This window comes from Sciurus carolinensis, chromosome 11 (assembly GCF_902686445.1).
Source record: "Sciurus carolinensis chromosome 11, mSciCar1.2, whole genome shotgun sequence".
NCBI classification, from domain to species: domain Eukaryota; kingdom Metazoa; phylum Chordata; class Mammalia; order Rodentia; family Sciuridae; genus Sciurus; species Sciurus carolinensis.
Genome location: NC_062223.1, coordinates 29,630,951 through 29,703,039, shown reverse-complemented (window position 1 = coordinate 29,703,039; position 72,089 = coordinate 29,630,951). Strand labels below are relative to the sequence as shown.

The 72,089-nt window shown below is 37.1% G+C and overlaps 5 pseudogenes; 1 reads left to right on the top strand and 4 right to left on the bottom strand.

Moving 5' to 3' along the window:
* Nucleotides 1-25,227: 25,227 nt before the first annotated feature.
* Nucleotides 25,228-26,162, bottom strand: LOC124959970 (olfactory receptor 5L1-like; annotated as a pseudogene).
* Nucleotides 26,163-40,635: 14,473 nt separating this feature from the next.
* Nucleotides 40,636-41,571, top strand: LOC124959899 (olfactory receptor 5W2-like; annotated as a pseudogene).
* Nucleotides 41,572-51,906: 10,335 nt separating this feature from the next.
* Nucleotides 51,907-53,575, bottom strand: LOC124959387 (olfactory receptor 5D16-like; annotated as a pseudogene).
* Nucleotides 53,576-58,248: 4,673 nt separating this feature from the next.
* On the bottom strand, nt 58,249-59,195 carry LOC124959385 (olfactory receptor 5L1-like; annotated as a pseudogene).
* Nucleotides 59,196-65,283: 6,088 nt separating this feature from the next.
* Nucleotides 65,284-66,226, bottom strand: LOC124959384 (olfactory receptor 5L1-like; annotated as a pseudogene).
* Nucleotides 66,227-72,089: the final 5,863 nt, after the last annotated feature.

Genomic DNA, 72,089 nt, shown 5'->3' with positions numbered 1-72,089 from the left:
ATTCCCCAGTGGTTTTTTGTACATAATCAAATCATTGATTTATTAGTAGTGTATGGGTGATTATAGTGAGTATGCAACACCATTAGCTTAACAGACTGGATTTTATCTCTAACATATTTAAGTCCAAATATATTTGTGTCTTAAAGTTTTGAAATTCTGGTTTCCAGTAATCAATGCAGTGGTTCCTACAGCTGTGGAGCCCCTTTTACCTATTTCCACTAGGAGGGGAACTAAGACAGGGGCTGTTTGTTTAGATATTTGCCCCATATGTTCCTTTTATCCCTCCCCATCATAATAGTATTCAGAATTTAGCCCATTTGGCAATCTCAAAAAGTTGAACGGTTAAGCACAGAGTTGTTCCTGATGTAGTCCAAGCAAGAGAAAAAACACAATTAACATTTTTTCAGTCTTATCTTTAGATGTGGTTGGGATTCTCTGAAGGCTGTCCATTTTTCTGTTGTTTTGACTCACATGTGATGAGCCCATTTTGTGAGTAAGGTCCCTTCCATTTCAGTCGGGTGATAGTCCTTTCTGAAACAATTTGATGTAGACATAGTCTTCTGACTGAAATGAGTGTTGGAAATCAGTGATCTCTTGGGGCTGGTTCTCTCATAAGTTGAACCTGTTAGAGAGACTTAACAACAGGTTAGAACAGGAGCAGGTTTTGGTAAGGGTAGAGGAAGGGCTCTGAAAGCATTAAGCTTTTAATCTCTCAGAGGTCATTTGCCTCCAACTTTCTGGACCCAAACTGGCCCTTATTTTTGTGATTTAACCCAATTTACCTATCTATATTGACTGTCTTTTTAAAATTTTTATTATTACCCCTCTAATTTTAGGGGCTTTTTACTGCTGTAAGGAAAAAGGGTGATGACTGCTCTTGCTGCTTCAAGCTGAGAGTGGGCAATGTGGGATGGGGCAAGCAGTAAAAAGTTTCCTTCTAGGGGTTTAAGTCTTGTTCTATGAAAGAAACAAAAACCATGAGTACAAAATAAATAGCATCTGGAACATGTCAATGAATATCGTGAAGCTGATAGAAATTAATAATCTCTTACCAGGAGGTGGAAGAGCTGAGAGGTTGTTCCATAAAAAGGCCTAACAAAGCTTATCAAGTCTGGAGAGGATAAGGTCTCAATTGTAAATATTTAACAATGTTGGAGTTATCAGGATTGTATGCACAACATTTAGTTAAGTTACTTATGTCACCTGATTTTTGTAAAATATCTTTTTACTGGCATGATATTTTTGTTTAGTAGAGATCCCTTTATTTTTGTTAATTAGGGTTAGAGAATCATACTAGCAAACATTGATTAAGTCTACCTGTACCAGAGGTTAGATGATCTGTAGGCCTTAAATTGATTAAAACTTATAACTCTGGCAGTTTCTCTTGATAGTTATCAGGCATTTTTGTCTAAGAATCTTTTTTGTTACCGCTAGTCTTACTTATTTTTTGCGGGGGGGGGGGCGCTACCACAAGTGTACATCTCAAGTTACATTAAAATAACTATTGTTTAGTTTTTTAAATGTCCAGGAATGACTGTGTTTTGGTTTTAACTGTTTTTGCTAGGTATTTAAGATCAAGCTGGTCAAATTGACCTTGTTCATATCTGCTGTTAAGAGTCAGCTGAGTTCCCACACAGGTCACTCTTGGGGAACTTGAGAGCAGCTTCTCAGTTCCTTTAGTGCCATTTACCTGGTAGGTTCTCCTTGATGAGGTGGCTTCCTTTGGAAGCATTAGGGATGGCTCCCTTTCCAAGGACCCTCCTCTGTAGCAGGTGCACTGATTGGTTTTTTATGCTCTAGTGGTCTCATTGATCTCCCTGATTGGAAGGTTGTGTGGCCCAGAGTTTCAAAGCTCCTTAGAGAAGTTCTCTTGTTCCCTGGGTTCAGGCTGACTCTGAGAGCAAGAGTCAAATACTGATTTTTTGGCTCCTGTATTTTTTAATTTCAATCTTTAAGTTTTGATCTTAAACATCCAGCAAGTCAGTTTCACCAGTCATACAGTAAGAGCACTGGGTTTTAACTTTAATGTCTATGACTTTATAGTTATTTACCAACTTTTATTAAATTGGACTGTATATTATCTGTCCTATAGTGATGGCTTATTATCTCAAATTAATTTAGATTGTTCTTGAAGCAGTACCTCTGTAAAACATCAATCAGTCAACTGAGTTTACAAGGAAAATACAAAATGGAATTAGCAACAGTAAAAACATATTTAGTTGTGTAATCGCTATCTTAAATTTTGGCTGAGCTATATATTATATTCCCTGTTTGAGATCACAGTAATTTTATAACAAAAAATCAATCTTTAGAGTGTAACTTATGAGCTGAAGTCTGTCTTATTTTGGAGCCATTGTAACATGTAGTGAGGTAGGAAGCAGAGCCTTATCTCAGGTAAGGCAGGGCTCTTCATAAATCTTAGGTAAAGCAGTCTAGTTCTGAAGCTGATCTTTATCTTTTTTAAAATATCATTTTATAATAAAGTTTACATTTATTGTTTCCTAAGTCTATATGAATGTTACTTAACACAGTATGATATTACACCTAAAACATGAATCAAAGAAAGCTGAGAGAGCTTTTAACTTTCCTTTTGTTTAGTAAAGTGGCAAAATGTTTTTCCTGTTTCATGATATTAACTTTTAAACAGATCAGGCTCTCATTATCTTTTAGAAATACATTTACATTTTTATCCCAGTGCAGAAGGTAACATAAGGTAACATAAGGTTCAGGTCCAGTTACAGAACAATAAATGATATAAATAAATCCCCAATAAAATTTCTTATTCTGATAAGTTTAAAATTGCCATTACAACTTTAGGTTGGAGAACACCAGCTTGATAAAATGTTCTTTTAAACCTTTTAAAGACTTGTATACCTGGAAGATGTGAACACATTTAATATTAAAAAAGAGTAACAGAATGATAATTGCATTGATGTTTTTATATTAACCATGTTCAACTTTTAAAGAGAATTTAGACTTTGTAATGTAGTACAATACTCTAATATAACAGTTGCTGTTTAACCAGAATTGTACAAACCCCCAATTTTTAAGACTAGCTGTTCTAGAGAATAAAACTTAACAGATAAAATGTTAAGAGTAAATTAGTGCTTTCAGAATTATTGGTCATTTTAGCATATAGATTGAAATTTGGTTTATATCAGTACATTACTATTTGACCTTAGGAAAAAAACTTGAATAGTTTTACCTGTTGTGTTACTTACATATACATGTAAACCTTTTAAAATTTACTCTTAATTAACATTTTTAATCACTTAGACACTCTTGTTGTTTACTTAGATGTACTACAGCCTTATTTTATCACATAAAGGCTTTTTTATGTGGTAACATTTTTATTAAATATATTTTTATATCTAAAACCTTGTAATGTTTTAATCTGTTGATTCCCTTTTAAAAATTTATATTTTGAAACAACCTTTATAAATTTCTGAATTCAGATAAATTTCTCCATTTTAATTCAATGAAATACTTTACTACTTACAGAACTCTATTTAAATACAGTTGAAACTTTTGGACCCTTTATATAGAATAATACCTGTTAAGACTTTTAGTAATCATGTTTTTAGTGATAACATAAAGTAAACTTAAACCCCTTTCTTATTTACCAATTTATGAAAACACCAAAAATGTTTTAAGTCTCTAACAAACACATCTATGATCAATCCTATATAGGTTAAATCTAATTTAGTTATTTTTTAAAAGCCAAGTTATCAGAGAATTGTATTGAGCCATATCAGTTATTTCTTTCCTCTTGAAGAAAAACCTAGAAACAATGGATATTAGACATTTTATAAAATTAATATTTTATTTATTTTTTGACCACCTGGAAACAAAACTGTGTTAGTAACTTGAAAGCCATACTTTTGTTTACCCAATTTAAAAACCTTTTAAATCATGTGAATAAAAAATATTTGGATCCATTTTTTTAAAAATTTTAATTTATGAGCTCATATGTCAATTTTGGTACCAAATATATGTAGACATGACAATACACCAGTGTACATATACATAAAATAAAGAGATGGAAAAAGACCTTATAACTTATTTTTTAAAACTCATTAGATTGAGAGCTAACTCTTGTAAACTGGCCTCTGAATGAAACAGAGCATTAAGACAACTTTATAATTGGATAAAATTGGTCTGATCAAAAATTAACCAAGGCACAACAGATCATAATTATGAACTCAAAAAAATATAATTTTAAAGTCTTTTTGGCCTCCATGCTGATGTGGTTCCTCTCATCAGAGATGAAAAGGAATTAAGAGAATATAGACAAAGGTTATGCCCTATCCCTCCCTGAAGGAGTTTCCCGAAGAGACAGCAAGGGAACGTGCTTCCACTGGTCTCCTTGGGAGAGCTCTCTCAGATTGGGGTCTTGTTCTAAACCAGTTTTTCTGGTCTCTTGGATAGCAGCCATCAAAATTTTAGCTTGGCATTTTGGTGGACCAAGTCCAATAGTTGGAAATTTCAATTGGCAGCAGTTTATATTTTAATGTAAGCTTTACTGAACATGGTAAAAAAACTTTTTAACCATTTTTCCCCAAAATTTGACTATAAAACATTTGATCAAGATGTTCAGGCTGCCCAAAGACAATTTGGTGGTCCCCTGAGGGGACCATCTGAGCTTGAAAGTTGACCATGCTCTCTCACAGAATTTAGAGAGAGAAAGGACATTGCAGCGGGTTCCGTAGTCACTGGCTCTCTTCTGGAATTCCTGGAAATTAGTTAACATGCACTGGAGGGGAGTACATGACTGATGTGAGGGAGACTGACCCATGCTTATACTTAAAGGCAACAAAAAACAGAAAAGGACAAAAAAACACAGAACAGGTAAAACACCAAAGACGTGGACAAGTGGCCACTCCAGATTCCAGACCAGAGGGACTGAACAACATCTTTCCAGTCCTGGACTTGGGAAGTAATGCTGCATCCAGTCTTCCTCAGAGTCCCCACATGTGGATCAAACAGAAATAGACTTGCCGGTCCCCCAGAGGTGCAGAAACAGGTTATTCTCTCATAGAATTTAGTTCAGTCCTGGGGTGGGGCTCCACAGACCCTGCAGCCTGGGACTGAGGAGCGTTTCTCAGAGGTCTTCCCCTAGGAGCAATGGTGTGGCCTCTCCCTTCTGTAGGAGTTTCCAGGACAGTGGTGAGTGGTGGTTACCCACCAGACAGTGAGGATTTTGCTGGGGCCTACAAAATGTTATGGAGTGCAACTTAAGAACAGACCGATCACCACTGAGAAGTCCAAATTTGAGAGTCTTTATTAAGCTGGCCAGCTGACTGTCTCACACAATGCCCCCAAAAATGGCTATTGGGAGAACAGCCCCGACCACAGGGTTGTAGGGGTTCTTATACCAAAAATCACATTAATCATAAGCGTCTGTTGCTATGTTTTGAAATTACACATTAACATCATGAGATCATCGACAGAGGGGGAAGTGGATCAGAATCACCCTTACCTAGGTACAAACTAAAGAATGGTTGCTAACATCCACACAATCACTGTTCACATGGTACATTGTTTAGGAGCAATAGGAATCAAAAGAGCAATTTTTTTACTACATAGGATTTGCCATTGTATATTATTAAGCATGTCACACCAAGTAACTGATTATGGGCACAGAGGTGGGGTGTACCCATGGGAGAAGCTTAATTCCTCCATAACATGGAGTCACAGAGCAAAATGGAGTCTGTTTAGTCATTTCCCTTAGAGTCTGGCCTATAACATTCTCATGGAGTCAGATCTGACAGTCCATCACATTTACCAATTTATGAAAACAAAAAATGCTGAAGTATATCATCTCATGGAATTCAAGAAGTTAGGAGTACTTGATGTTACATTAACCATTAGCATTTTAACTTTGAAAATTATCAGATGTCTCTTGCAAACACATTCATAAGTATTCCCATATATGTCAAATCCAATTTACTTATTTTTTTCTGTTAAACCTAAGATATTAGACAAATATATTAAACAGTATTTACCACCTCTTCCATGTTGAAGGAAAGTCCTCAATGGATATAAGACATTTTAAAATAAACATCATATTAGTTTGAACACCTAGAGAGACTTGTGAGTTAAGTAATTTTAAAGACAGTTTACCTTCATTTGTTTACCCAATTTAAATTGAACACTTTAAATCACATGAATTAAAGGTATTTGGATCCATAGTGTTGAATTTTAATTTTTGACTTCTCATTATCTATATGCCAATTTTGATATTATGTACATGATATATGGATGCAAGCACATGTATATTGACAGATATTACAGTATACACATAACTTAAAAGCAGGGTCTTGTAGTTTTTTGTATGTGAATCTCCATTGCAAGATTATAGATGTTTTAAGGACTCTAGAATTGAATAAAATAGGACTGATTAGAAAAGGAATTTAAGAAAAACAAGAGTCCTATCCAAAAAAAAAAAAATACAAGATCATTAATTATTTTAGTAAAGCAGCATGAGAGAGCAAGAAGAAAAGGGGGGATAATGAGAGAGAGAGAAAGAAAGAGAAAGTCATGCAACCAATTTCTGTGTTGCAGCCCAGATGTTAAAAGGGACACTTTTTTTTTTTTTTTTTCTCCCCAGTTTGGTCTGCTGCTGGACCTGTAGACTTTTGCAATTTACATATCAATGCTGGCTTCAGTGTGTCTGACCAGAGAAATTGCTGCTGGGACTTTTTAACCTTCCCCCCACCCTGTTGATAATCTGATGAGGTTAGGAAGCAGAAAATTATGAAACATTATTATTGAGACACACCACTGACTATTGGGTTGGTTAGAGTTAAGTGAAGACATTTTACTTGTTAGTTGTGCCCTGAAAAATCTCTTCAGAAGGGGAATATTTACCTGCTGCATGACCATTCACCATTCCTGTAACTTAGGTTTCCTTGGAGGTGTTAGGGGACTTGAGAAACTGTCTGCAATGAGGGTAGGGGTGCTTTTCGCTGGAAACAGTCCACATTCCAGTGTCCCCACACCCACGTTTAAGACATGGCTTGATGGAGGGCCTTGGATTTTGACAAGATTTTGCCTAATGTCCAGTTTGTTCACATTGGAAACAGGGCCCTGGAGATGTGTTAGAGGGTCTCTGGGGCCATGAGCAGCAGTGGCTTTTTTGGGGGGGTGTGGGGTTCTATGGGTAACTGAGGCTAGGAGCTGATACTTTTCTTTCTTGTGTTTGCCCTTACCTTCCCTTTGCTAAAGGCCTTGAAAGAAGTATTTGAAATTGCTTCAGGAAAGCTTTGGCACTCTTCTCTAAGTGTCTGAGTTTCTTATAGGTGTCAGGTGTAGACTGTTCAATGAAATTAAAATGTTAAGGGTGTCAGTTACTTGGGCTTTTGACATCCAAATATGTATATTTAGTAACTGCCTCTGTAAGTTGGGCCAAAAAATGGGCAGGATTCTCATCAGTTCCCAGGGTAATTTCCTTTATCTTTTCCTAGTTTACTCAGGTGTGAGAATTTTTTGAAATTCCCTCAAGGAGGCAAGTGACCTTATGCTGTAACCTGATAACTACCAGGTCTTGAAGTTGGTAAGTTCAATCAGGTTCAACTGAGGGAAGAGCAGCATTGGCTGCTGAGTGGATTTCACGGTTTCTCCATGCAAGAGATTTGCATGATCTCTAGTAGTTTGCCAGGTACAGGCATGCCCATCATGGTTCAGGGTGGAAGTTAATATATAATATGTCTGCCCAAGTGAGATGATAGGCCTGAGTCACATGGGTGAATTCCTTCCTATGCTTGGCAGGGTTTTCAGAAAATAAGCCTAATTTGTCTTCTATTGGGAACATATCTGTCATGGATAAGGGGATATAAACTTGGGTAGTTCCTTCAGCCCCTGTTATTTCCCAGAAAGGAAACAAAAGCCCTGCTGGTAGCGTTTTAATCACATACAGGAAAGCGATGGTAAAGGGAAGGGAGAGTGTGGAGATTGTGAAGGGAATCTGCTGGAGGAAGTGTAGGACTTTGAGAAGAATCTGATGGGGATGTGATGGGGCTTTGGTGGGGGGAACTCAAAGGGGAGAAAGAGGCCTTAGGGAAGGCTATGGGGCCCCAGGATCTGTAAGGAGGGGGATTAACAGTCATTTCCAGGACTGAATGAGGAAAGGGATTGTCAATTTGTAGCTGGTAACTCCAAAGTAGTATCAGTCATTTCCAGGACTGAATGAGGAAAGGGATTGTCAATTTGTAGCTGGTAACTCCAAAGTAGTACAAGGTTGATATAGGAAGGGGTTTAAGTGGAGGAGGAGAAAATTCTGGAGATACAGGAGTTTCAACTACCTGCCATTTGGGGTTAAATAATTTTCTAAAGCTTGTAAATTCTCTTTATTGTGCATTTCATATTTGGCCCATGTGTGCTGGCTATCAAATTTTTACTGTGACCAGATGTGAGTACTGAGTCTAATGAGGCATTTAATTTCGAGATCAGTATGGGAATAAAGTGTTTTAAAATTGGTAGAGACAGCCCACGGGGGTATCTCTGAGAATCAATTGGGTAGTTCCCATCTTTGGAGAGGTTTGAGAGAGAAGGTGACAATGAAGACCAAAGTGTCCCCTGAACTCTATGCTTCTGTATGTGCCAAGTCTTGGACTGGACTTCCCCATGAGTGACTGAGAAGAGTCTTTTCCTCAATACCAGTGGTAAGGGACAGGGTCCTGGTTAACCTAAGTGCAGAGTCTCTGTCCAGAAGTTAGGAAATGAATAAGGAACATGGTCCTGGTTAATAAATAGAGTCTTATCTCTCTGAAGAGATGAGAAGGCCAGTGGTGGATGCAGAAGCAAAATGGCGAGTAGTTCCCCGATTCATGAAGTTTGCTGAGTGCCCAAGGGAATAGAAGATTCAGGAGGGAGAGAAGTAGGCCTTATTTAATGCCAACAAGTTTGATATAAGTCCCTTTAGTGTTCACATGGCACAAAGCTGCAAAATTTAGTAGGTGGTTGATATCTGGTACTCCTGAGGGCTGTTGGTTTCAGATTTCAGACTCAAAGCCTTCCTCTAACACTAGGGAGTTGCCGCAGACAGATGATTTCAGTTGCTTTTGAGCCTTCCTCCTGTCTCAGGCACCAAAACTCTCCCACATAGCAAATGATATCTGGTACTCCTAAGGGCTGTCAGAGTTAGATTTCAGACCTGAGACCTTCATACAGCACCAGACATTTGCCCTGCCCAACTGGACTGAGTTTTCTTGGGCCTTCCATCCACATCTTGCATCAAATGACTTCTGCATAAAGTGGACAGCAAAGGGTAGGAGAGGCCTGCTTTCAACAGGAGAGGGAAATGCAGTCAGTTTGGAGATTCAACCATAGTTCCTGTGAGCAGTGGCTGGAAGTCCTCCCAACTTTCAGACCTTCAGAGGGCCTTAGAGGTGCTGACAGGTCACAGTCACTCTCCAGGCCTCATCAGCTGTTTATTTGGAGGGGAAGGGAATGGGTTGTTGGGAAATAGGGGCTATTACCTTTTGATTCCAGGTCAATGAACAAACTGTTAGCACAAAAAGACCAGGGCAGACACAAACCTCATGAATCGTCTCAGCTGTTTATTAATGAATGACGTTTCATACTGAAATAGGTGTTTTAGCGAGCTATTTCACTGCTGTGACTAAAAGTATCTGACATCACAATTATAGAGGAGAAAAAGCTTATTGGAGGGCTCACAGTTTCAGAGGTCTTAGTCCATAGGAACCTGGCTCCATTCTTTTGGGCTCAAGGTAAGGCTGAACATCATGGCAAGAGAGGGTGGTGGAGGGAAGCAGCTTATGTCACAGTGATCAGGAAGCATAGAGAGACTCCACTCTCCAGATACAAAATGTATACCCCATAGTCACGCCCCAATTCCCACCTCCTTGATTTCAATTAATCCCATCATAGATTAATTAACTGATTGGTTTAAGACTTTTACAACCCAATCATTTCTCCTATGAACCTTCCTGCATTATCTCGCATATGAACTTTTGGGGGACACCTCACATCCAAACTATAATGTGGGATGCAAGGGTGAAAGGTACCTGTGGACCCACTTTCCTGGTGGAAAATGAGCCCCTAAAAGAGAAAGGGACTGGAGTAATACAAGTTATTTTGAGGGGTGATCTACTGAGCATACTAGTTTTCTTGGACACTCTAGAATTTGAAACTTTTGGAGTCAGGAATCTGTGGGCAGTGTCTGGAGAGGATTTATTTGAAGGAGATTAATGTGTCTTAGAGACTGTTACTTTAGAGGTGATAAAACACCTCCTCTCTTTCTGGAGCCAACACCTGAAAAACATTTGTCTTGGGAGATGAAGGCTGTCAATGCATGGCTGAATTTTTACTCCCTTTTCTCAGGCCACATTATCTTGGAAATTTTTTCATTTTCCATATCCATTAGATATGGTCATTCTTTTCACATCCACAAACTGATTATTAAGTTTTACTGGCAGAAAAGACAGCATATATCCATCTTTGGTATTGGGCAGTACATGATTCTGCCCAGAGAGGAAAGGGTCTGGGCCATAGTGTAACCTTGGTCCACCTCATGCTTTAAATGTAGTCCTTGATGCTCTGCCACTGACATTATTTTAAAATGGACAGGACATGTTTTCTTTTCCTCTTCTTCCACTCCCTCTCCCTAATCTGGGAGTAGGGTGGGGAACAATATTACCTTTTTCCCACACTAGGCTGAATTATATATCTTTGAGCACACACCCACCAAAGGAACCAAGTAATTCAGACCTCAGGGTTGGCACCAGAAAATCTAAGGAATGGCTGTCTCCAAAATTAACAAGTGAATCATAACACCCACAAAGGGAATACCTAGAATGGGTCACTTCTTTAAAACGTCTCTTCTCCCTGATGAGTAGAATCACAGTCTCTGGGCCAGTAGTCCCTTGCACTTCTACTTTGCTAGCAAAGCAATAAAAGTTCATTTTTAATTTTTTTTCAAAACTCCTTGTTATTAAACTGGCATCAGGGACAAGGACTGAGCTTTCAGTAACAATAGTGCTCACTGCTCTATTCAAAGTCAAGTTGGAAGATAAGAAGTTTAAATTTAAGCCAGATTTGAAGGAAAACAAAAGAAACTTCATTGTTTTGAAAGCTCTGTCTCCAAAATCTCTGAATATGAGCAGAAATTTTAAAGAAAAGGCAGAAAAATGAAGCATTAAAAAAACACATTGTCACAGGAAAGCAGGGAGCTGAAAATTCAAACCTCGGTTCTTGTGTTCCCATAAAAGAAAATTTAAAGTCAGACACCAGAAGTACTGCAAGAGAACTTTCTTATAAGTGAAAGGAAAGTAGAAGCAAAGTGAGGATTAAGCAGATAGCACTCTCAAGAGAGTGGGCCATCTCCAAGCAGATAGTGACAAAGGAGAAAATGATATCTCCAAATTTATTACTGTTTGATATTTACCAGCAGTGCTGGGGACCACCTTCTGTATTCTTTGCCAATTAGGTGTTCAACTCCTCCTTCATGTTGGTCAGTAGAGAATTTGACCTTACTTGGTCCTTTCCAGAACTGTTATGGTGGCCATCCTATTTAGGTGTGCTTCATCTAGAAGACAATCCCATATTAATGTGGGCCCTGGAGTCAACTGTTGTGCCCAGATCACAAATCATCAAAGATGACCAGGGAGCCATCTCTGATGCAAAAGCAAAAGGGTCTTTATTAGCAAGCTCGAGCTCGGACTCACAGCGTTCACTGACACAGTAGGTACTGGCTGAGAGCCCCAAGTCTTGATTCAGTGGGATTTTTATGAGCTCCACAGAAGAGTGGGAAATTTGAACAAAGCAAAGTACACAGTTGGCTGATCTTTCAACATATGTGGTTTGGCATGTTTCCATTGGCTTAGGGTACCCAGGTCTTAACATTTTGACAAATATGGTTTTGAATGCTAGGCAATGGCTTGTTAGCTCCCAATTGGTTGTTAGCCTACCTGGAATCAGCTATTTAGACCTGAAATCTTCCATGCCCTAAATGCAGCCTGTCATGGCCGTGGTTTATCTCCCTTTTCATCAACACCTGGTCAGAAGTTACATTTGTGCACTTGCATTAGTAAAGGAATCTTCCTTCCCAGACAATTGGAGACACTTATAGCCATAAGTCCTAAGTTTACACCAACCTCAGTGGACTCTGTCAAGAGTTAGTCCCATTAATCCTGTTCTCTTGGTGTGGTTTCCATCTAGCTCTCTTGCTTCTGTTAATTTTCTACAAGTTAGCTACCACCATATGACTTCTTAAGAGTTTATAGAAGGATCCTAAAGCAATTATAAGAATAATTTATGGCTTTCCACGGGGCAATCCAAGATGGCGGACTAGAGGGTGACTGCATCTCCAGTCGGTCCAGAACCCAGGAGTCAAGAAGGGGAGGCATTGAGAGACTCGGACTAAAATAGAGCCACAGGTCAGTCTGCCCACTGGGTAAAGCTCGGCCTGGGTGGCAGGCCCAGAGAGAGGTGGCTTATCAGAGCAGGGCAGGGCAGCTAGAGTCTTCCACAGGCAGCCCTGCACACTCCAGCAGTGGGGCCCTCCCACACGACCAGCTTCTCCAGGTTTTCGGGGCAGGCCCCCTAGTGAAAGCCTTTCTGATCAGAACAAGCTCCAAGTCCTGGAGCCAGCGCGGCGTGCTCTGGCCCACAAGCGGCTTCAGGGACTAGGACAGGGCAGCCAGAGACTTCCCCAAGCAGCCCAGCCCCCTGCGGTGGGAGGCGCCTTTCAAGGCTAGCTTCTTGGAGCAGACCACCCAGTGAGAGCCTTACACAGAGCCAGCCACAAGTCCCCAAGCCAACAGAGAGCTTCGATCCACAAGCAGCCTCTGGGATCAGGGCAGGGCAGTCAGAGACTTCTCCAGGCAGCCCTGCCCACTCCGGCCGCAGACTCTTTCCACAGGGCGATCCAAGATGGTGGCCTAGAGGGTGACTGCATCTCCAGTCACTCCAGAACCCAGGACTCAAGAAGGGGAGGCATTGAGAGACTTGGACTAAAATAGAGTCACAGGGTGAGTCTACCCCACTGGGCAAAGCTCAGCCTGGGCGGCAGGCACAGATAGGAGTGGCTTATCAGAGCAGGTCAGGGCAGCTAGAGTCTTCCCAGGTAGCCTTGCACACTCCGGGGGTGGGCTCCTCCCACACGGCCAGCTGCATGGTGCAGGGCCCCCAGTGAGAGCCTTTCTGCACAGAGCCAGCTCCAAGCCCTGGAACCAGTAGGGGGCTAGGGGCAGCTTTCTTCAGAAGCACTGCATTATCAAGTTCCTCCAAGACTTCAGGCTACTGAAGGCTGGGAGGTGATACACTGGAAATCTACCGGGACACTATAAGCCAATAGAGATAATCTGCAATATCTCAGGGTCCCACTGACAGCTGACCAATATGAGAAAACAAGGGAAGAAAATGTCCCAAACAAACCTAGATACTACATCAATAAAACCGAACGACAACACAGCAGAAGAAATATCAGAAAGGGAGTTCAGAATGTACACAATTAAAACAATCAGGGAAGCAAATGAGGATATGAAAGAACAAATGCAGTCATTGGAGGAGGAGATGGAAGCAAATGCAGGTATTAAATGATCGCACCAATCAACAGTTAAAAGACCAAATACGGGAAGCAACAGATCATTTCAATAAAGAGTTAGAGATACTGAAAAAAAAAAAAAAAAAACTGAAATCCTTGAAATGAAGGAAACAATAAACCAAGTGAAAAACTCCATAGAAAGCATAACCAATAGGATAGAACACCTGGAAGACAGAACCTCAGACACTGAAGACAAAATATTTAATCTTGAAAACAAAGTTGGCCAAACAGAGAAGATGGTAAGAAATCATGAACAGAATCTATAAGAATTATGGGATATCATGAAAAGGCCAAATTTAAGAATTATTGGGATTGAGGAAGGCTTAGAGAAACAAACCAAAGGAATGAACAATCTATTCAATGAAATAATATCAGAAAATTTCCCAAAACTGAAGAATGAAATGGAAAAACAAGTACAAGAGGCTTATAGAACTCCAAATATACAAAATTACAACAGACCCACACCAAGGCACATTATTATGAAAATACCTAACATACAAAATAAACACAGAATTTTAAAGGCTTCGAGAGAAAAGAATCAAATTACATTCAGAGGGAAACCAATAAGAATATCAGCAGATTTTTCAATCCAGACCCTAAAAGCTAGAAGGGCCTGGAACAACATTTACCAAGCCCTGAAAGAAAACAGATGCCAACCAAAATCTTATACCCAGCAAAACTTACTTTCAGATTTGACAATGAAATAAGATCCTTCCATTGTAAACAAAAGCTAAAGGAATTTACAAAAAGAAAGCCAGCATTACAGAACATTCTCAGCAAAATATTCCATGAGGAAGAGATGAAAAACAATGATGCAAATCAGCTACAGGAGGCACTAGCCTAAAGGAATAGCCAAATAAAGGAGAAACCAAATCATGTCAAAAAACAAAAATGAGTCAAATGACTGGGAATACAAATCATATCACAATAATAACCCTGAATGTTAATGCCTGAACTCATCAATCAAAAGACATAGACTGGCAGATTGGAATAAAAAGAAAAATCCAACAATATACTGCCTGCAAGAAACTCATCTCATAGAAAGAGACACCCACAGACTAAAGGTGAAAGGATGGGGAAAAACATACCATGCACACGGACACAGCAAAAAAGCTGGAGTATCCATCCTCATTTCAGATAATGTGGACTTCAAGCCAAAACTAGTCAGAAGGGATAAAGAAGGACATTACATGCTGCTTAAGGGAAGCATAAATCAGCAAGACATAACAATCATAACTATCTATGCCCCGAACATTGGCTCATTCTCGTACGTCAAACAAATCCTTCTCAATTCCAGAAATCAAATAGACCACAACACAATAATACTAGGTGATTTTAACACACCTCTCTCACCACTGGATAGATCTTCCAAACAAAAATTGAATAAAGAAAACATAGATCTCAACAACACAATCAGCAATTTAGACTTAACGGACATATATAGAATATACCATCCAACAAAGAACAAATACAAAGAACAAATACACTTTCTTCTCAGCAGCACATGGATCCTTCTCTAAATAGACCATATTTTATGCCACAAAGCTACTGTTAGCAAACACAAGATAGAGATACTACATTGTACTCTATCAGATCATAATGGATTGAAATTAGAAACAAATGACAGAATAAAAAACAGAAACTTCTCCAATACCTGGAGATTAAATAATACACTATTATATGATGAATGGATAACAGAAGACATCAGGAGGGAAATAAAAAAATTCTTAGAAGTAAACGAGAACAAAGACACATTATATCAAAATCTCTGGGACACTATGAAAGCAGTACTTAGAGGAAGATTTATTTCATGGGGCGCATTCAAAAAAAGAAGTAGAAATCAACAAATAAACGACTTAACACTACAGCTCAAAGCCCTAGAAAAAGAAGAGCAGACCAACACCAAAAGTAGTAGAAGACAGGAAATACTTAAAATCAGAGCCGAAATCAACAAAATTGAAACAAAAAAAACAATTGGAAAAATTAACAAAATAAATAGTTGGTTCTTTGAAAAAGTAAACAAAATTGATAAACCCTTAGCCACACTAACAAAGAGAAAGAGGGAGAAAACTCAAATTACTGAAATTCAGAATGAACAAGGAAATATCACAACAGACACGATGGATATACAAAACATATTTAGAAGCTATTTTGAAAATCTATACTCCAACAAAACAGAAAACCTCAAAGACATCAACAAATTTCTAGAGACATATGAATTACCTAAACTGAACGAGGAGGACATGCATAACTTAAATAAACCAATTTCAAGCAATGAAATAGAAGAGGTCATCAAAAGCCTACCAACAAAGAAAAGTCTGGGAACAGATGGGTTCTCAGCTGGTTTTTACAAAACTTTTAAAGAAGAGCTTATTCCAATACTCCTCAAAGTATTCCATGAAATAGAAGAAGAGGGAACCCTCCCAAACCCGATCTATGAAGCCAGTATCACCCTGACACCTAAACAAGACAGAGACACATTGAGGAAAGAAAATTTCAGACCAATATCCTTAATGAACATCGACGCAAAAATTCTCAACAAAATTTTAGCAAATCACATACAAATATATATTAAAAAGTTAGTGCACCATGATCAAGTTGGTTTTATCCCAGGGATGCAAGGTTGATTCACCCTCTGAAAATCAATAAATGTCATTCACCATATCAACAGACTTAAAGTTAAGAACCACATGATTATTTCAATAGATGCAGAAAAAGCATTCAATAAAATACAGCATCCCTTCATGCTCAAAACACTAGAAAATATTGGGGTAGTGGGAACATTCCTTAACATTATAAAGGCCATGTATGCTAAGCCCAAGGCCAATATCATTCTAAATGGTGAAAAACTGAAAGTGTTCCCCCTAAAAACTGGAACAAGGCAGGGATGCCTTCTTTCACCATTTCTACTCAACATCGTCCTTGAGACTCTAGCCAGAGCAATTAGACAAACCAAAGAAATTAAAGGGATACAAATTGGAAAAGAAGAACTCAAACTATCCCTGTTCGCTGATGACATGATAATATATTTAGAGGAACCTGGAAATTCCATCAGAAAACTTTTAGAACTCATAAGTGAATTCAGTAAAGTAGCAGGTTACAAGATCAATTCTCATAAATCCAATGCATTTTTATACATATGTGATGAATCTTCAGAAAGAGAAATTAGGAAAACTACCCCATTCACAATAGCATCAAAAAAAAAATACTTGGGAATCAATCTCACAAAAGAGGTGAAAGACCTCTACAATGAGAACTACAGAACACTAAAGAAAGAAATTAAAGAAAACCTTAGAAGATGGAAAGATCTCCCATGTTCCTGGATAGGCAGAATTAATATTGTCAAAATGACCATACTACCTAAAGTGCTATACAGATTCAATGCAATTCCAATTAAAATCCCAATGATATACCTTGCAGAAATAGAGCAAGCAATTATGAAATTCATCTGTAAGAATAAAAAAACCCAGAATAGCTAAAGCAATCCTCAGTAGCAAGAGCGAAGCAGGGAGTATCGCAATACCAGATCTTCAACTCTACTACAAAGCAATAGTAACAAAAATGGCATGGTATTGGTACCAAAATAGAGTGGTAGATCAATGGTACAGAATAGAGGGCATGGACACAAACCCAAATAAATACAATTTTCTCATACTAGACAAAGGGTCCCAAAATATGCAATGGAGAAAAGATAGCCTCTTCTACAAATGGTGCAGGGAAAACTGGAAAAACATATGCAACAGAATGAAATTAAACCCCTATCTCTCACCCTACACAAAACTCTACTCAAAGTTGTTCAAGGACCTCGGAATCAGACCAGAGACCCTGCATCTTATAGAACAAAAATAGGTCCAAATCTTCAACTTGTTGGCTTAGGATCAGACTTCCTTAACAGGAATCCCATAGCACAAGAAATAAAAGCAAGAATCAACAACTGGGATAGATTCAAACTAAAATGCTTTTTCTCAGCAAAGGATACTATCAACAATGTGAAGAGAGAGCCTACAGAGTGGGAGAATATCTTTGCCACTCATACTTCAGATAGAGCACTGATTTCCAGAATCTATAAAGAACACAAAAAACTCTACACCAAGAATACAAATAATCCAATCAACAAATGGGCTAAGGAAATGAACAGACACTTCACAGAAGATGTAGAAGCAATCAACAGATATATGAAAAAATGTTCAACATCTCTAGTAATAAGGGAAATGCAAACCAAAACTACCCTAAGATTTCATCTCACCCCAATCAGAATGGCGATTATCAAGAACATAAGCTACAATAGGCGTTGGTGAGGATGTGATGAAAAAGGAACACTCATACACTGCTGGTGAGGTTGCAAATTAGTGCAGCCACTCTGGAAAGCAGTGTGGAGATTCCTCAGAAAGCTTGGAATGGAACCACCATTTGACCCATCTATCCCACTCCTTGGCCTATACCCAAAGGACTTAAAATCAGCATACTACAGAGATACAGCCACATCAATGTTCTTTGCTGCTCAATTCACCATAGCCATATTGTGGAACCAACCTAGATGCCCTTCAGTTGATGAATGGATAAAGAAACTGTGGCATATATATACAATGGAATATTACTCCGCAATGAAGAATGATAAAATTATGGCATATGCAGGCAAATGGATGAAATTGGAGAATATCATGCTAAATGAGATAAGCCAATCTCAAAAAACTAAAGGATGAATGATCTCGCTGATAAGCAGATGAGGACATATAATGGGGGGTGGGAGGGGTTAGCAGTAGGGTTAGGTTTAGGGTTAGGGATAAGAAGTGTAGTAAGAATGAAGGAAAGATGGACTGTATAGAAGGAAAAGAGGGGTGGGAGGGGTGGGAGGGGTGGGGGGAAGGGAAAAAATAGCAGAATGAATCAAACAACATTACCCTATGTAAATTTATGATTACACAAATGGTATGCCTTGACTCCATGTACAAATAGAGAAACAACATGTATCCCATTTGTATACAATAATAAAAAAAAGAATAATTTATGACTTATCAAACATTTACTGCTCACTGCTACCTACTACCTAACAAGGCAGTATGCAAATGTTAGCAGTCTGTGTCAATACCGCTGATATTTGTTGGGATTCTCCCAAATAATGAATGCTGGAGAAATGCCATGGCAAGTAATGATACCACCGTTTACTGGTGACGAGTTCTGCTCCCTCTATTGTTGAAGTTTGAACACTAGAGAAGCACGCCAAGGCAAGCATATTAAGCAGGTTTTATTTAAAAGTAGTAATAATACAGACTTCTCCTGGGAGGGAGACAAGGGTCATGGCTGATGTTCTAAAGTCCCAAGAAGTGAGCTCACCCTACAGCTTTTATAGGCTAAGGTCTTTTTGTTCTACAGTTTCTCCCCGCTTATTTGTCCTTCCTGCCTCTGTGACTAGGCCTGGTTTTACAGGTGAGATGTAAAAAGTGAGAAGGGGATGGGGCAGGGGGAGGGCCAAAGTGATTCAGCAAGGACCTAGGGGGCATTAATTAGCAGCTCCTTGTCTGTAGTTCCTGACAAGGGCAGGTAAATTTCATAATCAATGGATTCTGCAGATCTTTGATATTCCATTCTTCCAGATGCAGTCTCCAACTTCCAGAGGCAGATGACTTTCATGGCCTTCATTTCCTTGATTTGACCAGATCCCCTATTTCTACACTAACTGCCTGTCCCCAATTCTGGCTTCAGTAATATAGAAAATGAAAAAGTCCCCAAGACAATGTGAACTGAGAAAAGGGAGTGAAAAGGGAGCCATGTAGTGACAGCCTTCATCTCCCTAGACAAATGTTTTCCAGGTGCTGGCTGTAGAAAAGGAGGAGGTGTTTATTCACCCCTAAAGTAACAGTCTCTAGGGGGCATTCATCTCCTTCAAAGTAAATCCTCTCCAGACACTGCCCACAGATTCCTAACCCAAAATTTTCAAATTCTGGAGTGACCAAGAAAACTGTTATGCTCACTAGACCACCCCTCAAAATAACTTATTTTAATCCAGTCCCTTTATTTGTTCAGTTGCTCATTTTCCACCAGGAAATTGGGTCCACTGGTGCCATTTCATCCCCACACCCCCTGTTTTTGTGTGAAACTTTATTCCTGAATAAACAGCTGAGATTATTTGTGAGGTTTGTCTGTCCTGGTCTTTTTGTGCTAAGGAACACTTTCATAGGATATGGAGACTGATTATTATTCACATTTCAATGAGGTTTGCCTGAAGTCCTAATAAATGAAGATAAAACAGAATACATGGTAAAGTGATTAGGTAGTTTTGATACAGTGCCTGGAGTCTAAGCAGTAGACGTATTAATGAGTGAAGGCTATGAAAAATAACAACCCATAAGAAAAAGGGAAATAACAATCCCCAGGGAGAAAGGAAGACAATGTGACTTGGTTGGGGGAGATGGGGGTGGGGGAAGGCAAACAATGGACTCTGGGTTCTGGACATTCACCTTTTCCTAGCAACAGTGGGTTTTGCACTATTTCAACTTTTCCTCCTGATTTGAGATTTGAACTTGCACAACTGTTCCCCATGACTACCCAAATGAGGCATTTTTTGCTATGATTCACTCCTCACTTAAACCCTATAAAGATCAGACCCACCCACCCCAGTTGTTATCAATCTCCACTTTCTCTCCTGAAAATGTGCCCCTCTGATACTTGATTGCTTGATTCTGCTGATTAATAAAAGGCATCCTTCATCCCTTCTGTAGAGATCTGCTCCCATTTGGGTTATTCTTTGCTTTCAGTGAGCCCCATCAAGGCCTACTTCAACTGTAAATGTTGCTGAAAATTTGGTCCTTGTCCCCAATGCCAATCCAATAATGAGGACATTGGTTTTGAGAAAAAGGAAAAAGAAGTTAGTGCTTTGCTAGCAAAGAACAAACACAGAGGATTCCTGTCCTAAAGGCTGTGATTCTGTCCATCAGCAGGGACAGGTGGTATTTCAAGAGGTGACTCAAAGGGTACATTCCACATGTTCTTTATTGGGAGTTGTAATTCTTTATTGGGAGTTGTGTTAACGTGGGGGGATAGTCATTTCTGAGGTCTTCTGGTACCATCCTCCAAATCTGGATAACTTCATTCCTATGGGGTGGGTGTGTGCTCAGGGACAGATAATTCTGCCTAGGATGGGGAAGAAAGGTGATTCTGTTTTCCCCCTGAGATTAGGGATGGGGAGAGATTAGGGAGGAACAGGGAGAGAGGAAGAGAAAGAAACATGTCCATTTAAAAATAAGTTGCAGAGGCAGAGCAGCAAGGGCTGCATTTGAAGCATAAAGTGAACCACTGTTGCATGAAAGACCTTGAGACTCACATGTGGGAACACCTCCAGCCAACTCCTTTGCCTCAGAGGTAGAAAACAGAAGGTGGGGTGACTCTGGATGGAAAAGAAGGTGATAGCCCTAATACTTTTCAAGGCCTGCTTAACGTACATTTTGCTCCATGGTCTGCCCAAAACCACATAAAAACTCATAAACTGGCACACCAAAATGGTTTTTTCTGTTCAGGCCTCTACTCACATGGCCAGAGTTCTATCTCTTCTTGCTTAAATAAATTCTGCTTCATTTACTTTTCCCTTCCCTATCTGTGGATTTTATTCTTTAAAGTTTGCAAGACAAGAACCCAGAGAAAATGGATGAGGTGGGAATCTAGTCTTATGTGAAGACTTCAGTTTTACTAAAATCCAAGATCTCTGAAACTAGCATTGTAGATTTAGGAGAAAAAAAAATGTACACATCCTAATATCTAAATTCTAATGGCTAAAATGAGGCTGACTGGGTAGCTGCAAGGCTTCTAAAACATAGGGAATTCAATGGCGAGGGTTCCTCTGAAGAGACTGTGGAATTCTTCAACTTGTAATGGTTGCCACTTCATTCTTTGAATATACCCTCATTGCTTGGAGGCTGCTTTTTAAAAGGAAGTGTTTTTTGTTTGTTTGTTTGTTTGTTTTTCTCTCTCTCTCTTCTCCCCTCTCTCCCTCCCTAACAAGATTAGGCACACACTGTTATCTTTCTTCCCCTAGCTAATTGTCCTTGAACACAAGAACCACAGGAAGATGATATCTGCCAGAGGATCTAAGAAGTTAATGTCTTACACACATCAGGCTCTGGTTGCCCTGGGACCCATACCAGAGCACACCTGGAATGCAACCTTGAAGAGTTTCTTTAAAACCCCCTGTTCCTCCAGATGGGCAGAATCACAGCCTCTGGGACAGGAGTCCCCTTAGTTTCTCCTTTGCTAGCAAAGCAATAGAACACCTTTTTTCCTTTTTCTCTAAACCATGTCCTCCTTATTAAATTGACCTGAATTGGCACTGGGGACATGGACTGAGCTTTCAGTAACACATTCTGATGCTCTCTAGACCAATGGCACTCCACTGGTGCAAGGGCACTTGTCCTGTAGGAGAGATGTGGCAGTGTCTGCGGAGATTTCCTTGCTTGTCACAAATGTGTGTGCTGCTGTGCCCTGGCATCTGATGAGAAGGGGTCCCGGATTCTGCTAAACATCCTATAAAGCATAGGATCAATTCCCACAGCACACAATGGTCTCATTCAAATTGTCAGTAGTGTCAAGGCAGGGAAACACTGTCCTTTTTGGAAAAGGTGAAAGAAGTTTCTCTTTTATTAATCTTCACATGCAAGGTCTCACAAGGGATATATAAAATCTCATCCCAGTTCAAACATTTGAAAATCAATTGAATGCTAAATCCTCATCATAAGCAGAACCTAACTCATTCTTTCAGTCAGTAATTTTTTTATGTATAACAGTCATATAATAAATAGTACTTTGCATACTTGAAATTTGCTTATTGGGCACATACTATTTTCACCATAGAACAAAAGAAGAGAAAAAGAAAAGAAAAAAGGAAAAAAAAATTATAACTATGTGAGGTAATGAATGTATGGATTATGTAAAAAGTAATTTACATTATGGAGGTTACTTTACACTCTGTATGTGTATTACACTATCAAGTTGTACACCTTGAAGTTACACAATCTTTGTCAATTTTATCTCAATATATAAATATTTACAGGACAGAAAAAAATGAGTAGCTGTATATTCCAGGGATATGGAAATCTTTTAGATAGATAACAAATGACCCTAAACCTTAAATATTTCTTATAATCATCAATTAGAGTGCATTTTTTGGGCCAGATCTTTGAAGGCATTATCATTGTCATTGTTGTCATTATTATTATTATTATTTAGTATTTAAGTTCAAAATAGCAGTCTGAAGCTGGCAGCTTATTTGCAGATTATATGTGAGAGAACTTAGGTTGAGTTTAAGCATCTTGCTCAAAGTCATACATCAGGTGTCAGAACATGGTCACAAGTCTTCAAACTCTAGGTCAAAAGTTCTTCCCAATTCACTACAGTAACAAAGGCCTATGTTCCATTTAAACAAGTGACTCTTGAAAATAGAGACACAAATAAGTAGCAATGCAAACTTAAGAGAATAAGAAAACAAATGCAGTATTAATATAGAAACAAGGAAAGTTATCTTATGCCTTAGCCTTTAAAAGATGTGTGTGTTGAACTTGAAAACAAAGTTGGAGGATCAAGCATAATCCTGGAAACTATAATTGCTACCCTGTTTGGAGAAAGTTTATTTGAAAACGTGATTAGATGAAGGACCTTTAGAGAGATGAGACAGGGACTAAACAGAGGGTAAAATGGCAGACAAACTCTCAGGCCTTCATTTATAATTTGCTGCTAACAGTCTTTTTCTACTTCTCCACTCTCACACTGTGTGAATAGTGCCTTTTCTTATCCCCTGTTCATAATTAAATCAACCATAAACATCATGTAGAGTAGGACCATGCAGAGAGACTCAAGAGTCTCTTTCATAGAGAATTAAAGGACAATTAAAGGAATCAAAAACAACAACAAAAAATTACTAGAGCCTTCCTGATTCAGTTGCTCCATAAAAGTCTAAGCCATTATTTTGTTTGTGGGCAATTTTGAGGACTCTTTCAGTAAAGTCTGTCTCATTTATCTGGAGGTGAAGCCCTGTATCCTCTTCATTTTTCTTTTCCACATTAGAGCTTCATCTATATATTCATGCTCACTTGACCTCACATTCATATTAAACATCTTTTCAAATGTTACCATCTCTGATATCAGGGAGAGTATCTGGATTACCTGCAGGTTTGGGAGGTACTGTAAATGTAATCTCAAGGAGATATCTTGCCAGTAAGAGGGAAGCAAAAAGTTCTCTCTCTCTCTCTCTCTCTCTCTCTCTCTCTCTCTCTCTTTCTCTCTCTCTCTCTCAAACACACACACACACACACACACACACACACACACACACATGAGAAGATGCAACAAAGATAGAGCTGAGTGAGTTTTGAAGAAGTTTGTCTAGTTGGATGAACTGTCATGGAATGACTGCTGCTACCAGAAGCTGGAGGAGCAAAGAATAGATTCTCTTCTAGAAACTCCTGAGCCCTTGAGGGGACTCACACCTTGATTTTTTCCCAGTGATAAGAATCTCAGATTTCTGACTTCCAGAATTGTGAGAGAATGAATTCCATAGTTTTAAACCATTACATTTGTGATAATTATTTTCTGAAACCATAGGAAACTAATACAATAGGTTTAGGATAGAGTTTTGATTTAGAAAAGGTAAAGGACTGTATAGAGGGAAAAGAGGGGTGGGAGGGGTGGGGGGAAGGGGAAAAATAACAGAATGAATCAAACAATATTACCCTATGTAAATTTATGATTACACAAATGGTATGCCTTTACTCCATGTACAAACAGAGAAACAACATGTATCTCATTTGTTTACAGTAAAAAAAAATCATGCAACAAAATAAAAAAAAAGGTAATGAATGGCATCATTTCTGACAGATAAAAATAATAAAAACATTAACAAAGATTTTGAAACCTTAAAAAGTAGGACATCAAACACATAATTTAATTGTTTAACCAGGAATAAATATAAATTTGAAGCAAAAGGTAAAAGTAAAGCAATAAAAATGATAATAATATAATAGTTTATTAATTGGTTTTAACATATCATGTACACTGGTAAGGATTTAAAACAATATTTAGTTTTCATGAATATTTTGTCATAAATGTAGAGAAGGTCATGTTGTTTGCAGATGTGAATGTTTACAAATGTTCCAAAATTGTAATCTCACAGAAGAAGTAATAAAATAGAAAATAGTGGAAAATTACTAGAAGTGATATCCAGAAATACATATGAACACATTGGAGACTAATAGCATATTATGAAGAAAAAGCATAGACTATTAAATAAATATAATTTTTCCTCTAATAAAAGTGAATTCTATTTAGTGAAAATGGCTATATGCATCAAGGATGATGGAAAAACATTTCTATATGCACTTTGATGGGAATTTGTTGTCCCTATGTCAGACCAAGAAATGGGGTATAATTATACCATCTTACAAATCCATTCAATCCAGTTGGAGATTGAAGAAGAGCAGGTAAGGTAGAAGAGTCAATTAAACAATAACCAGTATAATACATGGCTTAACATACAGGAAAGTGGTCCCCCAGAAAGCACACATAATCTCCTGGTTCCTAAAATATTTCCCCATTTAATATTTCTCTACATTCATTCGCACATAATAGCCTTTAAAGTTTTCTTATGCAACCCTGAAATCTACCTAAGAAAATAACTGTTAAGAAAATAATTTGGATCCTACCATTTTTTTGAGTGCTTCTTTCACATCCTTGTTCCTTAGACTGTAGATCAGGGGGTTCAGCATGGGAATCACTACAGTGTAGAACACCGTGGGCACTTTGTCAGCATCCTGACTGTGGCCTAGACTGGGCTGGCAATAAGTGAACAGGATGGTTCCATGGAAGATGACGATGGTTGTCAGGTGGGAGGCACAGGTGGAAAAAGTTTGTGCCTCCCCTCTGCAGAGCGCATCTTCAGGATGGTGATGAGGATGAACAGGTAGGAGGTGAGGATGATCGTGATGGTAATGATCTCATTCACAGTGGGCACAATGAATACCATGAGTTCATTAATTGACACATCTGAGCAAGCAAGAGAAAAGATAGGTGGTAGATCACAAAAGAAATGATCAACCACATTTGATTTGTAGGATGAGATTTCAAGAACTAAACACAAGTGAATCAGAGAACACACCATTCCACAGAGGTAGTAACTGGAAACCAACTCCACGCAAAGCTTCTGGGACATGGTTGCCATATAGAGGAGAGGATTGCAGATGGCCAAGAAGCAGTCATAAGCCATAACTGCCAAGAGGAAGACCTCAGTGACCACACATGTACAAAAGAAATAGAACTGCACCAAGCACCCTAGGAAAGAGATGGATTTGTCCTTGCTGAAGATGTTGGCCAACATCTTTGGCACAATTGTGGTGGAGTAGCAAAAGTCTATGAAGGACAAGTGGCTGAGGAAAAAGTACATGGGCATGTGAAGTTGGGAGCTTAACTGAATCAGTGCAATCATGCCCAGGTTGGCCAAAACCGTGACTCCGTAGATGAGAAGGAATATCAGAGGGAGAAGAACTCTCAGCTCGGGGACATCTGACAATCCCAGCAGAATGAATTCTGTCACTGTGGTGCAATTTTCCTCCACCATTCCTGCTTCAGTCAGGTTGGGAAGATAATCTGTTCTGTATTTTTTTCTGGATAGAGAATAAAAGAGAAAAGAAGTTTATATTAATATCAGAAAAATTTAACATGATATAAAAATATATCATTAATCTCAGAATATTTAAGAAGGTAACAAAACATAACTATCAAGGAAAAGTTAAGTATCTCAGTGAATGCCACTGTTCTAAACTAACTTATTCATCAGGAGAATCATATTTATTTCCAACTTTTTCTCCCAGAGTAGGTTTAGGTAATCTGTTAAGTTAGGTCACTCCAGGGACTTTGAAATAGACTCCATGTTTAATTTCAAAGCTACATAGTACTCCCTGTAATATTTAGTGTGCTGCATCTAAGCACAATGGGAGACCTCATGAATTTATTTGTGTAATATACACTATTCTTTGGTTTGATTTGTCAAATCATAACATTAATTTGCCTTAAGTGAGTTGCTTTACAGGTACTTTTGAGAAACATGACAAATTTGGGCAATTAGAGGCTCAGGAAGATAGGTCATTTAAATTTAGAAATATATAGAATGAATAAAACTTAAAAGAAACCCTGAAAATCATAGTAATTCTGCTTATAAAATTGATAGTATTTTTATTAATTAATGTTCAGTATTGCTGATGACTTATGAAGATGAATTCTTATATAAACTTATCTGGAAAGTAAGTAGGCAATATGCATCTTAATCCATAAAATAATAAAAGATAAGTCATCCTTTTGTTTAGAAGAACTCTTATTCTTAGTAAAGGTTTGGTATATTAAGACAGAGAAAGGGATAAGGAAAGTCTACCATTTACTACTTTATCTTTCATACATTCAATGTTTGATGTTACACACAGAAAATCATTCCAATCAGCTTCCTCTAAAACTAAAAGACAAACATATTTTATATATTAAGCACAAAAGAAATAGTTCTCATAAACATTCTATTTGTATGAGAGATGAGTTCAACATATTTTAAAATAATTTTTTTTCTCAGAAAATATTTTAATTTCCTTTTCAAATAACCAGAATCTAGTTTCAGCTAACAAACCTGAGGTACCAGCATTTCCTCCTAGGTCCTAAGGATGGCAGGTGAATAGTATATGGTTAGATATTTATACTATACTTTAAACTCCTGGGAAATGGGTCCCTGAAGTAAAACTGTTATTAATGTCTGTGGTTTAACCAAATACAAATGGCACAAAGGGCATGTGAAATAAGTCAGGAAATATAATTAATCTCTGTGGAATTAGTTGACTATTTCATCAAGCTACTCTAATTCAAGAAATAATTGTTTAAACCCAAACATGCCTCCTTTGAGACTTCTGATCCTTTTTTGGAATTCTATAAACACATATCAAATACGTGACTCAGAGTTTATGCTTCCATTCTGAAGTGACATGTGTATTTCTTATAATCATGCACTTTCTCATTATATTATTAAATTCCTTTACTTTCCATCAGGTCAGGCACTTTAAATCACACCAAAATACCTTCAACTATCATAATGAACTTACTAATAAGAAATTCTGATTAAAAATCACATTTTGGGGTACACATTATGTGTCTAAAGCTATTCTAAATCATGAGGTACAAGTATTGCTCTTCTGGTTTCTGATTTTATACTACATTGCTGAATATAGGGGAAGCACAGAACCAGCCCCAGTGTAGGAACTGCATTTTCCCTAGTGGCTGTCCAATGCTGGAAGGCATCCAGGGGAATCACTCGGTGAACTCTCCTAGGTGAGTGCCCTTCACACTTGATAAGGGCCAGCAAGGCGCCTGTTGTACTTGCCTTTATATATCACTGGATATACATGTGGGTTTTCAAGGTATAAATGATCCAAAAGCAATTTCATATAAATATATTTTATATATTTTCAACTTCTATACAATATATTTCTAAAGTCAATCTGCCAAAGTTTTCACAAAAAAACTAAGGAGAGAGTTTGTTTATCTATTCAAACACCTGTTTCATTTTCACATACAATAGGAAAGTTTATGTAAACCCAGAATATAGTGAATTATCATCTTGAGTAAAAATCTGTAAATCAAACAAAAGGGCAACTTGAAACATTATATTGGGGCTAATTTTTGAGTCTTCTTTGTACATGTCATAAACTTTAATAATTTTTCAGCCTTTCTCTAGTTCCTACATTTCATTCTACTGTCATCTAGTGTGTAGAAGTCAGGGATGCAGCTCATATTCAAAGGATATGGTGTAGTGGTCCCCATGGAAAACTGTCCAGTGTGAAACATCAGTAGTGTTATGAGTGACAAGTCCTACTATCTATGTCATGATTCTTCCTTTTGATATTTTCTAGTTTTATTTAAAACTTCTTCCTGAGTTTGTGAGTGTATTCTTTCTGCTTGTCTCTGAGCTCTTATTGCTTATCTTGGTGATTTTTGCTTTTTTTGTTTTGTTTTGGTTTTGATTAATTTGAGAAAAATTCTTAGCTGAATTTCTACATACATTTCCTCTGTCTTGACCTCTTTACCTTGAAGGAAATTCAATTATAGTTATTCTTATTCCTTGATGTTACTACACTGACCTTAGGTGTGGTCTTTACTCTTTTTCTTCTTTTCATTTGAAGTGGGCTATATTGATCTGTCTTTAATTTCATTAATATACTGCTTGGTTATGTTGGAACTACTACTATTCTCCTTAAATGCTTTCTTTCTTGGTTTTTTTTTTTTCAGTTTAATTTCTAATTATAATTTTCATGACTTTTTTTTTGAAATTCCCTATATATGCATCCATGGTGCCCACCTGTTTCATTAGTGCATACAGAAATTACAACTATTTTAGATTGATTTTTATATATTTCTAACATATATTTTGTATCTGAATCTGGTTCTTTTAATTTTTGTTTTTGCTTTCTGACAGCAAGTTACTATCTCTTGCTTGTTTGTATACTTATAATTCTGATTAAGAATGGATATTGATGACTTAAAATGGAGGTATGGACTTGGAGTTCCAGGTACTTGGATCAGGAGTATCTCTTGAGCCTAGCAGTTTGAGATCAGCCTGAACAACATAGTGAGAGTCCACCTAGGAAAAAAAAAAAGAAAAAAAAAAAAAAAAAAAAAAAAAAGGAAAGAAAAGAAGAGGAAAGGAAGGAAGGATTGGAAGAGGGAAGAATAGATATTATTATTTTGGGAATAATAGAGCATTTGGTATTTCTGTCCAGAAATTTCTCCTTTTCTTTGCTCAATATTAAGTATGGGGATTGAGCTGGGCCTCAGCCTAGATGACACTGTGATTGCCTCATCTGTAGGTATCCAGCTTGACATGAGTATAGCTATCTTGCTTGGAACTGTCAACTTGCCCATCAGGTAACCCTGGCATGCATTTCAAACTGTATTGGATAAGAAATATAAGTAAAGATATTCATCAAAACATTCATGACCACAGCTGAAGTCTTGGATTTTTCTTAACTGACTTTTAACCTATCAATAGTATTTGTTCTGTTTTGAGGAGTTACAGCTACATTCTGGTTGACTGGAATGTAGCTGAACCACCTGTGTCTATTTTAGTGTATGATGCTTTTGTCCTGCCATGGAGACTGACTTGCTGCCATCCAAGACTTCCTCCATTCATAAGTACCTAATGAACTGATTTGGACTCCATGTAATTCTGTTTAATTGTCTCTTTCATCAATCTCTCTGCACCTTCTACCTTTTATGGCTGGTTGGCATACACCTGATTTTCCTGAAATAATTGATGAGCCAGCCAGGAGCTTTGGAAACTGATGAAGGAGAAAGAACATTCGGCAGGGGAAATCCTGAGCATCTACTCATGTAGTGGAAAGGGTGGACTAAATGCCAGATCCTAGAGGCCTGCCATATGAGTTCAGGGACACTCTGAAATTGTGGCTGTGTTTGGAGCAACTGTTGACAGAAATTTGTCTAATCCACTGTGGCGAGGAAGGGCTGTAATTTGTGCCACTATTGAATGGTTTGTTACTGATGCAAAACTGGCTGCAGAGGCCAAAGTAAAATGGATGAAAGAGGAATTGTAACTACAAAGAGATGTGCATTGTTCCACCTACCTTCTGTCCTCCAACTGCAAAGAAAAAGTAGAAGAACAAAATTATAAGTTGGAGATGTTAACTTGTGGATTTTTCAGGCTAAGAGGGAAAACAATGGAAGAAACAAGTGAGAGCTATTGTCTCTTGACCTCTCTTGACCTGAGCGAGATACCAAAAAATGGAATTTCTGGGAACAGGAAAGATTGGACTAAGAAGATTTCCTGTCTTATGAAGCAAACTTTTCATCGCAACTGTGATTGCAGTGGAAGACAAAAGTTTAGACAGCAGTCAACTTAGCCTGGAACAACCACCATGCAAGAAAACTTACTTGGGTTGGGGTTGTAGCTCAGAGGTAGAGCACTTGCCTAGCATATGTGAGGCACTAGATTTGATTATCAGCACTGCATATAACTAAATAAAATAAAGGTCCATTGACAACTAAAAAAATTAAAAGAAAAGAGAAAGAAACCTTACTAATCCAGTCACAATCATCAGCAGAATTGATAGACACTGCAAAAACTAGAATATCTTCCTACTAGAGTCTGACTGCCTGAATGGTGAGTCTCTGGGATGTGGAAGATTTTGTTTGCAGGAGCAAGAAATAATTCTTGAAAAAAAAATGGATTGATATCACAATGGAGTTGGCACTTAGGCAAGGTTACACATTTCTTGAGTTCCCTGCAGGGATCCCATTGCCTTAAAGGCTAGACCACTTGGCAGTGAAGGAATCATGATACAAATGAAGGGCCTTTGACAAGGCAGATGCTCTCCCAGAGAACAAAGAAGACTAGAGTTTTCTGAAGGAACTGGAAAGGGATGGGACTGGTTCCTACACTCAGTTTTTAAAATTAATTAATTAATTAATTAATTAATTAATTAATGTTCTTTTTTTAGTTATATATGATAGTAGAATACAGTCTTATATAATTATATAAGCATGGACTATATCTTATTCTAATTAGTACCCCATTCTTGTGGATGTACATAATGGTGGGATTCATCAGGGTATATACATATATGTACATAGTAATGTTATGTCAGAATCCTTCCATTGTCTTTGTTTTCCTATCCCTCTCCTTTCCCTTTATTCCCCTTTGTCTAATCCACAAAATTTCTAGTCTGCCTCTCCCCCTAGTTGTTGTGGGTTAACTCCCACATATCAGTAAAAATATTTGACCTTTGTTTATTGGGGATTGGCTTATTTCACTTAGCTGGATAGTCTCCAGGTCCATCCATGTACTGGCAACTGTCATAAAGTCATTCTTTGTAATGACTGAATAACAGTCTGTTGTGTATGTATGTCACACTTTTTAAATCTATTTATTGGTTGAAGGGCATGTTGGTTGCCTCCACACCTTAGCTATTGTGAGTTGAACTGCTGTAAACATTGACATGACTGCTTCTCTGTAGTATGTGGACTTTAACTGCTTTGGATATATACTGAGGAGTGTTATAACCAGGTCAAATGATGGTTTTATTTCTATATTTCTGAGGAATCTCCACATTGCTTTCCAGAGTGATTGCACCAATTTGCACTCCTAACAGCAATGTATGAGTGTGCCTTTTACCCACATATTTGCCAACATTTACTGTTATTTTTATTCTCAATAATTGCCATTCTGACTGCACTGAGGTGAAATCTCAGTGCAGTTTGAATTTGCATTTCTCTAATTACTAGAGATACTGAATATTTTTTCATATATTTACTAAATATACATATTTATGCTTCTGAGAGGTGTCTGTTTAGTTCCTTTGCCCATTTCTTGATTTGGTTATTTGTTTTTTTGGTGTTAAGTCTTTTGAGTTCTTTGTATAGCCTAGATATTAACACCCTATGTGAGGAACAGGTGCAAAGATTTTTGCTCATTTGTTAGACTCTTTCTTTACACTCTTAATTGTTTCCTTTGTTGTGCATAAGTTTTTTGGTTTGATGTCATCTCATTTATTGATTTTTGATTTTGCTACTTACACTTCCAGAGTCTTGTTAAGGAAGTCAGCTCCTGAGTCAATATATTGGAGTGTTGGACCTACATTATCTTTTAGTATGTAAGCATTTCTGGTCTAATTCCTGGGTCTTTGGTTGAGTTTTGTTCAGGGTGACAGGTAGGGATTAAACTTCATTCTACTACATAGCCCATTTTGAATGGTCTGGGTCCTTTCTCCTTGCCCTTCAAGATGATGTGGTCTCCTCCTCTCTCAGCCCCTTGAAAAGGACATTTTTCCCTTCTTTTTCTAAGACCCTTGAGAATTGTGTGGTTCCTTTCTGTTTCTTCAGTCTTTTAATTATGATGTGGTCCCCTTCTCTCTTTCCTTTATGTAGTTATAAAGCAGTTTTTGTATAATACTGGGGAAACCATAGCTATTTCAGAGGTAAAGTGACTCTAACAGCATGCGCTGGGGTACTAAACATATCTAAGTGGGGAGAACAAACAAGTCTGGGTTAAAGGGGAAAAAGGGACCAGTTTGAAAAGCTACAAAACAAATGTTGTATAATCTTCATACTCACTGATGTTTCAAAGATAGGTAATCAACTGTATTCAGTGACCTGTTGGTGGTTGAAAAAAATCTGTGGGAGAATTTTGGATTATATCAGAGTGATACAGGTTGTGTTGAAGAGAGAAGCAAAGTGGGGTCCTAGCAACCCCCTGCCCTAGATGGGAAGTGTATACAAGATAGTGCAAACTGTCCAGAGAGTGAAACAAAATTAAATTTCATTTTGCTACATATGGATTTCCAGTTTTCCCAGCACCATTTTTTGAAGAGACTATCTTTTGTCCAATGTATATTTATGGCACCTTTATCTGGTATGAGATAGCTCTGTTTATTTGATCTTATCTCTGTGTGTAAGCTTGGGGGCATGGTTAGGTGGAGTTCAGGATCAGTGGAATTTTCTTGTTCCTTTGATTGATCACCATTTGGTGTGCTGCCCTTTGTCTCAGTTGCTCCAATCTCCCTCCTACAGTCACCCAAATTCCAACCTAACACTGTGTCTTTTATTTTGTTCCATTGTTCTTCATCTTTGTTTTGATACCAATACCATGCTGTTTTTGTTACTATAGGTCTGTACTATGATTTAAGTCTGATATTTACATGCCTACTGCTTCACTTTTGTCACTAAGAATTGCTATGGCTATTCTGGACATCTTGAATTTCTAAGTGAATTCATGACTGCTGTTTCTATTTCTATGGAGAATATCATTGCATATTGGTTCAAGACTTCACTTTGAATGCCAGATGCACTGGTGATTGCCTGTAATTGTACTTGGGAAGCTCAAGCAGGAGAATCATAAGCTCAAGCCCAGGCATGGTGGTGTAGAGACACTGTCTCAAAATAAAGGAAAGTTGAGAATGCAGCCTAGTGTTAGAGTGCCCTCCGTTCAATCTGCAGTCTTGCCCTCATGTTGTTTCCTACTGATCTTGTCTAATTTCATTATACTGATGACATTTTTCTGAGAAGATCATGCTCTCTTACAGAAGACAGTAGACTGCCTTTGTACCAACTTCCAGGCAAGTGATTGAGCCATTATCTCACCAAAATTCAGGACCTAATACTGTTGCCAAAAGTTTGGTCTTTGTCCCCAGTGCCAATCCAATAATGCAGACACAGTTTTGAGAAGAAGGAAAAAGTAAGATGTGTTGCTTTGCTAGCAAAGGAAACACAGAGGACTTTTGTCCCAAAGACTGTGATTGTACCCATTAGGAGGAACAGGGAGAGTAAAGAAACTCTTTAAAGGTTGCATTTCAGAAGGGCTCTGGCAAGGAGTACCAAGGTGCTCTGATGGTATATTAAATATTCACTTCTTAGATCTTCTGGCAGATACCTCCTTTTTTGTGGTGGGTATGTTCAATGACAATTAACTAGGGGAAGAAAAAGATAATACTGTCTCCCTAATCTTGTTAAGGTGGGGGAGAGGAGGAAAGAGAAAGAAAAAAAAACACCACCACCAAAAAAAAAAAAAAAACAAAAAAAACGTCATTTTAAAAATAAACCTCAGAGGAAAAAGAATTACATTCAAAAGATGAGTGGAACACTGTTACATTTCCCCACTGTCAATTACCTTCCATTTCTATGGAAAAATGGGCAAGAGACATCTACAAACTGCTTCCTGCTGACAAAGGGCGATGACTGGCATCTTTACAGTAGAAGGTTTTTATTTGTTGCCATTCTTTCTTCCTGTCTTTTGTTGTATATTTGCAAAAGAAGGAACAGTAACAGAAAAGTAAATGGAAAGGTACATACACACAGGCAATCATGAATAGGATAGTCAGAAGGAGGAGGAGGCAGCCTAGTAAAATAGACATAATCCTTCTTGGTGTCCAGGAGAAGACTCCAGAATGTTAGTTAAGGCCTATTTCCATTCCATCCAAAAGGGATGTGGTCAAGGGTTTGTTGCAGCTTGGTTGCTTGTTACCTGATCTTTTTAATACCAGTATCCACTTTGAAGAGGTGTTAGTACAAACAGAGTAGGATGTGTTAGTTATAGCACAAGCTCCCCCTTGCTTGGCTAACCATCTAAAGCCATCCATTTACTAAAACTACTTTGGCCAAGGAGTTCAGAGACATTTGTAAATTTGAAAGGGATAGGGCTGTTTCATTGACCAGAGTGATTAAAGAGGTAGGCAGAATTTATAGGACCCAATGATTCACCCCAACCCCCCACCATGGTAATAAAATGTAGTCAAAGAAATATTCATAGCCATCAGGGATCCCCACCTGGCCATTCGAGTAAAGAGCTTTAACAAACTCATCCAATGAGCAGATTCATTTAAAGAGTGAATTACTGTCACGTACTACTAGTTAGAACAAATAAGATAAAATAAATTTAAAGAAAGAGTGAATTGAGAATGGTGTCACTATATTTCCTAGAAAACATTGGGTGACTGTTATGAAGTTTCTGAGGCTTCTGTAGCCCATGGATAATTATAAATCTTACAGACAGAAACATGTCCTTCAGGGGCACAAAAGACCATTGTTTCTTTAAAGAAATGCAATGGGTCCCCAAGGAGGAGTAACCCCTGACTTTAAATCCTATTCGTTCCATCCAAGAATAATCTGGGAAGGAATAATCAGTTACTGCAGGAATTTTCTCTGTAGAAAATTGGGTAACCTTTTGTATACACACAGGTAGTTGTTCTTGTTCAGGAGGGGATATCATTTCAAGGTACTCTGGAATTTGTACTCCCCTGTGGACCAGGTAAGTGGTATGAGTGGCAATAAGAGGAAGAGTGAGACAGGGAACATTGGAAACAGTTTCAGCTGGCTCATGCATTACTGGAACCCCATGTACAATGGTGCAGGTTCTGAGGTCCCATGTTGGCATCCAGTCTCCATCTGGGATTGAAGTAAAGTTCATCAGTGGGTGTACAAAGGCATCACCTTGGTCCACAGAGGATTAGGCCCTGGGAAGACAGATCCAGCAATTAACTGCATGAGTCAAGGTAGACAAGGTCTATGCTCTTCTGACCGTATGTTGTCCACCAGCCTAGAGAGGGAATAGGGGAAAACAAGAGAAATAATGAAAACATAAAACCTCTCATTGGGTTTTCCCAAATAGGTATTTTAAGTCCTCTAATGATTTTGATGCCCATGCAGGACAGGTAACTTCCAGTCAGTCTCTAGGGCACTTCTTCACTCTGGTGTGCTAGACACAAGGTTATATTATAGCGAGTTTCATAGATGTGTGATTTGTCAGAGAAGCATGTTGTAAGGTCCTGTCCATTCATCTCCCAGTTGTTACTCTGGTCCCTGTTCTTTCCACATCTTGAGTAGCAGCTGGTCCCCAGACTGGAAGGGATGAAGGGGTGATTCAGAACTTGAGGGGACCTGAAAGAAGCAAACCCATGCTCACTGGTTAATATCTGTCTGACCTGTTGTAATCCTGCTTTAGTCTATGTCTCTTGCTATAACCATATCCTCCTTTTTCCCTTGGGTGCCAGGAAGGGTCTCCCATAGAGTATTTCATAGAGGTTTGATCTGAGGCCACTTCTGGGTGCCCCCCATATTTGGAGAAAAGCAATTGGCAACACCTCATCCCACTGAAGGTGGGTTTCATGGCATACTTTAAAACTTCACTGTTTTAAGGTGTGGTTCATTTTTTTTTTCATTTTTCCTATTGACTGGGATCTCTAGGATTCATGCAGTTTCCACTGCATATCTAATGCCTTGCTCTCCCATTGGGTTACCTTTGCAATAAGACTGTCCACTGTCACTTTGAATATAGGAGGGAAACACATGTTGGGATCAACTCCTTCAAGAGAACTCTAGCTATTTCTGAGACCTTTTCTGTTGTGGTAGGATAGGCCTCTGCCTGACTGGAGAAGGTATATATTACTACAAGCAAATATATAAAGTTTCCTGTGGCACTGTGCATTTGAGTAAAATCTATTTGCTGGTCATCAAATGGCTGTATTCCTACATGCTGTGTTCCCCTCATAGGAGGTTGTCTTTGTATTATTTAGGCACATAGGACACATTTTTCTGTAACCTGCTGCATAGTTTTCTGGAGATGGAGTTTGATAAAATTTGCCAAGACAACCCTTCTATTGTGCATACTGTCATGTAGCTGTTTTATCAGGGTCCAGACCAGTCTTTCGGGCATAAAAATGAGTCCGTGGGAATTTTGTCTCCACCTGAAGTTTTGTCCCAAGAATCAAAACTTGCCCATTTTTCCTCCTCTTCAATATAAAAGGGTTTGTACTGGTCCAGTTCAAGCTGAGTTATCAAAGCCAAATAAATGTGTTTTTTTTTTCCCTTGCAGTCATTTTGGCTATTAGTCCAAAATTAGGGATCCAAATATGCACACTTCAGACATTCCTAGGAACCCATGTAAATGCCTCTGTTTCCTGGATTCTCTAAGATTCAAGATAGCCATTGTTTCATTTGACATCAAACTTCAAGTTCCTTGACTAATTTGGAATGCCAGATAAGTGATTTATTATTTGTAAGTCTGAGGCTTTTTAGTGGAAAGCTTGGATCCACATGAGAAAATACTATTACAGTACAGTAATAGTATTTAAAAGACAATGTTCACAGTCTGGGCTAGCTACCAGCAGGTCATCCACATATTGTAAAAGGATTCCTTTTGTTAGCACAAAAAGACTGGGCAGGATGCAAACCTCAGGAATCATCTCTGCTATTTATTCAGAAATGAAGTTTCACACCAAAACAGGGGATGCAGGGATGAAGTGGCAAAGTGGAACCACTTTCCTCGTGGAAAATGAGTCACTGAAGAAAGAAAGGGACTGGGTTTATATAATTTATTTTGAGGGGTGGTCTAGTGAACATATCAGTTTTTCCTTGGGCACTCAGGAATTTGAACATTAGGTTGGGGGTCTGTGGCGGTGTCTGGAGAGGATTTTCTTTCAAGAAGGTTAATATCTCCTAGAGACTGTTATTTTAGAGGTGTTAAGACACATCTTCCCTTTCTGCTGCTGGCACTTGGAAAACATTTGTCTTAGTAGATGAAGGCTGTCAGTGCGTGGTCTTCTTTTCCACTCCCTTTTCCCAGATCTCATTATCTTGGGGATTTTTTTTTTTCATTTTCCATCTCTATACCTCCATACAGCTGTGACCCTCACAAGTCTTTTGCCAGAATCTTATTAAACAAAGTGGGAGAGTTTTTAAAACACTGAGGAAGGACAGTCCAACAATACTGCATAGTTACTTTAGTATCTGGGTCCTGCCATTTAAAAGCAAACTGTAACTGGGACTTCCTTTCCAGAGAGATACACAAGAATTCATCCTTCAAATCTAGTACTGTGAACTAGCTGTAGTTTCCTGGCATCATTGCCAGTAGGGTATAAGAGTTAGGTACTGTGGGGTGAATATCTTGAACAATATTATTTATGGCTCTCCAGTCTTGCACAAATTGACATTCAGCAGTGTGAGGCAGAACATCATGGCAGAAAAATATGGTGGAGGGAAGCAGCTCATGTAATGATCATGAAGCAGAGAAAGAGACTCCACTCTCCCGGAACAAAACATATACCCCAAAGGCACATTCCAGGCACCTTCTCAAGCTACACTTAACCCAACTTCATTTATCACTCAGTTAATCCCATCAGAGGATTTATTCCCTGATTGGGTTAAGGCTCATAATCTAATCATTCCTCCTCTAAGTCTTCTTGCATTGTCTCACATGTGAGCTTTTGAGGGACACCACACATCCAAACCATAACAAGTATTAAAGTAGAGAATGTGAATTAGTCACACAATTATAGAAATGTGGATTGATGGCATGTGGATGGGGAAGGGGAATATGATAATACTGGGTGAAAAATGAACCTCAAAGCTTCCATGAACAGGAATGTCCACACAGCTACTATTTATAACAGACAAAACACAGAAACAACTTTGATCTCTTTAAATTGATGAATGAGCAAATAAAATGTACTATACACAAAAAAAATGAAAAACTATTTAGCTACGAAAGGGAAGGAAATTCTGTTACTTGCTCTGCAAAGAATAGATTTCAAAAACATGGTAAAACAAATGAAAGAGCAAGAAAGAGTCCATGTATTATGTGGCTCTGTTTGTAGTTGATGACCAGATTAGGTGAACACACCTAATCAACAGAAAGTAGATAGAAGGTTCCAGGAACTGAGGGGAGGGACCAGAGAAGTGACAACTAATGGCCTTGAGTTTCCTATGGAGGGGATGAGAACTGTTTTTCAAGTGGAGTGTTAGAGTATTCAGCCTTTCAAACAGTCAAATCCACAGATGCACTTACTTTAAAGTGTGTAAGGTATAGTATATGAATTGTATTTCAATGAAAAACATTTGGAGGGTAAAGGATAGTGCTTCAGAAATGAAGGAAAAGATGGACAACAGAAAAAAGTTGGAATTGATTAAATGAGGGATTATTCGGTTCATTGATTCTGCTTCAGCTGGACAAGGATTATGCACATTACATTTTATAATATAAAATGTGCACTTATTCTTATATTCTACAGGTCAAACTAATTTGTAGTTTTCATTCTGACGTACACCACATGTGACTTCAGATTTCAGTTCAACATTTACTAAGGATGCTCACGTATTCACAGGGGACAACACACTACCAGAAATGTAATCACATGGTTGCATAATTTCAAAGCCTGAGAGAAAAAGTTTCAGAGAGTTCAAGTCCCAAATATTGCCTGTTATAATACAATGGTATTTGCTCAATGCTCAGTTACAAATGAACAGCTCATCTCAGGTAAACTCCTTTGTTTCCAAATTTTAAACTCTAGGGTTAAAAAAATGATCTCTTTGGAAAAAACTGAAAGTTTTGTAAATGAATCAATTCATGCCTTCTTATGTAGTTTCGAGAATTGTGAAGTATAATGATCAAAAATAATGTGTTGTCAGAACTGGAAAATTCTGAGTGAACTTGATAGTATTCATAAAACAATGCTATATTTATTTAAATTCTGCATATAGTCATAAGCAAGCCTTTACTTAATTTATCAGTGAATAGGGATGTACAGGAATGTAAGGTCTTTTAAATTTTTTTTGATCAATTAATTAATTGATAATAGAAGTACCACAGTAATCTTAAAACATACAAATAAAAAATCTACATATATCTATTCTCCACTTTCTACATATCTTAGTACAATTAAGAATCATACACACATGCACAATGATTACATATTCATAAATACACAGATGCTTAAAGAAAAGAATCCTACATATGTATGAAATATTAACTGACCCTCATTCTGTTTTCACTTTTTAAATAAATAAGTCCTTCTAAAAACCTGATATAATACAAGTTTTGTGTTAAATTATGAGGGTCCCATAATTTCTGTTTGAGCCTTGTTTTTCAATGATGAGGAAGACTTCCCCTTTGTCTCTGTACTGTATCTACAAATAGGTAGCGAGCTTTATGTCAATATAAAACATTTCTCTGAAAGAAAAGAAAAGAATTCTTATTTTGTGTCTCATCAAATACTAAAGACCATATAGATGAAGCATTGTACTCAATGATTCTAGAATTCACACAATGGTCTTTAAAACCCATCACTAGTTTTGATTAGTAAAAATTGCTAAATTATTTTATAACCACATGAATGTTTTCAAGCATAGCAAATCTTTAATCTTTTATATCCCTGCCCAATCTAAGAAATATGACTATTTATTAAATATTATTTTAAGGATTTACTGAAATTTTAGTGTATCAAAACTTATTTCATAACAAATGAAAGGTAAGATCCAGAGATATTAAAGATGTAGAAAGTCAAGTACCTCATGAATTCAAAATTTCTTACCTACTATCTATTTATGTCTTCCTGTCAGAAACATACAATATATTTTTGTAGAGTAGAACACATGATCAAATATTTTTAGGATTAAAAAAATTAGATACAAATTGTGTTCTGTCCTATTTGTGTTCTTATAGTAAAAAGTAATCAAATATGTATTTTTTAATTCTTTGAAAGTTTAGACAAGAAAGGAAAAGAATGGACAGGGAAAATTGTTCATCCTTGAGTGAATTTGTTTTCTTGGGAATTACCACTAATGCTGACCTCAGAGAGACCCTTTTCAACATGTTTCTCCTGATTTACCTCAATCTTCTGGCAAACCTTGGAATGATCTTCTTAATTAAAGTGGATCCCCAGCTTCAAACACCAATGTACTTTTTCCTTAGCCACCTCTCCTTCTGTGACCTCTGCTATTCCACAGCAGTTGGTCCCAAGATGCTGGTCGACATATTCTCCAAGAACAAATCAATTCCTTTCCTTGGTTGTGCTCTGCAGTTCTTGACCTTCTGTATCTTTGCATATCTTTGCAGATGCCAAGTGTCTGCTGCTGGCAGTGATGGCCTTTGATTGCTACAGGCCATCAGCAACCCCTTGGGCTATGCAGTGGACATGTCCACTAAGGTGTGTTCAATGCTCATGGCTGGGGTTTACCTCATAGGACTGGCAGATGCTTTGATACACACAATGTTAACATTCCACTTATGTTTCTGTGGGTCTAATGAGATTAATCATTTCTTCTGTGATTTACCTCCACTTTATCTCCTTTCCTGTTCTGACACACAAGTCAATGAGCTGGTATTATTCACCATTTTTGGATTCGTTGAGTACCATCTCTGGAGTCCTGGTCTCTTATTGCTACAACATCTCATCTGTCTTAAATATCTGCTCTGCTGAGGGGAGGCTAAAGCTTTCTCCACCTGTACGTCCCACCTTACTGCAGTTGTAGTATTCCAGGGCACTATGCTCTTCATGTATTTCTGGCCAATTTCTTCCTACTCTCTAGATCAAGATAAAATGAGCTCACTGTTATACACCCTTGTGATTCCCATGTTGAAACCTCTGATTTATAGTTTATGTAACAAGGATGTGAAAGAGGCCCTGCAAAAACTTAGAAGCAAAGGGTGGTTTTAAATAATTTTACTATCTATACATATGCATATTTATTTAAAGTGGTTGTTTTTGCAAAATTATATTTCATGATATGCAAGAAACAAAATTATATTACATAATTTAATAAAATGTGCACTTGTATTAGGTATGATTATAAAAAAAGTTGCAGATCTCTATGTGTCTTGTTTCATTATTGCTCTTGAATCAATAATTGGTGTCCTATCTTTGTATATAGTTTCTGAGCCTTTCAATTTCCAACATTTCATATGATCGAATTTTTTATTCAAATTCAATTTTACAAAGATTTAGAAAATGTTTTGCTAATTGACTTTGACACAGTAAGCACTTTGCATGCTTTTGTGAATTCAGTAGTTTATTTACAAGTGATTGATATTTTAGTGGAAGTAACAGACATTAATTAACTGAGCATAGAAATAATTCATAATGACCTCAGAACAATAAATAAAAATATAGTGAGATATATTCTAAAGGAGAATATGTAAATTCAGGGGGAAGGAGATAGTCTTCCTTATGGTGTTATTCAGTCCCAGACCAAAGAAGAGTGGAACTGGAAGGGTTTCTAGTGCAGGGTTTGACACTAGGAAATTTTTCAGGCATGTGAGTCTATAACACTGGAGAATCCAAACAGGTTGGTATGTAAAAGAGCCTTGACAAGTAAAAGCACAAGTGTGTTCTAGAATTGTCAGCAATCAGACCCCCATCACTTCCTCCAGGAAATTTTTCTTTGCTCTTTCCCTGTATTTGGCCCTGATTAAATTCTTCTCTTCCATTTTCACAATGAACCTCTTAGGTGATTATTCAGGGTTGCTCTATATCTAAAGGAATATCTCCAATACAAGAATGCAAGCATAATTTGATCAAGTGCTGAGCTTCCAACCTGTTATACAAAGCAGTAGCCTCTCACCTATGTCAAGGTTAATTGTGGTCCAGATATAAAGGTTAAGTGAAGAGCAATAAAGGGACAAGCACACAGGATGGTGAACAGCAAGAAGTGGCTTCCATGGAAAAGCCGGTCCAGTTTACTCTCTATTCCAGTGTCATATGAAGCTAATGTTAGGTACATATGCCATTAGCTTTGCGCATGTGCAGATCACACAACATGCTTGCTTCTCAGAGTACACTACTACCAAAGGTTATTATAATAAGATGAATGTCTCCAGGTCTCAAGGTACAGAGGAGTTGCAGAGCATCTCTAAACCATTCAAAGGAGAGCACATTTTGTCCTGAGGAGTTTGCTGGACTTGAAGGACTTTTGCTCCTCTTTACATTGACTAGCCTGAAGTATCACTACACACCTCAGGTACAAGTGGAAAAACAAAGAAAATAAAGTAAAGACTATAAAGCATACATTTTGAGTGCTTACTAATGTTAAAAAGCAAAACTTTAAATGTTAAAAAACTGAGGTTATGGTTTGTGAATCATCCATACCCAGGCAATTGTTTTAAGAAGTATATAAATGGTTATGGATACTAAGGTAATTAATTCTACAAATACATGGATATTCACTTCTTGAGAAGTAAAGAGCTTACATCTCTGTGTCTTTGATGTTTGATATTCCCATTTCCAGTTGCCTGATGGCTCATGTACTGAAGCATACATACCCAGGCAATTGTTTTAAGAAAGTATATAAAATGGTTGTGGATACTAAGGTAATTAATCTACAAATACATGGATATTCACTTTGAGAAGGTAAAGAGCTTACATCTCTGTGTCTTTGATGTTTGATATTTCCATTTCCAGTTGCCTGATGGCTCATGTACTGATCTGGTTTTTGAGGAAACATGGACAGGGTCGCTCTTTGAAGCCCCTGGAAAAGGGCATTGCTCCTTTCTCTCTCTAGTCCCTTGAGAATTGTGTGGTTCCCTTCGGTTTCTTTAGCATTTTGATTATGATATGGTACCCTTCTCTCTCTCTCCTATTGTAGTTATAGAATAGTTTTTGTATGATGCTGAGGAAGCTGTAGCAGTTTCAGAGGTAAAGTGGCTCTAATAGAGTTAATAGTGTCTAGTTACTAAACATTTTAATTGGAGATGAACAAAGCACGTCTGGGTAAAAGGGGGAAAAAAAGGGACCAGTCTGGAAAGCTACAAACAAGAGTTGCATAATCTTCACACTCACTGATGTTTCAAAGATAGGTAATCAACCCCACCTAGTAACTTGCTGGTAGCTCTATTGAAAGGCATAAAGCAGCTGCAACCTTTCTTATCTGTTTTCCCCACAGAGACAATTAGCCTGAGCATTCAGTCAATGCAGGTCATTTTGGATGAATCCCTTGAAATCCCTGAGATTAGGAGTGAGATCCAAGTTGCCCCAGGGTGAGGGAAATAGAGGGAAACCTGAGGTCTCATACAGAATTCAATTTATGCTTGCCCACCAAAATAGAGAAGAAACTGTTGCCCTAATAAATTTTGATGCTGAATGCTCTCAAATCCATGGCACTCAATCCATGTCTTCCAGGGCCATGGACAATCACTAAAGATATGATGAGGACAAAACTATGAAGGAGAAGCAAGTATCACTGCATTAAGCACCCTTGGCACTGTATCAGGTGCTCCTACGTTCATTCTAGGAAAGCCTTGAAAATATCGCTGGAATAGCTATCTTGTTTGGGAAAACACTGAAAAAAATCTGTGGGAGAATTTTGGCTTAAATCAGAACTGATTGGGTTGTGTCGAAGAGGAAAAGCAAAGTGGAGTCCTATCAACCTCCTGCTCTAGGTGAGAAGTGTGTACAAGGTAGTGCAAACCATCCAGAGAATGCAACAAAATTAAATTTAATTCAGCTACATGTGGATTTCCAGTTTTTTCCAGCACCATTTATGAAGAAGTTATCTTTTGTCTAATGTATGTTTATGGCACCTTTTTCTAGTATGAGATAAATATATTTATTTGGTTTTGCCTCTGTGTCTTTTATTCTGTTCCATTGTTCTTCATGTCTGCTTTGATACCAAAATCACAGGTTTTTTGTTGTTGTTACTACTCTAGGTCTGTAGTATAATTCAAGGTCTGATACTTGGATGCCTCCTGCTTCACTTTTGTTACTAAGGATTGCTTTGGCTATTCTGGACCTCTTGTTTTTCCAAGTGAATTCATGACTGCTTTTTCTGTTTCTAAGGAGAACATCATTGCATGTTGACTGTACACCTCACTTTGAATGCCAAGTGCACTGGTGATTGCCTGTAATTGTACTTGGGAAGCTGAAGCAGGAGAATCATAAGCTCAAGCCCAGGTGTGGTTATGTAGAGAGACTGTCTCAAAATAAAGAGTTGAGAATGCAGCTTAGTGTTAGAGTGCCCCTCAGTTCAATCCAAAGTCTTTCCCTCACCATCATTTCCTACTGATCATGTCTAGTTTCATTATACTGATTACATTTTTCTGAGAAGATCATGCTGTCTTACAGAAGGACAGTAGACCACCTTTGTACCAACCTCCAGGTAAGAGGTTGAGTCATTTTCCCTCTAAAATTCAGGAGATCATACTATTTGTAAATTCTCCTGGGGTAATCTGAGCAGGTTAAGCTAATTCAATGCCTGGGATACTATTCAAGGAAGTCAGATTTTTCCTATACCTCATGCAGTAAAATATGCCTACACTTTTGTAGGGCTCCGTATGACTGGCAAACTATCATTCCCTATTTATCTCAATGCCTGTATCATCTATATTAGTTAATTATAAAGGGGATTTTATAGGTCTGGATTGTCTCCCAGAATTCAAAAAGGCAAACATCTCGACAACACAAGTATAAGCCTATAGTATCCATCTACCAGGTATGCCAATACGACTAGATTTCAATATGAAAGATGGTCTGAAGCAGCTGTCTTACAAGAGTGACAAGGACAAAAGTTATACTTGTGCATTTTTTAAAATATTTTTTTAAAGGAAGCTGAAATTAAATCCCTTTAGAATGGCAGTCCTTGCAGTACAAAATGCCCTAGTACTGGTGAAACCATCAACCAAGACTCTGCCAATCACAGTGCACATTGGTCTTAAAAGCAGGTAGATAATCTATTAAAACAACCTCAGTCCTCCACAACACTGATCCCTACCTTGAATCAACAGCACACATATTTACAACAGCAAAGCATTCTAACAACTTATTGACCTCCAAGCTGCAGACTTTGTTGAGTCTGGTTAATTATAAAAATCAACTCATCCCACAGGCTACTGCACCAGTGCCTGTAATGTGACAGGTGCTGAAGGGGTTGGCTCCCACACTAAAAAATTATGGGCATACAGATGGATTCAGCAGATGGAGCCCAAGAGTCTGTATTGCTGCAGCATTAGAACCCAACCAGGATACTCTCTGGTTTCAGGTGGGGGAAAATCAGAGCAGTGAATGGGCAGAACTAAGGGCAGTATTACTGACAGGATCTCAGAGCCATAACTTGTTTCATTTGAACTATTGGGCAGTGTGCCATCCTTAAAACGTAGATGGTACAATCACAGTTGGAAAAATTGTTCATACTGGGAAAGCATGACTCTGGAGTCATGGTGTGGCAGCATATGTGGACAGCAACATATGTGGACAGCAGCATGAACCAGGGACACAAAATCAGCTGCATGTTGGGTATCCATCATGTTAAGTGCTCTTCCCCTGAAATATGGAGGCAAATACTTTCACAAAGGTGTGGGTTCTGGTGTAACCCAGATAACTGAAATGGCCTTATGGTCATAAATAAAGAGTGGACTTATGTAGAGTGGAAAACAACTAAGGAAGCATGTTCACAACTGAAATATTGTGACTTAGTGGAAATTTGAGAACCTTTGTTAGGTGGGTTCACCCTGCCACCCCACTTCCTGACTCACATTCAAGAACAAATAAACTGAGTTGTTCAACCTGCTCAGGACTCCAAATTGATTACACTGGTGTCATGCAAGTCATTAAGGAATCTAAGTTCACTGTAACTTGTGTATATACAGTTACTGGCCTCAAGCAAACATTTCCTAGCTAGAAAGCTAACCAAACTGCCACCATCAAAGTCTTGAACGTAAGCCAGGTGTAGCAACACAAGTCTATAATCCCAGCAACTCAGGAGGCTGAGACAGGAGGATTGAGAATTCAAAATCAGCCTCTGTAAAAGTGAGAGGCTAAGCAACTCAGTGAGACCCTGTCTCTAAATAAAATGCAAAATGTGGCTCAGAGGTTGAGTGCCCCTGAGTTCAATCCCCAGAACCAAATAATAATAATAATAATAATAATAATAATAATCTTGAACTTAAATGTGATGCATGGGTATCCTCAACCAATGAATAATAACAACTAAGGCACCCATTTTACAAGGATGTGTTGTTCATGATTAGGCTCAAATGAATCATGTATTATACTGCTTACATCTGAAATATAACTGCCAAGCAACAGGATTAGTGGAGAGAATAAATGTCTTAGCAACAGATATGGCCCCTAATAGGTGCTCACATTGGTTGACTGAAGTCCTCAGAAAATTTTGACTTTCCAATCCAGGATGGTGGCACATGCCTGTATTCCCAGCAACTCAGGAGACTGAAGCAGGAAGATCATAAATTCAAGACCATTCTGAGCAACTTAGCAAGGTCCTAAGTAACACCGTGAGGCCCTATATCAAATAAAAAATAATAATAATTAAAAAGGCCTGGGAATTTGGCTCAGTAGTAAAGAATTCCCAGTACCAATACCAATTCCCACCAAAAAAAAAAAAAAAAAAAAAGCAAAAAAGAAATTTTCAACATTCATAAGGCTGATGTGCCTTCCCCTTATGAGTACCTGGGGACATTGTTACCTGCCACAGTTTTCTAATCTATGCATCCAGATTCTGTCCAAGGTGATAGACTAACAGAGTGATAATTTTACAAACATACAAATGCTAAACCCAAGGGAGGAGACTCTTAGATAGAACTCAAATGGTCTGTCCCCCGTGGTGTTTTGGATATTGCTTGTCCTGGAGTGTGGTGTTTCTGGCCATCTGAATTGGTTCATGTTTCCCATGTTCATCCTGTTGGATTCTGGATCCCTGATCATGGCTTTAAGCCCTGGGTAGTCTAAGCAAACTTAGGATACTAATGTCAACTTCTTGATGGAGCATGCCTTTTATTCCTAGTTTTAGGATTTATTAATGGACACCATACCATCAATTAATATGTACAGTTTGCTCTCGTGCATCAGCTGCTGCTGCCCCTATTATCTAATAAATACGGTGCCACTTGTAATTATTGTTTTGCTGGATGGCGCAGCATTGCTATATTGATTTTTCTTTTTTTTACTCATGGCTACATACATTTGCTGTTTACCCTGTTTTCAAATAAAAATCACATGCCCTTGATTTAATAACAGAATGAGGGGAAGGTGTGCTATTATCAAAACAAAAGACGGTATGTATGAAACTCATCACAACAATATGTCAACCTCATGTCACTGTAAGAACCCAGTCACCACCCTTTTTGTCTCTGTATCATCTTTGGGAGAAATGCTAATTTTTTGCATTTCAATCCTAGATCTCTTGATGGAAAAACATTAATTGTTATCCTCGTTAGTTTACTGTTCTTTCTTTTCCTGCATGTGCCTCAACTGCTGCTGTAGAACCTGTTAGCAGTATAGACAGATGGCTTTGTAGGATACCACCAACAAAATGATAAACCCTCACAGGCTCAGGGAAGGCTATAGGATTTTAAGAGAAATTTTAAGGAGTAGAATGTAAGGATCCTCCTCAATATGACAATAACCATCTTGATAAGTGTCATCGTACCTATTTGGTGATCACATAGGATCCTATAGTATGATAATATTTCATGCTAGCCTCTGAGGCAAATTATTGGACTATTTCTTAGCTGATATTTGATTTATTAAAAGCTTTTTTGAGGGGGGAGCTTAAGTATACTCCAGTTGGCCTCAGGTCGCCTTTGTTTAATGGAGCACATTAACCCCTTTATTCTGCATAGGTTTATAGGAATCCTCCTGTCTTTCTGCTACCAAGGATATGCTGCCCTCTCTCTCTAAACCCTAGTAAATTGCACTCCATGCAATCCTGGATTGGTTTGCCACTTTAGTCTCTCAGCATTTTTCTGCTTTTGGCAGTTGCTTTTCATACACAATTTTTTTCATACATCAGTGTACTACAAGTTACAAATCATTCTCCTGTTCCTTTGTATTTATGGTGGGGTTGTGTTGCCAACAATTTTACTGCCTCACCAATTTAAGCTTAGCTTTCCCCTTTGTACCATTTTTTAGAAAGGATCTTTCTGGATTGTCCCCTACCAGCTGTGTAATACTGTTACTGGTTACTTAAAGCTTTGTTAACTGATTTCCCAGTCACAAGTTGTAGAAAAGTTATGCATTTTTAGATTAATTCAAGAACAATAATTTTTTTTTGTCATAATACTGACACCAATCTGAGTTTCTAAGTCTTAAATGAATCCAGGATTATGATAACATTGGGTGAAAAAAAGATTCAATAAAGAAAATCAGTTTTTCATTTAATAAATCATCCTACAAACTTCTAAAATAAGCTCAGAAACTAAGAAAGTGAAATTTTCTAGTAGTTTCCCATAATTCTTTTGGAAAATAAGAAAATTACCGAGTTTTGTTTTCATCAATAATTAGAATAACATAATCATAATCAACTATTAATTATTGATGGCAAGCACTCATGAGTATTTTGACACATTGTGTTGGTGATGTTAAAAAATATTAACATTCCTAGTCAAAAAAAATTAAAAATGCACTTCTCTTTGAATTTTTGTTTCAATGTGATCCAATTTAAGGATGCTAAGAGCTCTGTTGTTCTAATAATGGAAATGGCACCTATGGATATTTTTAATAATTAAATCATTTTAAAATACAATTCTTTTAATAATATAATTAAGAGGTGTAATTCCAGTGACATTGTACAGTTTCTCTGAATATTTTACCAAAAAATGTGCAATTAAGTTATACCAAGAAGTAGTGTAGTAATTATCATATTGATTATTTGTGAGTAAAACTCAAACAGAACTTTATTACCACAGGAAATAAAAGGTCAATTAACAGACATTTTTTTAAGTGACAAAGTTATATACTCATATGTTGATAAGATACACTGTTGTGAAGAATTTGTACAATTTTAATGTGAGTTCAGGAGCAAGAGAAATGAAACACTTGTCCATTTCAGATTAATTATGATGGACATATGACATGATAATGCAAAGTAAATTATAAATCATTTGTTTTCTATTTAAATTCATAATGAATAATTTTTAAAATTGTATAAAAGTTCTAAAATTTTATATATTTTCAGAACTGAATATTTTAAAAGGCACATAAATAAAAATTATAAACATAAATATAAATCATGTTCCTTATAACAGATATCACATCTACCAGAGACACTTTGAAATCCTAAGTTAAAATACAATGGCAAATGCACAATTTCACTTCAATATTCATTGAGAGGATTGTGCCTCTGGTTGAATTACCAAATTTTATCTTTATTTTGTGACTCTAATATTTTAAATCATTGATCAGAGCATTAAATGATATGTATTTCCACTTCCTCATATTAAAGGTTAATGAGATAGTGTCTCTAACTGAACAAGAATGTTATTGCCCTTACCAAGTAAGGAGAGAAATATAAGGGTTTGCTCTTTGAAAGTGGATTATTCATCACTGGTTTCAAGAAAGATTAATATAACCTTTATGATACTTTCTCACCATTGTTCTAGGGAAGTTACAGATCAAAACCAACCATGGAGCTGAAGGTGAATCTCAGTGGTAGAGGGTTTGCCTACCTCATGTAAGACCCATGGATTGATCCCAAGTCTAGCAAAATAAACAAACAAATAAAAATGAAGGTAACAATGCATTCCAGAGAATAGTTCATTTGTCCATATAGGAAACATTAACAATGCAATATTAACTAGAAAAAAGTGATTTTTAATTTATCATGATAAGTTTACAATTATATATCTACTGTAAATTACTTCTATTTCATTGAATGGACATAAGCTCATTTTGCACTTTAGGTACCCCCAAAAGACCCAGAATTTCTTCTATTAATAATTTTCCAACCTATTTGGAATTTTATCCAAACAAAATGTATAGAACACAAGATTATATAAGACAAGTAAAATTCATGATAGAAGATAAATGTAAAATTTCCAAATTAGGTAACCATCTCTGTGAGATCTTCTTATAATTAACATTATAATTATTAGAGGAATATCAAACTTTCCTAATACACACAATAGACTTGGTCTTCATTTGTTTATCTAGGCTACAATTAAAAGTGACAGTGAACTTAATGTTACATTCAAGTCCAAACAAGGTAATTATCTCTCAATATTTACATCTACACTGAAGCATTTTATAAAGACTATCTAAACAGTCAAGATGAAGAGAATTCTCAAACACCCTTGTTCAAGATTTCCTGTGAATATTTATCCTGAATAGTCAGTCATAGAAAAGAGGCATAGATATTGAAAATGAGCACATCATTTCTGCATTTTCCCTATTCTAAGTAGCAATGCTAAAAGCCTCTTATGTCCTTTTATTCTTTGCAGTGAAACCCCTTCCTGAAATAATTTAGACTACCACCCATATCTTATTCAAATTGTCTTCCTTGGATTAACTTACAATATAACTTGTATGCAGATAGCATAAAATAATAGCTCAAAATATTTATTATTTTATTGCCATAATTATAATCACCTCCTGAACATTTTTCTTGCTCCTGAATAAAACTTCATTCCTTCATGAAGCAGAGGATGAATAAGACTTAACTCCAGAATAAAATGTCTCTCTTGCTTTTTTGTTTCCCTTAAAAATATACCCATCTTTCAAGGTCAAGGTAAATAGCAAGGAAATATGACATCATCATCATTTATCAGATGAATTTGAAAAGGATATCACCACAAACTCACTTACTGTATTTATCTCCATGAATGGATTCTGAGTTCCTTGGAATGTTCAACAACCTTTCCCTTTTATTTATTTCACTAATTTTACAAAAGCAACTGGTAATTTAGGACTTTAACTCTAGGAGTCACCAGGAATCAGAGAAGGGCAGCATTAGCCTGTGCTAAACATACATAATATGGGAGATACATCGTGTACATTTTCGTTTGCCACACATAATCAACTTGTGAACTAAATGACATTATATAATTTTGTAGACAAAGACAGAAGTCAAGATCAATTAGTTTTATCTTGCGTATATAAGCCAACCCAAGTATATAGGCTCACTGATTTAAAGTTCATATTAAAATGTTTTCCGTTGCAAAATGTTTTCTCCTTTTGAAATCTAAAGTGATTTTAAGAAAAAGAAACTTAACACAGAGTTCATTCAAAATATCATGGTGTGATAACCATATTAAATATGTATAGTTAATATTAAAAAAGTGTGGTGTGCATTAATTTATTGACTGTGTCCTTGACATCCTTATTTCTCAAACTGTAGTTCAGGGGGTTCAACATGGGGATCACCACTGTGTAAAACAGAGAGGCCACTTTGACTGTGTGCCTGGAGTTCTTGGAGTTGGGCACACAGTAGAGGAAGAGGATGGTGCCGTGGAAGATGGAGATGGCTGTCAGGTGAGAGGCACAGGTGGAGAAGACTTTGTGATGCCCACTGGATGATCGCATCTTCAAGGCAGTGGTGATAATAAACATGTAAGAGGTAAGGACGATGAGCAATGTGCTTATCTCATTAAAAGTGGCAACAGTGAAAGAAGCAACTGACTGAGATAAGAATCAGAGCAAGAGAGGGATATCAGGGAGGATAACTCACAGAAGAAGTGATTGATTACGTTGAAGCCCTGAAAATATAATTTTAAAGCAGAACATGTAAGGGTCAAGGAACATGAGACTCCCCATGCATAAGATACAAATACCAGCATGGCACAGAGTCTCTGGGACATGACCACTGTGTAGAGCAGTGGGTTACAAACAGCCACAAAGCGGTCATAGGCCATCACAGCAAATAGAATCAATTCAGTAACTACAAAGGTGCAAAGGAAAAAGAACTGCACCATGTACCCTGAAAACGAAATGGTTCGGTCTTCTACCAGTAGATTCACCAGCATCTTAGGAGCAATGATAGAGGAATAGCAGAAATCCGCAAATGAGAGATGACTGAGGAAAAATACATGGGAGTGTGCAATTTTGGGTTAATTCTGATGATCACAATCATCCCAAGTTTCCCTACCACACTGAAGGTGTAGACTGCCAGAAATACCAAGAAGAGGGGACCCTGCAGTTCTGGGTGATCCGAGAAGCCCAAGAGGGTGAAGGTGGCTTGGGAGGTTTTATTTCTCTCTTTCAGAAATATGTTTTCTTTCAGTGATATCTGAAAATCATCTAGGAAATAAAATAAGGAAAGTAATTGACACCAAAATCATGCTTAATCGCCCCCTCAGCAGAATACAAGGTGAAACAAGATAAATCTCTTTTATGATCCCCAAAATTATCAAGTACCAAGACAGAAAGAATTGAAGTTTCAGAAATATGATGAGGGAATTTTACTTTCTCAGAAACTGTACTATTAATTATTTTCATATTCTATAATGTAATTTGAAAATATGCAAAGATAATCATTATTAGCTCAGCAGTTTGAACAGAAACATTTGATCAATTCCTCATGAAAAGTGCAAGCATTTGAAATAGATTCTATAACTATCTTATCTGATAATGATTTTTGCTTAGATTATGACACTCCAAAAGAATAGTTCATCTAATTTTCATTTAGAGCCAAGTTTTAATTATTAATTTAGCATCTTAATAATTATTCTCCCTTAACTAAATATGTCACACATAGAAGTCTATAATTTCCTTTTTTTATTATCACAGATTATCTGTTAAACTGCTCTGCTCTCTGAATGAACAAAGGGAAGCTTGAAGAAGCCATAATTAGCTGAGGCAGGAGTATTGCAAGTTTGACCCTAGCCTCAGTAACTTATAGACACAGTCTCATGTTTTTAAAATAAATAAATAAATACAGGGCATGGGGATATAACCCAGTGGCAGAGCACTAACCTTGCTTGCACAAGTCCATGGGTTCCATCCCTAGCACTACCCACACCCCCCACACATAAATACCACCATGTCTTTACCAAAACTTACCAATATTAGATCATAAAAGAACCCAGTTTTCTTTAATCCCTATCAAATTGTTATCTGGTCTCCACTGCCATTTTGATTTTCATTGGAGATAGAAAATTTAACATTTTAATTTATAAATATCACATTTTCATACTTATTTTTCTAATTATTATTATTTTGAGGTGGGGACTGGGGATTGAACTCAGGGGCAATTGACCACTGAGCTACATCCCCACCTCTATTTTGTATTTTATTTAGAGACAGGGTCTCACTGAGTTGCTTGGTGCCTTGCTTTTGCTGAGGCTATCTTTGAATCTGTGATCCTCCTTGTCTCAGACTCCTGAGCTGCTCTAACCATTTTGATTACCTTTTAGAGAATCTTTAGAATGTCAAACAGAAAAGAAAGTGATGAGAGTCTCAGAGATGTTTTGAATGTTGGCACTAAGGTGAAACATACAGACTGGAGATCACAGAAATGTCTCACTTGGATATGAATAGGAATGATGAAAATCCATAATCACCCACAAAGACATTTTCTCTTTCTTGGATCCTCTCTTCTTCATCCCATTAAGTCATCTGAAACATTCATTCTGCCCCTCTAATACCTGTCTGCTCCAACCCTCTGAAAAAATTGGAAGAAAATGGTAAGATGTTGTCACTAAATTGAGAAGACGTTCAGGAGCAAAGGGTTATTGACACAGAGAGATTGTAGTGCTTTCTCTGATTGGTGCTCAGGTATAATTGTCAGATAAATTAGAGAACCCTAGTTAAATTTGAGTCTCAGATAAATGATGAATTTTTTCTATATGTCCTAAATATTGCATGGTGAATACTCAGAGGAAATATTTGTTTATCTGATGCTCAAATTCAATTTAGTATCCTCTATTTTTGCTAAATCTATCAACCCTATATCCAGAACAACTTAGTATTTTATGGCAATCAGCACAACCAGTTCACCTGAGTCCTTTCTTTAGTACTGTGAGCAGGGTTCCCTCAACCACATTTCCTTTAATGAGGACCCTTTCTCATACTATCATTTCTGGTAAAACTTCTTTGGTTCTATAATCAAGAGACAGTTTCCAGATGTTCCAACATGGAGGACTCTCTATGGGCCTGTGTTCAGATATCTAAGGACTTAAATATCATCTTGCTATTTCTAAATTTCAGTAGGACTTATCTTCTGTGATGGATTATTGTGTGTAATAGGAGGCTAACTTGTGAATTGTACCAGGTACAGCAGAATCTCTGGCCTCCATTCGCTAGAAGCGTCTCACTGACTCCACCCATTTGTGAAAAACAAAAATCTCCAAATTTATTTGAAGAAGAAAGATTCATACTCTTCTGTAAAGAACTATTTCTTTATTTCCCTGATTTGGATAGCTTTTTGTGTTTCTTCTGATTGCTACTTAAAACTAATGTACAATTTCCATATCAGGATTCCTTTTCCCTCAAATGATAATATTTTACAGATCGAACAGTTTGTATTTTCTTTAAATATGGGTAAATGTGATATTTAAAAATACTTCTTATAATTTTTTTCTGATAGTTCTTGTTTTGTCCCTAATGAATCAGCTTTATGTCCATGCTCTAAAAACATATTTAGATCATGTTCTCTTTGTTAGATTTCCTTAGAAGGTTCACTTAGTCCTTTCAAATACATTTCATTTAAATACTATTTCTCTTGCAAACTCCTTTAAATTCTACCACACACAAGGAGATATATATTCCTGAAAACTCACAGTGGCCTAACTTCTCCCACTCACAGTGTACTTCTTCAAAGCGAGTTTCTCCATACAAAGTTCTCGAGAAAGAGCATGCTTCCTATTCCCTCAGTAACCCCGTACATAATTTGTGCAGTGGCTCAAAATTTCCCAAAATTGTTTTCCCGTGAAAATCTGACAAAACCTAGATCATATTCTAAAAACCTTCCTTAGAAAACATCATCTGCACTTTCTCAGACCTGTGAACTTGCCTCCCGGTGGCAAAGGCAGCCCCACTGGTCTTGAGAGAGCTCATTTGGGGAGACACAGTACCCATATTTCTATTTCATCTCCCTTTGGGATCTTGTCCTAGAGGAAATTGGTTGCCTTTTCTCCAGGGACCTCAAAAAAGCAATTAACACTAAGGACTCATTTATGATGTAATTCTTGTTTCATGGAAAATGTAAATGAAGTCAACAGCAACTTTAGAAACATTCTATGTGAAAGTTAACTCAGTTGAATACCATCTACCTCTGCTCCATGAATATTCTCCCACTCCACAATTTTTTTTAGAATGACAAGTAGAGCAGAGATTATAATTTTTTATTTATTTAACAATTGTCTCAAATTTCTGCTATGCCTCTGTTCTTTGCAAGGTTTCACTGCCCTTTTATTACTCTAACCAGCAGCAGGTAGATTCTGCCATTATGTCCCTTGACTACTTGGTTACGTTCTTGCCAAAGATACTATGTGGATAACTTTCTTCATATATATTCAGTATAAGACTACTAATGCTTGGAATTTGTTTCTTCCTGTCCCAGGAGCTAAATCTGACTAGAACCAGTATCTCCTGATGTCTAATGTTATTACAATATCTCAATATCCTATAAAAATATATGCTATTATTCATAGAATGATTTCTTCTTTGCTTCTGATTTAGAACATGACTTTCAGAAATTTATCCTGAATATTACAATCCCAAATATCTACAGAAGTCAAAATTCTTGGTTCTTTTTTCCATCTCCAGTGGTATTTGTTTTGATTATGCTTTTGTTACTTTTATATTCATACATGTGTTTTCATATATGCCTCAGATGCTGTCCTATAATCACTTTTTACAAAAAGAAACATATATCTTTTTGGATATACATAAATATCATTGGATAGATACACTTTTTTTTCACATGGTTGAGAAAAGAGGGAATGGAAATTGCAATCATATCACTTGTTACCAAAATAAATATGTTCAAACTAAATCAAAATAAATCAATGAATACATTATATAGAGACCAAGTTATTCTCCAGATAGTAAATCTGAGTGCATATTTAAGATCCTAATACTGGCTCCCCATGTCTGGTCTAGTGAATTTAATATATCTCAATTTTCTTCACAAATTTTAGTTCTTGTAATTATCAGTAACTTTTTATGTATCTATCTACTGTCAATGTGTATTTGTCAAACAGATTTGTGAGATGTCTCACCTATCTTTAGAGTATCATTTATGTTATTTATACATCAAAATATTACTGAGGTAGGGAAACTTCTGTGCAACACTTTATGTTTCCTCCTGATTACATTCATTTTATGCATATTGTCACAATTTCTGCAAATTAACCCATACTTATCCATCACTCAGACCTTGGTGAGGTGTGGTTGTCTATATGTACCTTGGTGTGGTTTCCTCTCCAACCAAAAAGTAGATTTCTGGTGATCAGAAAGGGATTCCCCTGTGTCTGTCCTCACATATCCATGTGGTCTCTCAAGACTGGACTTTACAGAGGAAAGTATCAAGCAGGACACTTGTCTTTATTCCCTTCATCTGGAATGTTTGCTCTCACTCTGTTCTCACCTTGTTAGGGATAAGAATGTGTCCAAAGTTAAAGTTTATTTATTAATAGTCAAAGCTACTCAGGATCACAAAACTTATCTTCTACAATTCTAGGTTTATCTTACCTAATAGTGCCCTTAGGTTTTTGGTATTACGGTATAAATAGTGATGAACTGAAAAGTATGAGTGAAATGTGAAAATTCAGTATAAAGAGAGTGTTAATATGGACTCAATATGAACTCAAATTATTTCTGCTGACAAAATTCTACATAAGAACATTGATAACTTGAATCTGTACCACAATTTATCTATTCTAAGACAGTTTCATCTCTTATGAAATCTTATAGTTGAAGATATTTTACAATTAACAGTAAAGATGTCATTGTAATCTCAAATCATTAATTAGCAAAGTTTATTTCTTGTGAGCATGTGAACAGTACTGAATATACCTTGTCAAAATTGAAGCTCAATAAAATCTTGGGAGGTTAGAACAATGAGTAAGTGTTGAAATGTCAGAAAACAAAAGGATTGAAAAAGTGAAGATAAAATTTCCAAATTAAAAAATGAAGGTTGTAACACCAGTTCTAGTTTTTTTGAATTGGGTTTATTGATTTTCTAACTTTTTATAAATACAAGGTTAGAAACTTCATTTTAAAAGCAAGTCCAAGTAGAAATGGTCATAATTCATAGTATATTTTCAAAGGAAGTCTTGATGCTCTGCAGGAGAAAAGGCTGAATCAAGAAATGTTCCTGAGAAACACAAAAAGTGACACAGATTATCTTATGAAGACTAAATACACATGCAAGATGAAGGTTAGAAATCTACTTACAAGTGAAAGTATTTTATCCTCAGTGTACTGTAGATGTAACATGAATATACGAAGTTCAGGCATGGTAAAAGCAGTAGTCTGCTACTCATAATAATGGCATTTACCTGATTAACAGTGATGAATAAGAACAGATACAGAATCCATAGAGACAACTATAGAATGTATTATAAATAAGTGATTATAAAAAGTGTTTATGCATGACATAAAACTTTTCTCCTAAGATTTTTATGAAATTATTATTATTATGATACACATTTTTTCATCCCTTAACCCAAATTATGTCAACACCCTGGATAACATTTTGGAGTCCACCACTTTTCTGAGAGCTTCTTTTACATCCTTGTTCCTCAGGCTATAGATCAGGGGGTTCAGCATGGGGATCACCACAGTGTAGAAGACTGTAGTCACTTTGTCAATGTCCAGACTAGTGCCAGAACTGGGATGGCAATAAATGAACAGGATTGTTCCATGGAAGATGACGATGACTGTGAGGTGGGAGGCACAGGTGAAAAAAGCTTTGCGCCTCCCCTCTGTAGAGCGCATCTTCAGGATGGTGATGAGGATGAACAGGTAGGAGGTAAGGATGATGGTGATGGTAATGACCTCATTGAAACTGACCACAATGAAGAGCAGCAATTCATTCACAGTGACATCAGAGCAGGCAAGATTCAAGAGTGGGGGTAGGTCACAGAAGTGGTTGATCACATTTGACTTGTAACCTGGGATCTCAAGAGTTAAGCAGAGATGAATGAGAGCAGATACTGATGCTAAGACGTAACAACCAGAGACCAACTCTGCACAGAGCTTCTGGGACATGATGACCATGTACAGCAATGGGTTGCAGATGGCCACGAAGTGGTCATAGGCCATTACTGCCAGCAGGAAGACCTCTGTGATTGCATAAGTACAAAATAAATAGAGTTGCACCATGCAGCCCTGGAAAGAAATGGCTTTGTTCTTGGTAATGATGTTGGCCAGCATTTTGGGAACTATGATTGAGGAGTAGCAGAAGTCCACAAAGCACAAGTGACTGAGGAAAAAGTACATGGGAGTGTGCAGGTGAGAGCTAAGCTGGATCCCAGTGCGACCATGCCCAGGTTGGCCAGAACCGTGACTCCATAGATGAGAAGGAACACCAGGAAGAGAGGGACTCTCAGCTCAGGGACATCTGACAATCCCAGGAGAATGAACTTAGTCACAGTGATGCAGTTTTTCTCAGTCATTGTCACAACAAGTCAAGGAATACATATGAGAAGTTTTGAGCTAGTTAAGAGAGATCAAAGAGAAAATATATTAATATTAAACACATACATGGATTGTTAGAGAAACATAACTCATGTTTTCAAAATGTTTGAGTTTTATGAATAATATAAAATATGTATCTCCATAGATATTACTAGTGAAAATTAATTTAAGAATGAGCAACAATCTTGAATGATTCTCAGTTAACTGCGACCCTGTACAGTTAAGATGATTCATTGAATTAGGTGGTTTAGCAGACTTTGAATAGATTCAAAGACGTACTTTAATGCTGCTTAGAAATTAGCTTTGATTCACTAAGAAGTTATGATCATGAATTGTAAAACTAGTATAAAATTTTTGGTGTACATTATTGTTGAGGTTTAAAATCTTTCAGTAACCTAAATCTGCACGTACAATTTACCTAAAATTCTATTGTAGTGTGTGAACATTTTCTTTGAAACTTGTAGTTCATGAAGACTCTCTATAATTGGAATTAGTCAATGAAAAAGGGCCTTAACACATACACTCAAAGACACAATAGTTTTTATTATCAAATTAGCAAAGTTATGATTTTATTGTAACAATAATTATGAAGTCCTATAATGTCACAGAAAGAAAACATTTGCACATATTTTAATAAATTAAGCAACATTTATTGAAAATTTTATCACTTCAAATAGTAAAAGCTGTTATTTTCATTAGATATTTTATTCTTAGTAAAACAATATCAGAAATGATTATATTGAAAAGTTATGGAAAGTTATGTTCATTGGTACATTATAGTCTTTGCCTGTTTTGACAATATTCAAAAATAAAGTTGTTTGAACTATGCTTTATCATATTTATGGTAGAAATGTACTTTAAAATTGTTTTAAAATGATAAATTTTAAAGAACAGACACCAGTAATACCTAGAGTGCAAGGTTTTACTTGTAAATGAGAATTATGTGTAGAAGTTAATACAGGTAGATATACCATATGTCATCAAATTAATTTGACTACAACCCCGATATAAAATATTTTAATCACATTAAAATAGAGGTAAGTGAAAACTTTCTAAGGTTCCTCAAAGCGTTATTTGGGTAAAGGGGTAAAATTTTATATTTCATGTAAGTGGAAACTACCATTCAGACCTTTCCCTTAAGAAAGAGGCCTATGGAAGTTGAAAGGTCTTACTTTATGCCTTCCTTCTTACCTTGTAGAAATAGAGACTTTGCTATGCCATTGTAATCCAAATTGACTGAAGATGGTCTGGAAGAGAAACAGCCTGAAATTTTCTCTGTATCTTTAATCAATTTTCATGAAATGGCAATAAATTATTCTCCAGAAACCATGGTTTTCTTGTGTCTTAAACATTTAAAAAAGAAGAAGAAAGAGAATGAGAAGGAGAACAGAAAAGAAAGGAAAAGAAAAGAAAAAAAAGTTAAGATATTTGCCTGAATGCAAATGAAAAATCCTCTTTAAAAATTCTATTTCAATGTTCTATGGTATTAGGGAACTAAACTATGACAACTCCGTAGAAAATCTAAAAGTATCCTCTGCTAAGCAGAGGTAGTTCATTATCAGCTTGCAGGAATATTAACAAAATTTTCAAAATTAGGATGGCAGTGGTAATAATGAGCTCATCTTTGATCATTAAACACCTTATGAAGGATACTGGTGTGGCAAAAGTTGGGAAAATAAGAGGAAAAGAGAAAGTCTACCATTTTTTAGTTTGTATTTTTATATGCATTGATGTTTTATGTTGCAGAAGAAATGGTTCTAATTTCTCTCCTGTCTTAAATACAAGAAACAAATATTTAAAAAGTAAGGGCATGAGATAAGTGTTCTCATAAAAATTATTTAAGTCTAAGACAAATGAGTTAGACATATCATTTATTATGATTGGTTGCTCAGAAAATACATGTCTTTTCATTTTCACGTACCTAGAGTCTAGTTTTAGAGAACCAACCTGTGATATAGATGTTTCCTCACTGGAACTGAATGTGTTAGATGTGTATAGAATGCTATTATACTGTAAATTAAACTCCTGGGAAATGGATCCCTTACTTAAAACAATTACTAATCTCTATGGCATAAGAAAATAAATGAAAATTGAACTAAAAATTGATGTCACTGAAGGCTCAAAAATAATGAATCTCTGTGGAATGTGATCAGAAAATCTGGTTTAAAACCACCATACTTGGTGCTATATTACAGAGTAGGGTGAACATAGTTAACAATAATGCATTGTATATTTTAAATAGCCAGAAAAGAGAATGTTCAATGTTTTCATGACAAAAAATGACAAATGTTTGTGGTCAAAGATATATAATTGCCCTGATATGATCATTGCATCATGTATACATGCATAGAAGCAGCATACTGTGTCCTATAAATATGCACAGTTTGGGGCCAATTAAAAAGAAAAAAAATATCCTGAGTGGGGAAAAAATAATTTGACACCAAACCTTCTTATTTCTAGACTTTATGAGTGATTGGAATTCTGTATCCTAGTATCTGATATGTGAGGCACAGCTTGTATTGCCATTGGAATTACGATGAATATTTCTGACGAACTTTCCCTTTCTCATAATATTACAACATCCCTTAGATTCCAGGAGGGCAGACTGTTTACAGCTACGCTGGAGTTTCTTCCCATACAGTAAATGTAATGTATCTGCTGGCCAGATTGCTCTAATCATAGGAAACACTTATTGGGCAGGAATTGTGTGTCAGAATTTATCTAAATATTTTCTTCCTTTTTTTTTTTTTTATTGGGGGAGGTATCAGGTATTGAACCCAGGGTGCTTAACTACCTAATCAAATGCCAAGCCCATGCTCTGTGTTTTATTTATTAATTTTGAGACAGGGTCTCATTGAGTTGCTTAGGCCCTTGCTAAGTTGCTGAGTCTGGCTTTGAATTTTCAATACTCCAGCCTCAGACTCCTGAACCACAGGAATTACAAAAGTGGGCTACCACACCCAGTTCTAAATCATGTCTATCTGTTGTAATTTGAGCAAGGCAAAGAGTTGCTGGAGAAGGCAACTGCTTCCTGTTTTTTCCCAACCATGTGACTATATAGAACAAAGAACAGACTCAGAGCCAGTGTTAGGACCTGTCTCATGCAGGTATTTGGAATATAGGGCAGAATAAGAAAGAAAAAAATAAATGAAAAGAAAAAAGTGGAACAAGGGGAACATTTCATGCAGTGTTTCCTGATTCCTCCAGACCATATTCATTATTATGTAATAGTCACAATTTCTGTGAATTAGCTCTTGTTTAACTGATGTTAGCATCTCAGTGTAACTTAGTTATTCATATATACATCAGCATGGTTTTCTCTCCCAATGAAAATGTGAATTTCTGGTGATCACAAAGGGTTTCCCCTGATCTGTTGCCCTCCTCACACATTCCCATGTCCTCTCAAGAATGGACACTTACATAGGAAAGTTTCAAGCAGAACACTTGCCTTCATTCCCTTAATCTGGAATGTTTGCTCTTGCTCTGATCTCTGCCTTGTCAGGAATAAGGATGTGTACACAGTTAAAGTTCATTTATTAATTGCCAAAGTTACTCTGGATCACAAATCTTATCTTTACTCTTTTTGGTTTTGCTTACCCTATGTTGACCTTAGGTTTTTGGTGTAAAGATGTAATAGTCGTGAATCATAAAGTCTTGGGTGAAATGTGAAAATTCAGTATAAAATCGCTGATAATGTGGACTCGCTTGCTACTCTTCCTTCTGAAAAGATTTTAAATAAGAGCACTGATATTGGAATCTCTACTGAATTTAATCTAGTTTAAGACAGTTTCATTTGTTTAAGAACCTCTATAGTAGACTATATCTTATAAATAATAATAATCACTCTGATTTCAAATTGCTAATTAGCAAAATTTATTTCTTGTGACCATGTGAACATCACTGAATACATGTTAAAATTTAATGTCAATAGCAGCTCGCATTGTAGCTCATTTCCTAGCATGTGTGAGACACAGGGTTTCAGTTTCAACAGCACATATAAATAAACAAAATAAAGGCCCATCAACAATTAAAAAAATGAAAATATTTAATATCAATAAAATTCTGTGAGTTTGGCAGAATTAGTTATTATTAAAATGTAAGAAACCAAGAATTGAAGAAATTAAGTTCCAAGTTGAAAAATTAAGGTTGAAAAACCAATCCTAGTTTTTATGAATTGGGTCTTGTGACTTTCTAATGTTTTATGACTGGAAGAATGTAGATGTTCAGAGATGGGTTCACTGAGGGTGAGGAGGAACGATACCTACCCTACTTAGCCTTACCCAGCGCACTTACTCAGGCATTGGAGATCAAGCTCTGAAGGCATGGATCTAATTTTATTTAGGGTTGCACAGGACATATATAGGCACATTATCCAATCAGGTTAACATGCTTGTTAAAGTATAACAGAGTCAACCTATAGGTGAACTGTACGTCGAGGGTCAAGGTAGTGTAAACAAACCAAGCATGCTTAAGCAATTCTGCCCAGCAACAAGTCTGAGACAAAGGACTGGGGTAATGGCAAGCTCCTGCACACAGTATGAGGCAAGGCAGCGCGGACTGAGCTCACATCACAACTTTCTTGGAGGCATGACAGAACGAGGCCTCCCCTCAGCTCACACTCAGCCTCAACAGCTGCAAAGACCTTCATTCCATGGCAAGTCTTTACCATTACCTCAGTTTCTCTGTTCAGACTGTTTGGTTTACTTAGATCATGATATCAGTGACTGCTGTCAGATAAGCTTGAGGAATGTTCCCTACAGAAGAGTTAATTTAAACGAGTGAGTGCAAACTACAAATTTAAGTAAATTATAATGAATTTATAAAGGAGGATTCAATGCTGCATATGAGTCAAGTATGAATTAAGAAATGATGCTTAGGTACACAGAAAATAGTGATAAAAGATCATTCATTATAGGAAGAATAAATACACATGGAGGAAACAGAAACAAAGTTTAGAAATGCACTTACAAGGTACAGTACACATTTAATCCACAAGGTATTGAAGAGGTAGCATGAAAATCAGAAGGTAAGAAAAAGTAAAAAAGAATGCTAAGTCATAGGTGCACCTACTCGTAATAATGGTGAGTCAGTGACTAATAATGAGGAAGAGAGATGAGGCAGAATCCATAGAGAAAGAGATAGAATGAATTATATATAAGGAGTTATGTCAGGGGAGGGCTCTGAGGGCCCCAGAGCTGCACCATGGCCTGATCTCTAAGATGGCGCCTGGCAGCTTGCCAGACATAGCTGCACTCATATACAAGTTTTAGGAAGTAACTCTGGTTGGCTGTTGTACATGAGGCAATCCTGGTATCTGCCTGGAGACTGTTCCTTGATAGGCTGACTTTCCTGGTAGTCTACTCTCTAATAGGCTGATGTTCTCAATATAAGTCTGAGACTTGTGGAATAAATTCCTTTTGGTTCCTGTGATCAAGAAGAGCGTATGCCTTGTGATTGTCCCCGCGGGCAGTGGGCGATCATAGAGTTATAATAAATGCTTGCACCAGACATGTAATTTATTTATTCTAAGATTCTTGTAAAATGAATATTATCTCCATTTATCAAATAAAATAATGTGTGAAGTTCTAAAAATAATGGACATTGCAACAACTACCAAGGCAATAAAGGAACCAAGAAGAAAAAAATAACAATTAACAATATACATGCATGTATGGAATTCTCATGCTTGCATAAACTAATTGACAAGAAGCTGTTCTTCATTATAGATATCAGGAATTCAAGTTTTAAAAGTATTATGTTTTTCCTAAAGATTACTGAAGCAAATGACTCTTGTGAGTTCTTCATTAAAACACATGATAGATTAAAACAAGTTAAACATTCATGTCCTAAGAGTACTACTGTTCGTATCACTTTACACATTACAAATTGAAGAAAAACATATCAATAATCAACAACTTTGACAATGTTGAATCCTGTATTTATAAATTGAAACTGCACAAAGATTAGAGAACAAAAAGATTATTTCATACTTGCCTATCTCCTCCTCATCCTCTGCTTTCCAACTCCTGTGTCCATCTATTCACCCTTATTACAAATTATGTTTTATTAAATTGCCTGGTGTAATATTTTGGAGTCCACCACTTTTCTGAGAGCTTCTTTCACATCCTTGTTCTTCAGGCTATAGATCAGGGGGTTCAGCATGGGGATCACCACGGTGTAGAAGACTGTGGTAACTTTGTCAATGTCCAGACTAGTACCAGAACTGGGCTGGCAATAAATGAACAGGATTGTTCCATGGAAGACGATGATGGCTGTGAGGGGGGAAGCACAGGTGGAAAAAGCTTTGTGCCTCCCCTCTGCAGAGCACATCTTCAGGATGGTGATGAGGATGAACAGGTAGGAGTTAAGGATGATCACAATGGTCATAGATTCATTGGAAGTAGCCACGATGAACAGCAGCACCTCATTCACACTGACATCAGAGCAGGCAAGACTTAGAAGAGGGGGTAGGCAACAGAAGAAGGTTGATCACATTTGACCTGTAGAATGGGATCTCAAGAGTTAAGCACAAGTGAACGAGAGCACACCCTGATGCTAAGAGGTAACAGCCAGAGACCAGCTCTGCACAGAGCTTCTGGGACATGATGACCATGTACAGCAATGGGTTGCAGATGGCCATGAAGCGGTCATAGGTCATCACTGCCAGCAGGAAGACCTCTGTGATTGCATAAGTACAAAATAAATAGAGTTGCACCATGCAGCCTTGGAAAGAAATGGCTTTGTCCTTGGTAAAGATGTTGGCCAGCATTTTGGGCACTATGACTGAGGAGTAGCAGAAGTCCACAAAGGACAAGTGGCTGAAGAAAAAGTACATGGGAGTGTGCAGGTGAGGGCTGAGCTGGATCAGTGCAACCATGCCCAGGTTGGCCAGAACCGTGACTCCATAGATGAGAAGGAACACCAGGGAGAGAGGGACTCTCAGCTCAGGGACATTTGACAATCCCAGGAGAATGAACTCTGTCACAGTGGTATAATTTTCTCCAGTCATTGTCAACAGATGTCAGGTTAACTTACATATGGTAAGGTTTGGTTTACTTCTGGGAAGACATCAAAGAGAAAGTGAGAGGTGGTTATTAATTTTAGGGAAAAAATAACATTAGTATGAAACATATGCATGAATTCTAAGAGGAACATAACTGTCAAATTTACAAAATGTTCAATGATTTTAACAATATTATAACCTATATTTCTTCATAGAGCTAACAAATGAAAATTAATTTCAACCTAATCAATAATCTTGAATGATTCTCAGTCATTAATTACCTTGCACATTTCATATCATGTATAGAATTAGGTGGTTTGGTTGACTTTGAAATAGATTCTAGGATATGCTTTAAATTTACCTGGAAATTAACTTCTAGTCACAAAAATTTTAATAATTTATTACAATAAATATAAAAGTTACTGTGCACATTTTACTGTTATTACTAAATATATCAATAACTGTAAATTTTCCCATACAAGTTATCTAATTTTCTCTTTTATTTATAATTATCCTTTTTTACAGACTGCATTTGATTCATTGTACAGAAATGGGGTACATCTTTTTGTTTCTATGGTTTTGCACGATGTAGATTCATACAATTTGGTAACCATACATGTAGATAGGGTAATGATGTCTGTTTCATTCTATTGTTGGGGTGTCTGAACATTTTCCTTGAAAATAGTGTTTCATGAAGACTCTTTCAAATGGGAATCATTGAGAACCAAAAAGGAAAATGAATGCATATAGTTAAAGGCATAATAGGTTTTGTAAATTTATGATTATTTATTTCATTGTAATGGTAATTATGAAGTCTTTTAATGACACCAAAAGAAAAACACATCTTTCTTGCTTTTTGTAAAAGCAATTAGACAACATTTATTGAAAATCTTAACACTGACAACAATAAAAACTAAATGATTTTTAAACTACAGATATTATTCACAGTAATATATTATCACAAATGATTACATTGAAAAATTATGAAAAACTATCTTCAATTCTCATTATTGTTTATAACTGTTTTGACAATATTCAAGAGTAAAAGAATTATCAACCTGTCATTCAACATATCTACTGTGGAAATTTACTTTCAAATTGTTTTTAAAAAATTTAAAAAAGGAGACACCTGCAGTACATCGGATGCAAACTTTTAGTTGTAAGTGAGGGTATATATGTAGAAACATGAAAACAGATAGACACCCCATATGTCATCAACTTAATTTGGCTATGACCCTTATATATAAGTAGTTTATTCACATTTAAAAAGGTAAGTGAAAATTTTTTAAGGTCCCTCAAAGTTTTATTTGTGTAAAGAGGGTAAATTGTATATTTCATGAAAGTGGAAACTACCATCCAGATATTTCCCTTAAGGAAGAAGTCAATGGGATTTAAGTAGTTTTACTCTCTGCCCTCTCTAAATTGTAAGAACAGATACTTATTTCATTAACATATTGTAATGAAAACTGAGTGAAGACTGTCTGGACCCAAACAGCCTGATGGTTTCTCTGTATTATGAGTCAGTTTTAAAGTAATTAAAACAAACTATTCTCATGAATTCAAGACCATTTTAAAAAGCTAAGACTCTTGCCTGGATAAAAGAGGAAAATCCTCTTTGAACAATTTGTTCCCAATATTCTATGCTAACAGGGAACTAGTCTATGATAAATCCAAAGAAAACCTAAAAGTATCCTCCTACACTGAGCAGAGGATGTTCATGACCACCTCACATCACATTCACACAACCCCAAGATTGGTATAGCAGTAGAAATCACCAGCTCATCTGTGGTCACTGTAGATCTCATGAAGACTGCTGATGTGGCAAAAGTGGGGGAGAAAGAGAAAAGAGAAAGTTTAACATTTTTATTTTGTATTTTTTATATGCATTGGTATTTGATGATGCAGAAGAAATAGTTGTAATCTCTCCCCTGTCTCTTAAATAAAATAAAAAATTTTGAAAAGTAAGGGCATGAGATAAGTATTATCATAAACATTCTCTAAGTCAAAGACAGATGAGTTAGACATATTATTTTTTCCTCAAAAAATACATGTCTTTTCATTTTTCAAGTACCTAGAGTCTAGTTGTAGTGAACAAGCCTGTGGTATGGACTTTTCTTTCCTGGAATTGAACTGAAGGTGTTAGATGTGAATAGAATGAAATAAAAGACTTTATATTATAAATTATGCCCCTGGGAAATGAATGCCTTAGCTAAAAAAATATTAATCTCTATGGTATAACAAAGTGAGGAAAAATTGAAGTAGAAATTGATGTCATAGAAGGTTTAAAAATAATTAATCTCTGTGGAATGTGATCAGAAAATGTTTTTAGAAACACTGTAACTTGGTATTCTATTGCAGAGTGGGGTGAACATAGTTAACAATAATGCACTGTACACTTTAAATGGTCAGAAAAAACAATTTTCAATGTTTTCACCACAAAAAATTAACATGACGAATGTTTGAGGTGATAGTTATACAAATTACCGTGATTTTATCATCATCATGTACACATGTAGAAACAGCACACTGTGCCCTATAACTAAGTATGAGTACTATATGCCAAAGAAAAAGGAAAAAATGTTCTACATTAGGAAAAAAAGATTGTTTAAATCCAAATTTACCTACTTCCAGAATTTTTGGGTAATTGCACTTCTGCATCCTAGTATCAGATATGTGAAGCACAGCTTGTATTGCCATTTGAAATTACCATGAAAATTTCTGATGAACTTTCCCTTTCTCATAAGATTACAAAATCCCTTAGCTTCCAGGAGGGCAGACCATGTAGAGTCACACTGGAGCTTCTTCAAATACAGTAAAGGTAATGAATCTGCTGGCCAGATAGCTCTAATGGTGGGACACATTTATTGGGCACGCATTGTGTGTTAGAATATATCTAAATCTTATCTAAACATTGTCTTTTTTAATCTTCCTAATAACCAGTCAAGAGACAATTTTGTTTTCATGCACGACTTGCAAAGAAGGTGATGGAAGCACAACCAGTCGTAATTTGAACAAACTTGAAGTAAGTTGCTGGAGAAGGCCACAGCTTCCTGTTTTTCCCACGTACATGACTGTATGGAGAAAAGCAGAGATTCAGAGCCAGTGTTTTTTTTTTTTTTTTTTTTTTTTGCAGCACTGGGAATTGAACCCAGGAACTTGTGCTTGCAAGGCAGGCACTCTACCAAGTGAACTATATCCCCAGACCCAGAGCCAGTGTTAAGCAGTGTTAAGACCTGTCTGATCCAGCCCAACTGTGCCAGAGAGGTCAAATAAACTGCCTGGAGACAGCATGGGAGACACATAGTATGTTGGGAAAAGCTTACAGGAGATCACTGACTGCTCCAGGAAGAATTCAGTGGCAACAGCAGACAGCACTTCCATCCCTCTTGTCCCTTGTCAGGCACTGCCTCCTGTCCCTGCTGGAGTTTTGTCCAGTGGCAGCTACCTGGATGAGTGGCATGCATCCTTTCCACTCAGAGAGGGTTTCTGTAAGTTAGGCTGCAGGTGCAATGACATTATCATCATTCCTTTGCTTGACCTGCTTGTCTGACCAGCAGTCGAAGGAGTGTCATGAACCAGCACAACTTTGATTGGTTCCCAAATTCTAGGGCAAGTGAGAGGATGAGAAATAAAAGTAATAAAGGAAAGAAAGACAAACAAGCAATATAGGAAAGCTTGTGAGCAGGAACAGCCCAATTAAAAGCTCATGAGTTAGTGCCCAGGCAGCTTGGCATCTCAAGGATATTGAGTACACTCTTCTACCCAAAGACAGCAAACAGCGGGCATTTGAACCCAAAGCCAGTAAATTCTGTGAGGCACGGAATCCTCCATGGGTAGAGCATCACCAGTGACTGAGCAGTCTCAAACTGGCGAGATACCACTGAGAGTTCTCAGAAGGGCATCGCCTCTGCCTTGGGATGGTTCAAAAAAACCTATAATTAATTAGCTGCTCCCAACAAAGAAGCAACTGTCTTGTTGTACATGTCAAAAAGTAGATTTCTGCAGACAACACTAACTTGCCCTTCTTCCCCGTGTGCCTAAGTGAAAGCCAGCGTGAGTCTACACTTTCTGGTCCAGGCTTGCTCTCAATGTTCCCTTTACTTGGTTAGATGTTTTGGGAACAGAAAGGAGGCATCCAGAGACTTGGTGTTTATGGATGATACAGGACAACAGGTGACGCCATTTTCATGAATGAATGTCCAGTACCAGAAGGCATCATCTGGGAGCCACATTACCCATTTTTTTAGGCCTGCACTTCAACCTCATAATGTCAATGTAGGCAAGGGTTGTGCCTGCCTCTGTGTATTGCTGGTGTACACCATGACTATACAACATGCACATGTTCAAAAGGTTATTTGAGATAAATTAAATTCCCACTATCAAAATAGCTCTAAAATGATCCTCCAGGAACTTCACAGTAGGCTGAAGAAACATCTAAATATTATTTTTCACACTTTACAAAAGAAAAGAGAAGCTCTGATGAAACCATATATGCCCATGTGGAAAATCCTGTTGGTCCAAAGAGGGAGAGTTTCAAATATTGTTGTTCTTAGAACTATTTTGAGTTATTTTAATTCTTAATGATGTCATCTTAAACAAATGATAGTGAAATAGATAAAAAGTTAAATAGCCCCAGAAACACATCTATACCTGCAAAGATACACTTTTCTGAATTTAGTGAGTAATATACATCTCAAAGTTTAGTTTTAATGAAGTATTGTAAGGCTAGCAAAGATAGTCAACATTAAGTGAAGGAAACAGGATTGAAGGAGTTAAAATCTTCCAAAATGAAAAAGTCAGAGTCAAAGTACCGGTTCAGACTTTCATGAAATCAAGTCCATTGTTTTTCAAACATTATTACACACAAGGATATGCTTCATTTAAACATGTGAATGCATTTCAGAAACTGAAATAATAAAACAACCTCAAAGTGCCAGTGATGTACATCAATCAGGAATGAATGAAGACATATGATTTAGATACATAAAAGACACCAAGATGCATGCAAAGAACATGAACAGAGCTTAGAAATTATACATGTTTCATTAATCATTTCACCTATAGTGAACTGAAGTGTTAGCATGAAAATAAGAAGAAAACAAAGTGAAGAAAGAGACACTTCAGAAATTGTTACCCCTAATAATGTTTTTGTAAATGGGTACAAGTATATATAAGGAGGAGAGAGAGAGACAGTCATGGGGGAATAATTATCTACTAGGGATCAGTCTAAGCTGATGCTTTCAAGTTCTGTAACTCAATATTTCTAATATAACTGAAATTACTATCATATTATACATTAAATGAGGTATTATCTAAAGTTCAAGCACTAGGCACTAGGACAACTGCAGAAAAAATGGAAAAAAAAATAGCAAGTAACATATATGAAGTAACAAAAAATAAAATCATAGAAGTATATAGTGACAAATAGATTTATCATTCTGTGGACACAGGGTCAATTGTGTGATCTTCATTATGAAATTACAGAGATTCTACTATGACAAGTCTTAGAGAGATCCAAGATGGCAGACTAGAGGGAGGCTGCATTCCTTGTTGCTCCATAACTCTGCTTTCAAGCAGAGGATATCTGTTTCTTGGTGAGGCAGTTTTTGCTGCTTATTGATTCCCTGGTGTTTACCCCATTTGTCTGCTGTGATGACCTGAAGTCTGCCAGCATATCGACACCTTTTTTGAGTGTAGATTGCTCACTGTCAGGTGCCTATCATCTGCCATTTGCCTGCCTCTGGCCAGTCCATCACCTGCCTTACACCTATCCATCACTGCAACACATGAAGTTCACCTCCCGATCGTCCAACAACAGTCAGCAAACTGATCACTGGTTGCCACTGGAGCACCAGCTGCCTGCTGTTGC